The 59,627-nt window shown below is 47.4% G+C and overlaps 5 protein-coding genes and 1 long non-coding RNA gene across 8 annotated transcripts; 4 read left to right on the forward strand and 2 right to left on the reverse strand.

Moving 5' to 3' along the window:
- Positions 1–10,468: 10,468 nt before the first annotated feature.
- Positions 10,469–21,356, forward strand: LOC122388041. Its single transcript, XM_043378802.1, has 10 exons — positions 10,469–11,740; positions 12,201–12,388; positions 13,100–13,221; positions 13,695–13,855; positions 14,358–14,477; positions 14,681–14,822; positions 15,007–15,146; positions 18,734–18,877; positions 19,518–19,671; positions 20,168–21,356. The coding sequence occupies exons 1-10, from the start codon at positions 10,481–10,483 to the stop codon at positions 20,293–20,295; spliced, it is 2,559 nt and encodes an 852-aa protein (XP_043234737.1). The 5' UTR covers positions 10,469–10,480; the 3' UTR covers positions 20,296–21,356.
- Positions 21,357–26,183: 4,827 nt separating this feature from the next.
- On the forward strand, positions 26,184–28,446 carry LOC122388054 (zinc metalloproteinase nas-4-like). Its single transcript, XM_043378828.1, has 2 exons — positions 26,184–27,466; positions 27,846–28,446. Exons 1-2 carry the CDS (start codon positions 26,335–26,337, stop codon positions 28,088–28,090), a joined length of 1,377 nt encoding a protein of 458 aa, XP_043234763.1. The 5' UTR covers positions 26,184–26,334; the 3' UTR covers positions 28,091–28,446.
- A 43-nt stretch (positions 28,447–28,489) lies between these two features.
- LOC122388055 lies at positions 28,490–29,520 on the reverse strand. Its single transcript, XR_006257725.1, has 2 exons — positions 29,273–29,520; positions 28,490–29,140 (listed from the first exon to the last, which is right to left on the reverse strand). It is a non-coding gene; the product is annotated as an uncharacterized LOC122388055 (long non-coding RNA).
- A 651-nt stretch (positions 29,521–30,171) lies between these two features.
- On the forward strand, positions 30,172–37,931 carry LOC122388050 (arylsulfatase B-like). Of its 2 annotated transcripts, XM_043378823.1 has the most exons (11): positions 30,172–30,285; positions 30,968–31,084; positions 31,485–31,644; positions 31,862–31,994; positions 32,307–32,400; positions 35,311–35,563; positions 35,688–35,845; positions 36,030–36,165; positions 36,369–36,523; positions 36,774–36,944; positions 37,139–37,931. In XM_043378823.1, the coding sequence occupies exons 1-11, from the start codon at positions 30,277–30,279 to the stop codon at positions 37,400–37,402; spliced, it is 1,650 nt and encodes a 549-aa protein (XP_043234758.1). In that variant the 5' UTR covers positions 30,172–30,276; the 3' UTR covers positions 37,403–37,931. The 2 variants fall into 2 exon arrangements, with proteins under 2 accessions (XP_043234758.1, XP_043234759.1); XM_043378824.1 differs by lacking the exons at positions 30,172–30,285; positions 30,968–31,084; positions 31,485–31,644 and adding an exon at positions 31,698–31,710.
- A 1,549-nt stretch (positions 37,932–39,480) lies between these two features.
- Positions 39,481–45,630, reverse strand: LOC122388051 (arfaptin-2-like). 2 transcript variants are annotated; one of them, XM_043378825.1, is made up of 8 exons: positions 45,322–45,380; positions 44,917–45,046; positions 44,055–44,253; positions 43,328–43,492; positions 42,670–42,779; positions 41,949–42,160; positions 41,445–41,622; positions 39,481–41,117 (listed from the first exon to the last, which is right to left on the reverse strand). In XM_043378825.1, exons 3-8 carry the CDS (start codon positions 44,230–44,232, stop codon positions 40,962–40,964), a joined length of 999 nt encoding a protein of 332 aa, XP_043234760.1. In that variant the 5' UTR covers positions 44,233–44,253; positions 44,917–45,046; positions 45,322–45,380; the 3' UTR covers positions 39,481–40,961. The 2 variants fall into 2 exon arrangements, with proteins under 2 accessions (XP_043234760.1, XP_043234761.1); XM_043378826.1 differs by lacking the exon at positions 44,917–45,046 and having other exon boundaries at positions 45,322–45,630.
- Positions 45,631–45,662: 32 nt separating this feature from the next.
- LOC122388052 (protein rogdi-like) lies at positions 45,663–52,762 on the forward strand. The gene is made up of 2 exons (XM_043378827.1): positions 45,663–45,749; positions 51,271–52,762. Exon 2 carries the CDS (start codon positions 51,367–51,369, stop codon positions 52,237–52,239), a length of 873 nt encoding a protein of 290 aa, XP_043234762.1. The 5' UTR covers positions 45,663–45,749; positions 51,271–51,366; the 3' UTR covers positions 52,240–52,762.
- The last annotated feature ends 6,865 nt before the right edge of the window (positions 52,763–59,627 follow it).

The raw sequence follows: 59,627 nt of genomic DNA on the forward strand, positions 1-59,627 counted from the left end.
GAGGGGTTGTCGTCTGAATGACTAGCGCACTCGCCTACGTTCGATTTCAGATAGCTTGTGCGCAGTTTAGACGTCATTTGTTGACTTTATGATTGCATTGCCTATGTAACGTCTGCGTGGCTATAATTTGTGTAATGGGCACCGCCATAATTCGCAGTGGTCTTTTGGTTGATGTGACTCGTACGGAAGAGGCATAGCAGATCCATCCTTTCCAATCTGTAGCGCATAGATGATAAACGAAACCTATCCCCAGGTCAGTCAGATAGCCGATAAAGCAAAAAATCATGTTCCGATGTAAATAAGTTTGGTTTTAACTCGTTTAAACGGTGGGTTAGAACTAAAAGAACATTATATCGTTCAGCTTCTTTGCACAGCTCCCACGATGCCGCTTGCCGTGCTCGCCGCCAAGATTGTATCGGTCCGCGGCCGCCGCCTGTTGATGATCGGCTGATGACCCAAAGGGAGTCTGGAGATCGCGTGCGGCCAATCAAAACAAAACAGTGCCATTACACGATAAAAGAAACTATGGAGTTACGCATAGCCCGGGTGCCGTATTTGAAGGGATAAAACGGCGACAAATGTATCCTTGCAAAGCGGCAACCAGCCTCCACAGACCACATACCTACGAATTCAAAGTTGCCAGCATCTATATAACTAGGTACGGCTCTCGCGAGATTAAGCGGTAGGGTTTGCTCTTTTACATTTCCGGTTATATCTCAGAAACTAATCGATCTACGATGAGGCCATTAACGATCATGGCAGGCTTGTGACCGAACAAGTCTATCGCATCTTCAATGCTCAAAAGCTTAACCCTCGCCGAACCTATTGGTTTTCTACATACGCGCCGGCCGAGGAGAGGGGTGGGTACGACCCCCCCCCCCCCTCGCCGATTCGCCCCCTGGTGGAGCTAGGCGCGTCGTGGAAAAAAACGAACGTGTGCACCGTTACAAGAGACAGAGATTGATACCCGATTTTAACCCTAGAACGCCTAGGGGGGGGGGTTGTATCAACCCCCCCCCCTGAGGTTTTTTGGAAGTGCACGCTAAACGGCTTGTCGCAGCGGGCTGAAATTTTTAATACCCTCTGGGGCAACCTTTGCGCATCTTTTGCCGAAAACAAATTGATCGGGTCATGTCAGGTCACGGAGTTATGACGTCATAAGAGGTACAGCCTCCGGCCGGATTTTCACAAACTGAGTGCCAACGCCCGAGGTTTCCTGCCGGTGGTACGGACATCGGTTGATGGATCGTGATGAAACTTCCCATGCATGTTGGGGCAAGTATTGGCTATCATATGGTATAAGAAATTTGACCGGGTCAGGTCAGGTCACGGAGCTATGACGTCACAAGAGGAACAGCGTCCGGTACTATTTTTGAAAAGCGCCCGAACCACTATTTTGCTAATTCTTGTCACCTCAATGGGAATATGCAGCAATATTAGCTTCTATAGGGAGCAAAAGGACCTCCCAAATCCAAAAATACAATCAGATTTCAAAAATTTAAATTTTGATTTTTCGAATTTCTGCCGCCGACTGTGACCTTGCCGACTTCCGGCGCTCCCAACGCGCCATTTTTAGAGCAAGGGAAACGAAATACATACCAAACGATAGAGAATTGATCAAGGAACACGATAATGAAGGTTTCAAGTCGATATCTCCCACCGTTTTGCCGCAATCGCCACCGAAAGTTGAAAAAAGTCTATTTTTCCGAAAATTTGACCTCTGACCGGTCAAAAGTAGGTCAAATGTTGACCTAGGACCAAAAAATATACCACCAATCGCGAGATCTCGTTGAGAGCAATCCGTTGGTTTTTTCCGCTAAGCTCTACGACCTTCCGTTTCGAAACGCCAGGGGGGGGGGTCGTAACAACCCCCCCCCCTGGTCGTTCGTGTTATGAGAAATGGCCTGGTCGTGCGAGGGTTAAGGTCCTAGGTCAACCGGTGACCTCTAAGGTCAGGTTAAGCCCCAAGGTACGGTTCCGTTTTTGGTGAATAACTTCGCAAAAAACGGCCGCAGAGCCACGACTTTGGATGCATCGTGTTCGCCTTGCTCAGGCGCGTCGAATGATATACTTTTTGTTTGGGTCAGGTCAACTTAGGGTGTTGACCTCAGGTCACGGTCAGGTCAGCGCCCCCAGGTCAGGATGCTGGTCAAAGGAGGTCATATTGCATATCATTCGATTCGGCAGGTCTTCCTGAGTCCATTGGTGCTTTCCCGACTCGCTATCTCAGTTTGATCGGGAGTTATTGACGAAAAACTAATATGACCCTAATGACGTCATAAATGACGTCACGCAAGGTCAACATTGCAGGAGTGACGCATGTGACCTTGCAAGGAGTGCATCAAATCACGATTCTGTGTGCTTGAGATAGTTGGAGATCATTCCCGGCGCCAGAATAGCAGTTTTCATTTTTCCCCATTGACTTTAGGTAATGGTGAGGTCACGAAAATGACCTGACCTCATATGACCTTTAGGAAAAATCCGAGATATACCTACAAATTGTGAGACTCTTAATGGATATTAGATCCTGCAAGTTTCATTTCCCTGTGAAAGCTCCTCTGGCAGTGAGGGCGTTGCAAAGTTGGGGCATCTGAAGACCGTGCAGAGGTTCACTTATGACGTCATAGGTCAGTGACCTGACCTGACCTGAAAATGCGGCTGGTGTCAAAAGATCCGGCTTGAATCAAAAATCAGGTACGCCACGTTTCAGCTCTCTATCGCCAGCGTGTTCGGAGCTATCGCGAAAAAAAACTATGGGGAAGGGTGGCATCCGCCCCCCACCCCTCGGCCGGCGAGGGTTAAGACGACCAAGATATAGCCTGAAGTTTACTAAATTTCATAGGTGCAAAACCTGCCGCTAAAACCCGCGAGACCTGTACATTACTACAAGGTATTAGAGAGTAGGGACCACTACCATTTATCTCCGAGGAAGTTATCTCTGACGTCATCGCTAACACATTTTCCTATTTTTTTTTCGTTCGTCACCAGTGGCATGAACACAAGTCAATGCGGCTATCTCATACATCACAACCTGATAGGTTTGTAACATGATAAATGAGACTGAACTGCTGAACTGGTTCAGCTCGTGACCAAGGTCTGTATTTCACGGACACCGTCCGCGGGGCCGGCTGCCCATCGTTCACTGCAGCGCTCAGCAAACCTCCTCGCTCGGGCTCGCCGCCAATAGTTCCACTATAGGACGGCATATCGCATGTTGACGCCGCTTATAACAGACTTTGACATCAAGTGCGCAACTCGAATGGCTGCACCGGTAGGTAGTGGATAGTGTTTAACCCTCGCCCTGGCAGGGCATTTTTCATAACACGGCCTGGCAGGGGGGGGGGGTCGATGCGACCCCCCCCTCGCGATTGGCTCCTATGGCACCTAGAAACACCAAATTCGGCAGGTAGGTGGGCACCCTGGAGTTCTCGCCCCTGTGCAAATTTGGTTGCTCTAGGTCAATATTTAGGGGGGTTTTGGGGGCTATAAATGTAAAAATTTCGCTAAAAACAGGTCAAAAGTTTTTCGCTTATAACTTTTGATCTAATTAAGATAGAGCAAAAAGAAAAGCACCAGTGAACTCAGCACGTCAAGGCGCGTCGAATGATATACTTTTTATCTTGCTTAAGTGTACTTAAAGTTTTTCTTAAATTTTAAGTAAACTTAAATTAATAAATTAAGTTAAAGTTAACCAAATTGCATCATATCGCATATCATTCGATTCGGCTGATCACCAGGAACACAATGGTACCATTTTTTAAGCTCTAGCGTCATTATGTGCCAAGTTATTGGCAAAAACGTCATTTGACCTCAGTTGACCTCATTTGACCTGACCCATGGATAAGTACACCAAGCAAAGAAGCACCAAGTGACCTGCTGTTGAGTACTGTGGTTTCAAAGCACAAAAGTGATAGAACGAAGCGGATATCTCCAGTATTTTCCGAATTTAGTATTTTCCCATAGGCTTAACATTACGACGTAATGACCTCTAACTGACCTCAGGTCAGTGACCTAAAAAAACCCGAACTATATGTTATACAACTCGGTGAACTTAGCACATCCTGAAAGTTTGAAGGAAATCGGTGCAAAACTGTGAGTTGGACAGGTGCAAAAAGAAATTTGAAATTTGACCATGACCTTGTACCGGTTTTTCTGACCTGGTGACCTGACCTAAGGTCACCCGGACCTGAAATTTTCAGGTCATATGTAAAAAGGTTGCCCCATAGGCTGTGCCAAATTTGGCGGCGCTGCGCGCCGCCGTTTTTACGCTATCTTCGAAAAACCTTAGGGGGGGGTCGCATCGACCCCCCCCCCCTGCCAGGGCGAGGGTTAAGCAGCTCCGGTCATATGCGGGGTTTAACACGCGCACTGCAGGGGGGGGGGTTGTTTTCAACCCCCCCTGTGGTTTTTCGCAAATTGCAAGAAAACGGCGGCGCGTAGCGCCGCCAAATTTTGCATACCTGTTCTCACAACTTTTGCACACCTTGAGTAAAAATTTTGACCCCAGGTGACCTATGGTCAGGTCACCAGGTCAGGTCAAGTGACCCTACCTCGAAACGTAAATTTCGAAGTTTGCAATCCCACCAAGCCCACAGTTGTTGAGATATGATCTTGAAACCCACAGGAAATAGTAAAGTCATGACGAGCTACAACTTGTATATCTCGGAATTTTTATATCGATGACCTAAGGTCAGGTCATTTTTGCGACCGGCCCATTATAAGTCAATGGGAGAAATTTCAACTTACTCTGAATGCCATCCTATGACTTCAATACGCTCAGGATCATAGTATTACAGGTCCCTGTTGGTGATTTCACCGAAACATATCACTTATGACCTTTGGAAGGTGATCTCCAGGTCATCTTAGGTCACCTGAGGTCACCAGCGGTTTTTCTTCAATAACTTGAGATTGAGTAGAGATAGAGACTCCGTTCGACGTTTATCGTGTTTTTCTCGTCAATGCGGATCGAATGATATGCAACATGACCTATTTCGGTCAGGTCATGACCTTGACCTGAGGTCAAATTTTCAACTTGACCTTTCGAGGTCATATTATATATCATTCGATGCGCCTTGACGAGCTAAGAACGATGGCGTTCGAATCGATCATCTGTCTTGTGTGCAAGACAAGTTATTCAAGAAAAACTACCGCGAAATTCCTGTTGTGAAAATCGTAACATTTTGTCTTCGGTGACCTCTGGTGACCTCGTTTTTGACCTGACCCAAAAATGATCTTAGTATTTCTTGTCGATCTCATCTTAACCTATCCAACGCCGTTTACCGCTTGTCGCTACGTTGCGCCGTTTTCGAGATCTCAGGGGGGGGGTTGTTTTCAACCCCCCCCCCCCTGCAGTTCGTGTTCGGCTCAGACCCGCTGCAGTGCGCGTGTTAATGACGTCAAACCTTGTACAATGTTTGACCTCGCATTTCAACTTTGCATTTCAAGCGATTCACTTGCACTGGACTGCTGTTTATAACGGGAACGAATGCTTTTATGTAGAAGTTTAGGAAATTTAATCGTTGTGTTGAGCATATTCTAGACGACTTTGAGGGAAACAGTCAACATTCAGCCGTGCATACCATTGAAAAAATGTCAATGCGAAAGCGGTCCAATATGCGGTCATGTGGCTGAAGCAATCAGCTGCTGATCTTGTGATCCAAAGGACAAGGCCAGGTAGCGATATATTATTTGGACCATACGGTCTGGATATTGGTGTACTCGGGGCTCCATCGACCACCACCGTCTCTAGATGGGGGGATCCGACCCAAAAAACGCCCGCCTTTATACATTAACCCTCGCCCGCACATGCCATTTTCCCATCCTAGAACGCACATGGGGGGGGTGGTTGCCACCCCCCCCCCCCGCGCCATTTCGTTCTTGTTGGAGATAGAGCTTAGCAGTAAAGACCAAAAAGATTCTTTGGGAAGAGACGAATCCAATGATACCCAGTTTTACCTTCTCAGGTCAGTCATTGACCTTCCAGGTCAGGTCAAACTAAAAAATGTTGCTGTTTTGGGTCACCGTTGGATATCAAGTGCGCTGCTTATCAAATACCGATGACGATGCTGTTTTCTGGTGCCAAGCCAGCTAGAACCTCTTTGTCACACTATCCGACCAGAATTTTGCTGCTGAGGTCATTTCAGGTCAAGTTAGGTCAAGGTCAATTATATGTGTTTGTATGTCTGTGTGTGTCTGTGTGTATACTGATGTGTGCACCGATTGTTTTTGGGTCCATATCACATGAAATCATGATCTGAGAAGCTTTTACCAAAAATGCAGTCAAAAAACTTCACAAAAAGTAAATTCAGCTTGCCTAAAACGCAATTATCTTAGATGACCTAGGTTGACCTTGACCCTGACCTTGACCCCTGTACATCGTCGAACAACATGTTCCATGATAGGTGGGAGGTAAGACTGGCAAAAAAGGCCGAAATCAGGGTGTCAAAAGCTCACAAGGCCCATGGCAAACGCAAGATGTTGAGAATTGGCCATTTGGGTCATGACATGACCTGAAAAACAAGGTCATATCTCCGAAACCAAAAATCACAGAAACTTGAAATTTTCAGTGGACATCATGAAAGGATAGACAAGCAGCTATACGAAAAATCAGCCTTCTAGCTCTAAAAATGTTGAGTGCAGAGCAGAAAGACTGCCTGGGGGGGGGGGTGGCAACCACCCCCCCCCCCCCCATGTGCGGGCGAGGGTTAAGCTGCATTACGGTAATGCGCACCGCACACGACCCACGATGGCGAGGCCCCTGTTTATAGCAATAGGCTACTGGCAAATATTTGTTTCATTACTTTAGCACGATAAATATTTTAGTATTCAAAACCGTCTCGTCGGATTCAACGGGTGTATAAGAGGTGGTTTACGGTTTGCTTGCTAATGCAAAAGACGCGTCAATATACATAGTTACGTCGTGTCGTCGATGCGCCTTACAGCCCACCCCAAATACCGATTCGATCTGGCCTGTACCGGGACCATTCCATCGACCGAAGGCCAAGTCATAGACCTTTCTTTATCCTAGGCCATGCCGATAGGGAGCAAAAAGCGAGCGCCGAAACGGCTCGAAGCGGACTCTTATCACTACGTGTTGGTCGGCTCTGGATGCGGACACTATATCCCAATGAGCTATTGAGGGCTTACTCACTCTTCTTGTAAGAATCGGTTCCGGGATCAAATGAATCTTCATTAGTCATTACCCTACTCTGTACGATTTACTTCAGAATGATGCTCCACTTTTCACTGGCAATCAGTTGGCTGGGGTGGTAGGCTGTGCCGCATCACATGGGCTGAGTTCACAGTTTAACCCGCGCCCTGCTGGGGGGGGGGGTGTTTGAACACCCCCCTTGTGGTTTTTCGCGAATATCTCAAAAACGGCGGCGCGGAGCGCCGCCGTTTTTGGTACACCTTATCGTACATCAATTCTACACATGTTGTGAAAATTTCAGACCAAGGTCATTCAAGGTCAGGTCACCAGGTCACTTGAAGTGACCTCACCTCATAAAAAGTTTCAATGTCTGTCATAGCTACACCGAGTGACCGATCGCTTTGAAAGTTTCAGCGATTGCTAAGAGCAATAGCATGTACAAAATGTATATCTCAGAATTTTGATATCGATGACCTAAGGTCAGGTCAATTTTGCGACCTCCCCATTATAAGTCAATGGGAGAAAATTGAAATGCGCCTCTTTTGGACAAAAGACATTATAAACACTCCCAAACACCGAATTACAAGTGGTTCAGACACACTGAACATGAAAATGGTGTCAGTGACCCTTGTTTATGCCCTGAGGTCATCTTAGGTCACGAATGGTATCTAACAGTTTTTCGCAAATAACTTTTGATAGAGGCATGCTAGAGCGATGAAAACGCCTTAGCTGTGTTCAGCTTGACGATACGGATCGACTGATATGCAACATGACCCTTTCCGGTCAGGTCATGACCTGAGGTCAAATTTTCAAGTTGACCTTTCAAGGTCACCTTATAGTTCATTCGATGCGTCTTGACGAGAGGAACACAATGCCGGTAAAAGTAAGCTCGTACAAGGCTTGAGTCAAAAGTTATTGCAGAAAAACTGTTTCCGAAAAAATCGGCTATTTTTGCCATTTTTGCCCCCTGCAGGCAAAACCGTTGACGTTAGGTCAAATCTGAGTGAATTACTCAGAAAGGGCTTTAATAGGGCTATCGAATGCTCTTTTCTGCGGCGCTGTAACTCTATTGGTTCTCGAGTTATGCATTGGCTTCTTGGAAATTTTCGACATTCGACCTGGAAATCGGCGAAATTTTGCCTTCAATGACCTCTGGTGACCTGACCTTTGACCTGACCAAAAAATTGACCGAAGTGATTTCGTCATTATTTTTGACGCTCTTTCGAACGCCGCCTTCCGCGTATCGCTACGTGGCCCAGGAGCCGAGTTACAAGGGGGGGGGGGGTGTTCAAACACCCCCCCCCCCCCCAGCAGGGCGTGGAAATCCAGGACCCCCAGCCGGGCGCGGGTTAACCCGCGCCCCGTTGGGCTCTGCCGAGCAACGCGCCCTGTTGTGGGAGGCCAATTTGGCCCCTCCCCCTAAGATCTCGAGAACCACGCAACCTAGCGACAAGCGGCAAACGGTGTTGGATAGCCCTATCAGGGAACTACCCGGTGATCCAATTTTATTGACCTAGGTCAAACCCATGACGTCACAGGTCAGGTCAAAGGTCGAATTTTCACCGTTTACAGGCATTTCAAGAAATGCGTTGTAAAGTCGAGTAAAATGCATTTCATTGAAAATCATCAATGGGGAAATGTTCTTCAAACACATATTTTGCTATTTGAGGTCACTGATACCAGGTCAGGTCACAGAGGTCAGGTCACTGGGGGGTCACATTATGAAAGTGTCGTGTGATACATGTTTTATAGTCCATTTTACATGAAAAATGCGATTATGTGGGTCAGGCAGCCTTTGGGGTCAGCTTAGGTCACGTTTTGGTCAAGGTCAGGTCAAGGTCAGGTCAAGTTCAGGCCAAGATCAGGTCAAGGTCAGGTCAAATTAGGTCAAATTTCAAAGTTGATATTTTTGCATTAAATGGGTATCGATTCGATGCAGCTCGTCACGGGGAGTTCAATGGTGGTCTTTGTTTTGCCCTACGTGGTCTAGAATCGAAAATCGAGGTCTAGAAAAATTGAGTTCAAAGTTTGACATCCTTTTTGAACAGTTTTTTTTTTCGCTATAACTTGTCAAAAAAGCAAGATATCGATCTGAAATTTGGTATGTATATAGAAGAGCGCAGGGACTATTACATATATTCCTTTTTTGAAATTCGGAATTTGTTTTTGGATTTTTTTGTAGTTTTTCTAAAAAAAAATTTTTTTTTGAATTTTTGGGGATGAAAAACCCAAAAATTTGAAAATCGAAGATAGCAGTTTTGTAGCGCCGATTTTTGTCTACTAGACCATATAAAGAACTTTGAAATTGCTTGGTAACTGTAGATTTGGTGAGCGTTTCAAGATTGCATGTTTTTCGCTCATTTTTGTTCGAACATGACCTCAGTTTGACCTCAATAACTCCTGACCTAAGGTGACCTAAGACTTGAAATTTGGTGTGAAGGTGTGAAATTGATGCCCAGGGAGGTACTGAAAATTTGGCGGCGCTGCGCGCCGTCGTTTTCTTACTATTCAGGAAAAACCACGAGGGGGCCAATTTGGCCCCCCAACGGGGCGAGGGTTTTAATGCGTGATAAACGGCGCATCTTAACGCTCAGTTAATATACAGCTTTTGAGGAGTGGAACATCATAATGTAGTCAACTACACTGGTGGATCCAGAAAGGCGGTATTGGACGCTGCGGGGGGGGGGGGCACACCCCGAAGAAAAGCTTTTCCAATGTCCAAAAACTCCTCGGATTTCGAGTCCTTAGTCTTACGCACCCCTGCGCAGTTTAAAGTAAACTTTTTCTGATCAAAGTTTTTTTTGTCATGTTATTATTCTTGAAAAAAACGCAAATTTTAGTCGATTTCGGGAGCCACATTCCGGGATATTTTGGCCTTTGCCCCAAGTCTCTCCCCCCCCCCCCCTCCACCCGCTTAGATCCGTCACTGGTCAACTGTTAGGTAAGTACAAACCTGGGAACTCGGATAGCATCAGGCATCCTTGCCAAAAAGGCTAGTTGACAGAGAAACGGCAACTATACATACAGCTGACAGTAGTGATTTGACTGTATATACCTTTTTGTGCGACCATCCTTCAGCCCAGACATCGTTGATTGCATGTCTGTGGACATGTTAATTGCTCAATGTATTGTTTGCAAATTGCAAACCACACTAACAAACACTCGGCTGAGAATACGACACGTAGTGACGCACACCTCCGCTGTGTGTGTCTCAGTCACCGTGGCTACCATGAGCAGGGGGCATGTCGGGCGGCCGCCGGTCGGTCGGTCGGTCATTTAGAGGTGCCACTGGTCGGCAGGGTCAGAGGCCGACGGTCGGCGGTCGCAGCCATGACCGCCCGGGTGTCGGTCGGACGCGTGCTCAAAGACACCGGCCGCCAGTACTGGGGCCGCACGGGCGTCGGCGGCCTCTCCAACGCCTACAGCGCCGATTGGCGACCGCAGCGGCTCATCTGGCTAGTGCTGTTCGCCATCGGGCTGGTGATGACGGTGATGGACGTGGTGGACGTCATCGAGGACTACTACGCCTTCCCGCACAGCACGCAGATGGAGGTGGTGTACGACAGGTCGGCCAACTTCCCGGCCGTCACCGTCTGCAGCCAGAGCAAGATCGACTGCCGCCGCCTGCTCAGTACCGCGCTCAGCGAACCCGACAACGGGCACATCAGCAAACTCCTCAAGTCGTTCCGCTGTTTGGATCCTAGTGGGCTGCAATGTCCATACATATGGTCAATAGTGGCTGGTACTGTAACGAGAAGCTGGCTAGCAGACAAGTCTGTTTCTTGCCTGGAATGCGAACAGTGCGAAACGCTACAAGAGCTGCTAGAAATGCTTCGCCGAAAAGGTGGTGGATCAGAGATGGCCGAAGACCTTGATTGGGTGTTTGGCTTTATTGGATGCAACACGACCTGCCCGCAGCCGAAAACGTTTACCGGTGGGGTACTGAGGTCAACAGGCGATACCGACGGAACGGCAGCATCGGCAGGCACGACGGACGATGGAACGGCTGGATCAACGGACACTGCCAATGATGGAACCGCTGGATCAACGGACACTGCCAGTGATGGAACGGCTGAATCCAAAGACACTGCCAGTGATGGAACGGCTGGATCAACGGACACTGCCGGTGATGGAACGGCTGGATCAACGGACACTGCCGGTGATGAAACGGCTGGATCAACGGACACTGCCAGTGATGGAACGGCTGGATCAACGGACACTGCCAGTGATGGCACGGCTGGATCAACGGACACTGCCAGTGATGGCACGGCTGGATCCAAAGACACTGCTAATGATGGAACGGCTGGATCAACGGACACTGCCAGTGATGGAACGGCTGGATCAACGGACACTGCCGGTGATGAAACGGCTGGATCAACGGACACTGCTAATGATGGAACGGCTGGATCAACGGACACTGCCAATGCAGACACTGCAGCTGGATCAACAGACAACACCGAAAGTGGAACAGCGAAATCAGCAGACACTGCGGACGGTGGGGTGGCTGGGTCAACAGACAACACCGATGTTGTGGCACAAAAGCTGCGGAGGAAGCGAGCCGTCATCGAAGCGGAGCTACAGGATTCAAATGTGAGAAGACAATTGACAAGGGAGCACGCACCCCAACGTTTAGTTATTATCGTTTACATGTCTAGCTCAGGTGTATTTTATTGCCCTTCTCCAGACACCGTCAGGATGCGCTTATCCCGTCCGTTGTTTACCGTCCATTTCTTACATGTGTATGTAGCACGCAAATCAGATACCTCCCTGACGGATAACAACCAGTGCGGTAGTCGTCAGTTTTTCGCTCTCAGAGGTGATTCATACAATGTCTTCGATTGCCAAGATGGTCATGTCAACGTAATGGGCCAATTGCCAGTCTGGTTCATTATGCCATTCAAAGTGAAGCGAAAAAGACTTACGCTTAACATTGCCGAATTGGATTTATTGGAAGTGCAACGTGTCGGCCATACAATGATTTCAATTTTCAATGAGTCGATATACGCCCTTTTCCCAAGCGAGCTGAACTAATTATGGGTCCCATTTTCAGGATCCAAGGTCTCGCGTGAGGAAGCTAGATCCGGGTGATTTCAAAGCGAGCAAGGCATACGACGAAGACATGCACAGATTAAACGAGTTTATGATGCTGTCGGAAGCTAAAAGAATAAGGATTGGCATAGCTTGGGAAGACTTCATCAAAGATTGTACTTACCTGGGCACGTCATGCAAAGATGAACTGTGAGTAACAGAGCCATAGCCACTCTTTTTTATATAATTCTTATTTGTTTACGCGTACCTGAATCTAGGCATAGGAGCTCAACTGCCATACATTATTATAACAACTATAATAAGCACAAGGATCAGACGTGGACGGAAACGTCTACATAAATTCACCTCTTGAAGCGCGATTTGGGAAGCACCGTTTTGTACTGTAAAATTCTATCAAAGCACATACTTCTTAAGAGTCAAGAAAGTTCCTAATTTTACCAACAGACAGTGGCAGATCCGGGGGGGGGGGGCAAAATGGGCATTTGCCCCTCCCAAACGGCATAATTTTAACATTACGCCTATGGATGAGGCATGGAAAGAATCGATGAATTGTTATGGTTTGCCCCCCCCCCCCTCCCAACTCTGAGCTGGATCCGCCACTGCCAACAGATTCAGCGTATATCCCTCGCCAGGCCAGGGGCGTTGATGCAACCACCCTAAGGTTTTCAGCCTAATCGAATGATGTGCGATATGATGGCCGGCCATGGTCACGCTTTTGCGACGCTTATATCTCAGCAACCACTTGACCGATTTATATGCGGTAATTTTATATTAGGCACAGTATATTAGGCACAGTAGAAACACGATGTTTGATTTATAGCCGTGCCTGGTGCTTAACGCCCTTCTTGGTTCTCGACGAGTGATGTGTACAAGTCCTGACTTTAAAACCTCTGCTTGCAGCCTGTTTCGAACCACATCTTCAGCCGAGTACGGGAACTGTTTCACGTTCAACTCGAACGTGACGGAGACCTCCGACCCCTTGGCCGGGGAGCGTGTTACTGGTCTAACGGGACAGCAGTACAGTAAGTGTGACACTGTCGGGAGCGTGTTACTGGTCTAACGGGACAGCAGTACAGTAAGCATGTGACACTGTCGGGAGCGTGTCACTGGTCTAACGGGACAGCAGTACAGTAAGTGTGACACTGTCGGGAGCGTGTTACTGGTCTAACGGGACAGCAGTACAGTAAGTGTGACACTGTCGGGAGCGTGTTACTGGTCTAACGGGACAGCAGTACAGTAAGTGTGACACTGTCGGGAGCGTGTTACTGGTCAAACGGGACAGCAGTACAGTAAGTGTGACACTGTCGGGAGCGTGTTACTGGTCTAACGGGACAGCAGTACAGTAAGTGTGACACTGCCGGGAGCGTGTCACTGGTCTAACGGGACGCGCGCTCTTGTCTTATTTATAGGTTCATTTTGGTGCTGGAACCTCGAAAGGCTCCTGCCTCAGCCTTCAGAAATCCTTTCACTGTTGACTGAGTCATGTCCGCCTCAGGCCTGGACCTGCTGTTGGACCTGAACCACCACACGTTCCCGCCGGTGACGGCCACGAAGGGGGCGCGCGTGCAGGTGCACCAGCCCGACCAGCAGCCGGATGTCGAGGACAGCGGGCTCAGCGTGATGCCCAACGTGGCCACCTCGATCGCCATCGAACAGGTGGGCGAACAGGTGTCAGCAGTGCTTAGCGGAACGGGTGGCGGAAGGAGTTGCTAAATGAAGAGAAAGGGACTGTCTTTACAACGATGCATTGTAACTAAGACGATGGATTGGTTTATTAGCCGGAGCCGCGACTGTGGACGTTGTTACGCCCTCTTATGTTTTTCGATTTCTTACTATACGGCGGCATCTATTGTAACCATTTATTAGAGGATGATAATAAAATATCAGCAGTTGTTTGGGGGAGCTGAGTAAGAAGCGGGTACCGTAAAAACGTCCCTTACCGATGTGCTACGATCAAACCACCGCCCAGGCGCGGGTTAATGTTTTTATGATTGATTGCTGATTGAATCATTTATTTGTTTTAAGCAATTGATGTCTCATTAATCACGCCATCTTCTTTCGACGCAAATCTACCGGAGGTATTGAAAATGAAATATGCATTTCAGGACTGTGTGAGCACGCTTCTTGTTACAGTGAAATTGTATGTGTCACTCCACAGTTGACGATTCAAAGGCTGCCATACCCATACAAGTCCCAATGCATCACAGCGTGGACGGACGCAGAATATGTGCCCGTGCCACCCACTGATGAGGACGTCAAAGAAAGCTACTCCACTACGGTACGAAACTAAAAACCTAAGAAAAAAATTATGAACTTCAATGATAGAACTGCTCTCGTAAAAAATCGGTCGACCACAAACATTTATTGATGAATGGCGTGCAGGCATTCGTTACACAATGTCAGATCGGCGATGATACATCTTTCGACAACTATTTTGTCATTTTAGGAATGTTTTTATCGAGCGACCGGTCTCCGTTCCAGCGCTGTCAGAAGATGTGCCTGCAGAGTCTGTTTATTGAGCGCTGCGACTGTCAGCACGCGAAATATCCGTCGCCGTTAACGTTCCGCAAACACGGGAAGCCGCTTTTGGAGAGAATACGGCCCTGCCTGCTCACAGTCAAAGGTGAGTCTAGGATAAAACGTGGATCATCGTTTTGCACCGCCTTTACATTTTTCTTCGAAATTTCCTTTGCTGTCTTGCGTTTGTGTTGACATGCTGATATTTTGGGCAAACACGCTTTTAAGAAACATCAGTAAGTTGAGCTATATCAGCTATAGACTCGGCAGCTAATCTGTATTCCTGACAGGGAACGACACCGAGTGCACCAACTCGATCCAGCAGAAGTTTGACAACGGCGACGTCACCTGTCACTGTCCGTCGGCCTGCTTCGAGAGGTCCTTCAACACGTTCCAGTCAATGGCCGAGTGGCCGCGGGACGTCTACCTGGTGAGTGCCGCACAACCTCGGCTGTCTATGGTAGTTACTGCCTCGTATTCTAGGAACTGAGCACACTTACTTTAATCTCAGGCATTAGTTATTGCTCTCCGCATGCACCGAAGCGGCTCTAATCCCTAACATTCGGTGTTCATGTTTTATGCGAGACTGTACATTTTTTAATTGTTCGACCATAATAATTTATGTAGTTTGTTTTCCAAACTGGTTTGTTGCATGTTGTATCGACTAGTCAGCGCTTTGGCCCTCCAACACAGATGATCGGACAATCGACAACGCCGCTTTCCAGCGATCGCGACTTCCGCTTCGCTACTAATCGAAGTAATTCTTATGTTTGCCCCTAGGTCGACGCTCGCTGTTTCGTGTTTGTTTGCTATTTGTCCACTGACTTTGACTAACGGACATTATTGATCTCTGTTGTTTGTTGATCTATCATCCGTTATGGTTTCAATCCTGTCCGTCTGCGCCATTTCACAAAATGCCGTTTACGAACGGATGAACGCAATAGTCAGTGGTACGTAAATACATCCGTCCCTCCGGCTATTCATGGCGACCGTAAGAGTTTATAAATGTTCTGGTAGGGCTATATCGGACATGTTTATGTAGTATGTATTATATACGTTTCGGTTGCAGCAGCTTACGGTTATAAATTATTTTTTGCCTTAAACTTGGAGATTTAAAATAACGTTAACCTTCGCCCCAGTGGGGGGGGGGGGCATATGTTACCACCCTGTAGCGTTTTTTGCGTGTGAATAAAAAACCGCGGCGCTTGGGGTAGCTTTTGGTACATCAATTTTGGACAATGTGTGAAATTTTTTAGCCCAGGTCATGTCAGGTCAGGTCACCAGGTCAAGTTAACTGACCAAGCCTAAAAAAGTTTGCAATCATGTCCAGCCTGCGGTGTTTGTCAGAAAGGATTTAAACTTGGTGGATTGCATGCTGTTATGGGCGCCTACAATTTGTATATCTCGGATTTTTTATATCCGTGACCTAAGGTCAGGTCAGTGGCGTGACCTTTCCATTACAAGTCAACGGAGAAAAATGAAAATGCCTCTAGATCCGTGTGTACGCATAGGAACAGTTCAAATATTTCAGAATCACAATGATTTAGTCCACCCGTGATGACCAAGGTGTCATTTTTGCTTGATAGCCTCTAGAAAGGTCATCCGAGGTCATTTGAGGCTACAGTTTTTTGCCAATAACTCGCGATTGGAAAGAGATAGAACGCTGGGGATGGTCTCATTGTGTTTGTCTTGTTGAGACGCATCGACTGACTGACCTTGACCTGAGGTCAAATTTTCAAGTTGACCTTTTAAGGTCAAATTATAGTTCATTCGACGCGTCTCGGCGAGGGGAACACGATTCTGGCAATAGAAATGTCGTGGCTTTTTGTAGTCAAAAGTTATTGTCGAAAGACACTTTTCGTAAAAACAGCTATTTTTGCAGTTTTTGCCCTCTGGAGCCTGGAGGCTAAACCGTTGACCTGAGGTCAATATTGATAAAAAACCTTTTCAAAAGAAGAGTTCAAAAGCTATCGATTCCTCTTCGCTGCGTTTTTCTAGCTACCATAGTTCCTGAGATAGCGGCATGTTTTCTGAAAAATATAATGACAATTGGCAAATTTTGACCTTTAATGACCTCTGATGACCTCAATATTGCTCTAAGGTGAAAAATGACCGAAGTACTTTCAAACGTACGCATTGAGAGCTATCGACTGCTTTTTACCGCGTCTTTCTAGCCCTCTTAGTTTTTGAGTTAGAGGTGGGTAGTAACATATGCCCCCCCCCCCCCCCACTAGGGCGAAGTTGGCTGAGACCGCCACTGGGGCGCGGGTTAATCGAGTATTCCGTTGTTCTAACCTATCAATCGAAGAAGCAGGAAGCATCATGGCATACTGCCGTAAAAGTCTCACACCACACATCAATTCCAATGTCCTCATAGTGCATATTTGTTCGCTTCAGTGCATGCCGTTTTAGGTATCTACGGCTGCAGACATGCATCATTTCGCTAACCAAACATTAGCCTCGCCCGTTATGTTTCAAAATATGCCAATGGTGCCGTACAATTTACAAAATTATCCCCTCTAAATATGCAAAGATCACTGCATCGAAATTATTGCAAAATAATGAGTTAGAGTGCCGTCAAAAATGCTATGTAAACGCGACTATTGATAAGCGTCTGTAATCAATCTCGCCCGCGATGTGAACAGAACTCCGACACCACAGACACTCCCCCGCGCTGTGACGCCGCCCTGCTGTGTTGTCCCGTCGGTGGCTATGGTCCCCGCGGTACTGACAGACGCGTGGGACCCCCGCGCTGGGTCAAACGCAGTTCACACATGACCGTCAGTCTGTCGGTGTCGGGCCCGTCACCGTCGACCTGACGGCCTGCAGCCCGTCAAACGAAAGTTGAGATTTGGTAGCTCCCGTTGGCTGCCATATGTTGTGACAGAAATGGCGCACCATTTTCGAGATTGACGCAGATGGGGGAAGGGGATGGGGAGACGGTAGAGGCCGAGAGGTTAAAAATATTCTTTGAATTACAGAAATAAAATTACATTTTTATGTCAAATAATGCTGCAATTTAATTTAAATGAAAGACACATCGGTTCGCTGATTTAAATCAGGGATCGAATCTCAAGATATCGTGCCGTAATAAACACTTTCATCTCAACAAATGGATGGAAAATGGTACAAATGATCTTAAAAATGCATATAAGCTTCATGCTGCATGAGAAGGTTCCTTTTCCTCTTCCTCCAACACGCAGACATTCAAACCGACGGGCCCGTCACCGTCAAAAGTTGAACATTGCTGAACTTTCCAAAGCGACGGCCGTCAGGTCCGGCGCCGGCGCAGTCAGCTGTTGCCGGCCGTCAAACGCTGCCGGTTCACACATGCCCGTCGACCTGACGGCCGTCACTCCGTCGGTTTCGGCCGTTTTGACGGTGTCGGGCCCGTCACCGGCAGACCTTACGGGCAAGTGTGAACTGCGTTTCAGGGTCACCCGAGCCCTCCCTGCGCCGCTGGGCTGGCGTGCCCGCCATGCGTTCGGTCATTGATGGCGCTGGTTTAATGACCCCGGTCGGTTGGCTTGGTGTGTAAATGCGAGTAGGTGTCGGTGCTGTGGATATGCATAATTGGTGGGAATGTGTCGTCAATTCGTCACGTCAAGCGACATGTGTGTGCATGTGTGGGTGGGGGTGTGCGCTAGCGCATCTAATACCCCACCCCAGCGTTTTGTTTAAATGTCTTAGGAGCACTTTCACAGAACGGGATACAAATTAACCGACTAATTAGCTGCTCATACATTGCCATTTATACGATTGACTGTTGACAATAAGGAATATGCATTCAATGTCTCGAGGCATGGTTACCGATTCCCAAACGCTTTTTTTTTACAAAGTTCGAGGCGCGTACAGCTGGAAAGTTAAATCAATCGCTCTTCAATCGTAGTTAATACTGATGAACACCCGAAGGTTTACCGACCGAGAATTTTGGAATAGAGACAGCTTAAGAGTACCAAGGCACCACCGAGCATGACCCTGATGAATGTTCTACAAGATTCTAATTGGGTTCGACAGATCGAAGCGGCCAGTCAGATGGGTATCGACATCAGGGGACTGACACCTGATTCCCGGAAAGAGCTGGCCTCCAACATACTCGAGATTAAAGTGTTTTTCAAGACTCTTAACACTGCGGCTCTCACCCAATCCGAGTTTTATACGGTAGGTGATCATTTGTTGTTGTTGTTGTTGTTGTTGTTGTTGTTGTTGTTGTTGTTGTTGTTGTTGTTGTTGTTGTTGTTGTTGTTAAAATTATTGCTGCTGTTTTGGTCAACAGGGTTTAAAATGACCTCAATAGGTAAGTACAGTCCACAGCAGAAGTAATGTATGGTTTCAGTCATGGGTATGTTCTGCTTCTGAAGCCTAGGAACGATCAGCCAGACTGCAACGAGACTTTAAATGTAGCTTACATGTATCTTCACCCTTGCAGCTATAACTTTATCTATTGACGTCTTCTTTTCAATCAGTCCGCATTTAAAAATCGTCGGTCAAAGCCATCCGTTGAGATTGGTAAAACCACACATTACTTTAGCGGTGGGCTGTACCTACTTGACGCGCTTTGAGGTCCCAATGCACCATTGCTGTTGCTGATATGTCTTATCGCTTATTTTAATAACATTAAAACAGATTACAAATGTAGGAGTGAAAAAGGAAGGCCTCGTCAGTGTTTCTTTTTTTACCTCATGATTTCTGTCTAGTGTCTACAAGGAAGTGAAACAAAGTAAAATAAAATGTAAGCATAGATACTTCATAGTTCGGCTCTCGGTGGATGTGTCAAGCCTTATTCTCTTATCGTTTGCAGTATAGTTCCTTCTTCAGCAGCCTAGGAGGTGCCATGTCACTTTACCTGGGCATCTCCATCATAATGGTGGCTGAAATTCTCGAGTTCCTATGCCTGCTGGTATGGAACCTGATACGCATGGCCAGGGGAAGCTACGTCTCACCCGACGTGTCGGGTAAGCGAGTGCAAGGAAGCGGCGTCAGACGTCAGGGGCATGTGTATGGGGTGGTGTAAATTTTATGATACTTGTGTTAATGTCATATACCTAAATGTCATATGCTACCCAGCACAGCGAACATAAAAATTGACTGTAATTTCAAGTTCCCCTGGTAATGTAAATAAGTCACTGAGCGTAAACTTAAAGCTTTACATGCTACATTATATCCGCACATCAACACTGTTTTCCTTTTTTAACGAGGCATCCATATTCCATATCTAGCTTTGATATTGTTCTGCCTTCAGACTTGTTTTCAGTAAAACATTTGAATGAAATCGTAAAACTTTTACCTTACTCATCACAGCAAACATTTCACTCTCATGATCTCTCCCATCGCCTAGCGTTAAACGGCTGGTAGTGTGTATTGTGACGGAGCATTGAATGCCAGCGAGTACCGTGAGTGTTTCATCCAAAGGGTCGCGAAGCTGACCTCTCCTTTCGTCTCGTGTTCCAGGGACCGGCGACAGAGCAAAGGTCGGTGATGTCAAGAAAGTGGCGATCCGACCAGACGGTGTGGAAATTACCTACATCGGAGACACCCGGGTCCCAATGACGAAACCGATCTATTCTGCTGCCACATAGGCAGCAGAAGAGCGTCTCGAATGCAAATAGTGAATTAGATATCAATTATATATTTTCATCTTACTGCATTCAAATTTAGCCGGAAATCTTTGAATGGACTGGTGCAAGGTCCGCGCCATCAGCCATTTTTGGTGATTTTCATTTCAAGAGTTTGTATGTAGTGTGTGGCTGTGTGCATTGTGCAATTGTGTCTATTACATTCTGTATTAGATCTGTATTGCATATACTTAAATTACCAGCTGAGCTTGTCTCAGCTGAGTCAGTAATGTATCCCTAATTCAACCTTGCGTAGGCGATGGGCCCCTTCAGCCCCCTCTGAGGCGTATATGTCGTGGTCCCGTGATCGCTGAAACGCTTTCACGTAGTCGATTAGCAGTGGCAAGGACATGTAACGTTTATTTCGCACGCAGCCATTGGCCGCTTCATAGTGCTTTACGGTACAGTGCCTTACTTGTCAGTCGATTTTATTACCGGAATGTTAATGTCAGGTACTATGAACTCTTTGTTCAAGTGCGCGCACAATTATTTCTCTGCATGACTGTGTAGTGTATAATTCTGTATATGCCTTGTTGGGCAGTTAAAACCATATGCAAGTCAGAGTGGTCGTTTAACCACATTCGGTTGTGCGTATTTCGCCGTACATGTCGCGTGTTATACAACCACCTGAATCATTTATGTAGAAATAACCTTATCCGACCTCATGCTACAGTTTGGCCGCATTGCGAGCAATTTACGATTAACGGAAATGAAATATGTAAATATACATATGAATATATAAGCATATAAACATACAAAATATATTAAGGCCAGCCCTCGCTTGGCTGGACCGCACCATTTTTGATAGTCGAGTTCAACGTCGTATAAGAGGTCGAGTTATGTCGGCTTTATCGACGGAAGCCAACAGTGACATCCAGAACGTTTTGCTTGTCATTTCTGTTGCAAGTTTCATCTGCTATATTGTTGCGGCATGGATGAATTATTGCCTCTGGAACATGTATGTTTACTCCCGGTATCTGTTGATGAATTTGTGGTGTGAATAAATTTCAGTATTCATGTAAAAACATACCTAATAATTCCGACGAGTTATCAGGCAGATGACCTGGAACTCATACGGCACGAGCAAGCAATTAGTGCAACCCTAGCTGATAGCTGCTAAGAGACACACTGAACCTGATTTGACCAAATCTGCACCTAATCTGTACCAGATGTGCACCAAATGTGTACCAGATGGCCGTCGTGAAAACGGCTAATATTGTTCAAGCGTGCATCTGTTGAGTTATGTCACGAATCTGATCACTCTTCACTCTTCAGATCTTCAATCACAACGATCCATCCAAAAATACCACTGCCCATTTTCTGCTAGTTACTATTTCTGCTAGAGTTTTTTTTTATAGTACAATTGCGATATGCGTTGTTGATTTAGACGCACGACTAGACGATAGTAGTAAGAGACTACTTGTAGAAATAGCACACTGCTTTTACAGATAAATATGAATGCCGATTGTCATAATAATCAGAATGATATGTTCTATTCATCGTTGCACAATGCGTATATTGCAGCATCGGAAAAACAGGCTATCACCCAGGCCGGAAAAACGTTTGGTAGGCGATTCGTCCAACCCCGACTTTTTGCGATTGCCCATTCAAGACGAGTTACATATCGACGTGAAATTTAATCAATCTGGTGTTTGATTCCAGCCAGCCCATTTATTTAGCACTTGCCTGGATAATTCCTATTCAGGCCAAGTCAGATCGTGACGCAATGCACAGATTCTGCACGGTCCAGAAATGTCATAATTTTATTGAGTCATTAGATGACTACGCTTACAACTCCTGAGCCCATTCAAAGGCCGAAGGACATCTGCTGGCGGCCGGAACACCAGAGAAGCAACTACAACTGGCAGAACTTGCGTTGTGAAGCTTACATCTCAACAGCTGGAAGCATCCGTGTTTGATACCCGCACAATCTTATGATGAATTTTAGCATTAAGAGCTTTGTGTGTCGTCATTTACGACGTTAGGACGAAAACCATTTGAGGTCATCAGTGTTTTCGTAAATAGCTCCCAGTCAAGATAAGTTAAAAAGGGACACTCCCACCTTAACATTAGTTTTGAGTTGAGATAGCCAAATTGGTGGCCATGGCCTGCAAATACCGGTTTGGGCACTCACAACATCGACAAATGCTTTAACCCGCGCCCTGCTGGGGGGGGGGGTGTTTGAACACCCCCCCTTGTGGTTTTTCGTGAATATCTCAAAAACAGCGGCGCGGAGCGCCGCCGTTTTTGGTACACCTTATCATACATCAATTCTACACATGTTGTGAAAATTTCAGACCAAGGTCATTCAAGGTCAGGTCACCAGGTCACTTGAAGTGACCTCACCTCATAAAAAGTTTCAATGTCTGTCATAGCTACACCGAGTGACCGATTGCTTTGAAACTTTCAGCGATTGCTAAGAGCAATAGCATGTACAAAATGTATATCTCAGAATTTTGATATCGATGACCTAAGGTCAGGTCAATTTTGCGACCTCCCCATTATAAGTCATAAACACACCCAGCTATATCCGATCAATCATACCGGACACCCGCTCACAAAGGACAGGAAGAGACTTGCGAAATCGCAGCAACCACACAATCCAACCACACCGCACCGCATCCTACCAATCCTCATTCTTTCTATCAACAGCTAAAACATGGAACCACCTCCCAGAATCATTAAGATCCTTGTCTCAAACATCCTTCAAAAAAGAAATCCTTCAGCGACTAGGGGTGCCCAAACCCCCAGACTACTACAAAATTGGCTCTAAGACCGGAAATATTTTACATACCCGATTAAGAACTGATATGTCTTGCTTAAACTCACATCTATTTCAAATAAACAAAACAGATACGCCTGAATGTTCTTGTGGTCATTTCAAAGAGGATGTACGTCACTACGTACTATTCTGCCAAAATTATGATGCCCAAAGAAAAGAACTAATCGATAACGCTTCTCGTATTCTCGGAGAGAATTTTGCAAACTATTCACCTGACCGGAAATTCAACATGCTAATTCACGGAGATCGCTTGAGTGGCGAGGGCAGTCGTGATATGGCATACATCTTCCAAACCTTTTTAACTAAGACAAGCAGATTTTCGAAGTAATCAATTGATTTATTCAAAATTTCATCATGCGATCCCGTGAGCTAGGCGGCTGTTGGAACCATCAAAATTTACCGCTCATGAGCGACTGGCCAGCGGCGGCGGCGGTTGTTTCACATGTTTTATCTTATGTTTCAGAGTGGTGCCTCGAGTCAAGCGATTGCGCTTTTGCACCACTCTGCTATCACGCTTATGTTGTTAATTATTGTACTGTATGTTTCATTGATTATGCTTTATTTCTTATGTATGTTTGGTTCCTTAATAAACATTGTGTGTGTGTGTGTGTGTGTGTGTGTGTCAATGGGAGAAAATTGAAATGCGCCTCTTTTGGACGAAAGACATCATAAACACTCCCAAACACCGAATTACAAGTGGTTTAGACACACTGAACATGAAAATGGTGTCCGTGACCCTTGTTTATGCCCTGAGGTCATCTTAGGTCACGAATGGTATCTAACAGTTTTTCGCAAATAACTTTTGATAGAGGCATGCTAGAGCGATGAAAACGCCTTAGATGTGTTCAGCTCGACGATACGGATCGACTGATATGCAACATGACCCTTTCCGGTCAGGTCATGACCTTGACCTGAGGTCAAATTTTCAAGTTGACCTTTCAAGGTCAAGTTATAGTTCATTCGATGCGTCTTAACGAGAGGAACACGATGCCGGTAAAAGTAAGCTCGTACAGGGCTTGGGTAAAAAATTATTGCAGAAAAACTGTTTCCGAAAAAATCGGCTATTTTTGCAGTTTTTGCCCCCTGCAGGCAAAACCGTTGACGTTAGGTCAAATCTGAGAGAATTACTCAGAAAGGGCGTTAATAGGGCTATCGAATGCGCTTTTTCGCGGCGCTGTAGCTCTATTTGTTCCCGAGTTATGCGTTGGCTTCTTGGAAATTTTCGACATTCGACCTGGAAATCGGCGAAGTTTTGCCTTCAATGACCTCTGGTGACCTGACCTTTGACCTGACCAAAAAATGGACCCAAGTGATTTCGTCATTATTTTTTACGCTCTTTCGAACGCCGCCTTCCGCGTATCGCTACGTGGCCCAGGAGCCGAGTTACAAGGGGGGGTGTTCAAACACCCCCCCCCCCCCAGCAGGGCGTGGAAATCCAGGACCCCCAGCCGGGCGCGGGTTAATTCGGAGATATGGAATTTCAAACTTGCAGTTTTCGGATTCTAAGGGGCTAGTGCATTGGTATGCCCCCTTAGAATTTGTGACGTCAGCGGAGATCTAACGATTTTTAAATCTTTTACTAAAACGTTTGGTAGCACGCGGTAGTATATGCTGCTTTGCGCGCAACAAATGCCGCACTTTCAAATAAAGTCGCTAGGAACAGCGGAGATCCCAAAAAGTAAACAAAAGTAAAAGTCTAATATCTTGAAAACCGGTGAATATTTTTTGATGAAATTTGGTAGATATTCGTTTTCGCTCTTTCTGAACCGAGCGACATCACTTTCGTGCCAATTCATAACTTTTTTGAAGGTGGGAGGGTCCCTTTAATGCATAGCATGACCTCCTCGGTCAAATTACCTGACCTGACCGGAGTTTACCTGAGCTTAAAGGGACCCTCCCACCTTCAAAAAAGTTTATGAATTGGCATGAAAGTGATGTCGCTCGGTTCAGAAAGAGCGAAAACGAATATCTACCAAATTTCACCGAAAAATATTCACCGGTTTTCAAGATATTAGACTTTTACTTTTGTTTACTTTTTGGGATCTCCGCTGTTCCTAGCGACTTTATTTGGAAGCAATAGTTTGGCAGCTGAAAGTGCGGCACTTGTTGCGCGCAAAGCAGCATATACCACCGCGTGCTACAAAACGTTTTAGTCAAACATTTAAAAATCGTTAGATATCTGCGCTGACGTCACACATTCAGTGGGGTATTCCTATGCATTAGCCCCTCTGAATCAAAATGCTGCAATTTTGAAATTCAATATTTCCGATTTAAGGCATTTCTCGATGTTGTGAGTGCCGAAACCGGTAATTGTGAGCCAGGGACCCCATTTTGGCTATCTCAACTCAAATCTAATGTTAAGGTGGGAGGGTCCCTTTAACTTGACCTTGAACAGTATGTGGACAAGACATAAATCGATGAACCCAAATTTAGCACGTTGTGATCATTTTCGATCGTATAAATGTCATTCCCTTTATTCCTCAATGATCACCAGTTGACCTCAGACGTTAAAATGTGGCATACCTACCACTCGCAGGTTTCATGACGACCGATAGGAATGAACTATCAATCGATACTAGAATCTCAATCTAAGATGTTGATGAAGCATTGATAGATCTTGCGTGGTTCCTAAGTTTAACCCAACATTTCATCTTCATGATAATGTGAAATAGTTAAATGTAGTTTACTCTTGCAAAGCACAGTCCTTATCGAGTATTTACAGCTTTATCTTTGCCTATCTGACATGAATGGCATAACTAGAATTTTTATATGCAAAGTTATGCACACATGCAAACCTCAATGCGTTCAACTTAATCGAACTACGGTTGCATAGTTTTAAACCACAGGCAAATGAAAGTCATCAATCATAGCAGGCCAGGTGTTAATGATGGATCAATGTTGAAACTGCTCGCAGGGCCGTTTTTGCGGCCTGTTTACGGTCTGGGTGCATATTTAGCGCCGGTGCCGGTGTGGGCCGCGCCGCCGATGGGGGCTCCCGGCGAGTGCGTCGGCCATTGATCTCCTCCCAGTTCGTTGACCGGCCTGACCGCGATCCGTAGCGCGACTTTCCGCACTTTGCGCGTTTTCCACCCACATGATGTGCCTGACCCCCATGCCGGCCTGGGGCTGGTATAAATGCTCAATGGCATCGACGGAGGGCAGCAATTCATAGGCAGGCAGACAGACAGGCAGTTCAGAGTCCAGTGCGCCTGCCGTCTGCCATGTCACCGCTGCAGCTGAGCACACTCTGTGCCTGTCTGGTGGCATCCACCGGCTTCAGTCTGAACCCGCTGAATCCGCTGGTAAAGCGACTGCTGTCTCCTTACTCAGCACCAGTGCCACCCAACTGGCTGCCCGAGCAGAAGCGTGCTGCCATGGGAGCCATGGATGACGATGTCTTCGGCATGCCTTTGTCTCCCGAGGACTTCGCCAACGCCGCCAGCATTGCCGACGACGCGCCCAAGACCGGGCCTGGCATGGAGGATCCCATTGAGATGGCCGGCCTGTTCGAGGGTGACATCGCCCACATGGACAAGGACATGATGATGGCCGTAATGGACAGCGAGCTGGCCTACGACGGGGAGGACAACATGGTCTTCCGCAACGCCATCCGTGAGGACAGCAGCCTCTGGCCGAACGCCGAGATTCCCTATCTCATCTCGTCCAGCTACTCCAAACACGAGAGGGCCGTCATCGCCAAGGCGGTGATGGCGTTCGAGGACAACACGTGCATCCGCGTTGTGCCGCGCACCACGCAGAAGAACTACATCCACGTGCGGAAGGGCTCCGGCTGTAGCAGCGCCGTCGGTGTCATCGGCGGCGCCCAGGAGCTCTCGCTTGCTGACGGGTGCGTCTACCCTGGAGTTGTAATGCACGAGTTCATGCACGCAGCCGGCTTCTGGCACGAGCAGAGTCGCGGCGACCGCGACGACCACATCGTCATCCACTGGAGCAACATCATCTCCGGCATGGACTACAACTTCCACAAGTACCCGTGGAGTCGCATCCAGCACCTGGACGAGCCGTATGACGTGACCTCCATCATGCACTACGGGCCGTACGCGTTTGCCGCCAACCGCAAGAAGCCTACCATCACACCAATCAAGGCCACCAACCAGATGGGACAGCGTAACGGCTTCTCCGCCATCGATATCCGCAAGCTGAACAAGCTCTACAAGTGTCAGGGTGGCGGCGGAGGCGGCGGCGTTACAGTTAGCACGACTGAGGCGCCTAAGCCGGCCTCCTGTGAGGACAACAATAAATGGTGCAGCGCCTGGAGCGACCGCGGCGAGTGCACCAAAAACCCCGTCTGGATGAAGGTCAACTGCGCCAAGTCCTGCGGCACCTGCAAATGTAAGTAGCCCCGCCAGCCCGGCAATATTGCACTCGTTTATGCTTGCCCTACCTAAAAGTATGCCATTACTGTTGACTGTCAACCAGCCTTAACATAACATTGAATGGGAACACATTTTTTAAATCAGTTTTGACTATGCTGAGTTTTCTAGCATCTGCGAACTAAATACTCTTGTGCTAATCCTGCGCAAAAAAATAAGCATTTGAACGTTTAACGCACTAGAAATGGAATATATCGTTATTTGCATGCGATGTGCTAGCATGTTATAGGAGACAAAATTAGATTATCTTAGTGTACACAATAAACGTAAACTTAAGCCTCAGCACATTCATCAGTAATATTTACTTCTGTCGGACTCACCGAGCTCTGTATTCTCAGCCTGCTCGGATCACAACGCCTACTGCTCGTCCTGGGCGCGCAACGGCGAGTGTGCCAAGAACTGGAGCTACATGAGCGTCTACTGCCGCGACTCGTGTGGCCTGTGTCTCGACAGCAGCGGGGCCACACCCAGCACCTGCATCGACAACAACAAATACTGCACCGCCTGGGCCAAGGACGGTGAATGCACCAAAAACCCCGCCTACATGCTGAAGGACTGCAAAAAGGCCTGCGATGCCTGCTAAGCGGCGAAGCTGCTACACATGAAATGAACACTGACGTGAATTTTAAGGGAATGGATCTTGACTGACAAAGACGGTAGGGCACACTGGGAAGTCGTCATAGATTGTTGTTGTTAGAAGTGTTCTACTGTTGTCTGTTGCACGTTTGAGTGTCTGAAATACGCTGGACATGGATGCACGTTTTACTGTCTGGGAATAAGTATTCAGGGACATGCAGCGTGTGTGATCGGTGTATGTAAATAGGCTTGTTATTGTACGATGGTATGGTATATTTAGTATGGTAAGCGGTACTTGTTTTTTACTTTTTTACCGGGATGTTTTCTTGGAGTTGAATAAATCAAGCTAATGGTTGTGGTACACATTTACATATGTATGTTGTATAGCAACTATGAAAGGCAGAAAACCAGTATATTTGCTCGTTTATTGACGGAGAAACATGAGAATGGGACTTTAACGGACAATTTACACTCTGGACCTAATTCGCTTCAGCTGCAGTATCAGCAGCCTCAAAATATAAGAACGCTGAGATCTATCCCAGGCACCCAAGATTCAGTTCCGAATGGATCATCAGAGCCCATTATGGTGGCAGATGTCTTGCTGACAACTTGGTCCACAACATTGTGAATCGGACAAATGACGTTCGACTTGATTTTGTTCGCAATCGAATTTTGCTGGTCGTTTCTGTTCGAGCACAGTCCTAGTGCCAAACAAGTTGTTCTTCTTGATTGACTTGGATTGCAGAGCCTGCTTCCAGATAGATATACAGTCAAAAAGATAAAGCTGATCACCAAAATGGTAAAAAGCTTGTAAAACACAGGTTTGTAGGACATCAGTCGATAGTTCGCTAATATTTTCTTTAACGGCGAAATGTCGATAGAAAGCTGAGGCATCTTAAATTTGCGTGATGGCGTTGGGGCTACGGGTTTCAATGTAGGAGGATCAACCTTAGATGCCTCTAGTTTCATCACCGGTTCCACATCCTTTGAAGGCACAGCTGGGGTGCCCTCGGCTTCGTGTAGAGCCATTTGTGCGACTGTGGTGACATGATCCCCGCTGAAAAGGATAAAAGGTATATAAATGACAAGTTACTGGAGACGCTTGTGTGCCTCCCTTTTATCTTTTTACATTCATACAGAACAAAGCCCCGTTTAATTAAGCGCTGTTGTCAACCATCGTCAACCTTACCTGCTTTTCTCCTTTTCGCTTTCGCATGCGTGGACAAATTTGTCTCGGAAGTTTTTGTCTGTCGTTAGCAAGCCAATTACTTGATCATAAAGTTTTACTTTGAGTTTGTCTCTGGACTGTAATTTTTCCATTATGTTATCAGTTAAGTGGCTAATTGCTAAAATCTTAAGTTTTTTTTAATTATCCTATCGCAAAGACCACAAAGTATAATTTCGATGACCGTTTAAATTTGAAATCTCGAGAACTGCATGTGCTGACGAAATCATTATACCTCCTCCGCTTAAAATTTTTCCAGGAATCTCTATGCTTTTGAGCCAAATTATATTTGTGCCGAATTTTGTATCTGTGCCAAATATATTTGTAGAAGGATGGCATGTGTGCCTGTATATATTGTACCTACGTGATGGACTGGCACGGGCTTTGAATTGAAATTTAATTTGCATTTCTTATAGAGTTTTTAGTTACTCTTAATTTGAATAGGCTATAAAATTATTAGGCTTCAGGAGCCGGGAGACATAAGTCATTTGTACCGGGTAGGTGTAAGCATTTATTGTGAAAAAGTCTCTTTATTCCTTATAAACTAATACATATAAAACTACAAGAGAAATATGATTACACACCACTGATAAAATACATTTTTGACGCGTTAATTAATTAGCTATTCGATGTGTGAGAGCAAAGAAACGTTGGTGTTTTGTATGTAAACAAGCAAATGTGACTTTTTATGACGATAAACATATTCATCTCGTTGCGTTTCCTTGTAAGCCCGCTGTTTTTAGTAGCTGAGCTGACGGCACCGACGGAACAGTGGGACGCTTCAGCACAAAGCTGTACAATATAAACACGTTGGTAAGTCTGTTTATAAGATTCGAGCCAGCTGTGTTGGGCGCTCTGGCTGTGGCTTGGTCACACTGCTAGCGCGACTCAGTACATTCACACGCTGTGAAACATCTCTGTGCTGTGGGTGGGAGTCTGACAACTGTGTTGCCTAGAAATATCCCGTGATGCTACAGGTAACCTATATGTCAAAGGTGTCTTGGCCTATTTACGAAATATGGTGATATGAAATACTACTGAGTACCTTTATCGCAACCGATGCGCGAGTTTGTGACAAATATCGATAAACATGCTGTGTCACTGTCTCTCTTTGTAAATACCTCATCACTCTTTTGTAGCCCGAGTTGGTCAGGCAGCTCATGGTGGATAGTTGAGCGCTGAAATAGATTTAGTATTTTGGTGCAAAGGAATGCCGATGCTACTCTTCCCATTTTAGACAGAAGTAAAAGACAGAAGTATGCACTTCCATTTTCTCAATTGTTATCTATCATTTAACTCATAATTAACTGAATTGGTCCACTGGTCATAGTCCTAGGTGTGTGCTTAAAATCATGCGAACTGCGCAGTGCGCATTGATAACCGTGTACAACCAACAAAGCTCAAAATATATCGGAATTAAGGCGTTTCATTGGTAGCGATCGCGAAAAAATAGAGGTAGTAGGGATACTTAGCGTGACAAGACGAGCTATTTCAACTGACTTTATTCATGTGTCTCAGCAATACAGTGTTTGCAGTGTTTTGCATTGTGTTTAGCCTCGTTGTAAGCAGGCACTTCGATGTTTACTGTCTCAAATTTATGCTGGCACTGCGACGTTTGATGTCACCTGTCCGAACGCTATGTTTGGCGCCGTCTTTCAGCCGCTATGGACGGTTCTGGGGATCATCTGTCTCCGTGGCGGAATGGCGCTCGGTGACAGAGGGCCCAGCAGTGCCGAACAGCCGCCAAACATAATTATCATTGTCGCCGATGACCTGGTGGGTGTGTTACTTCAGTTACGAACTATGTCTACTCGTCAGAGCGATCGCCTATAGCCAGGCCTTTGTTTAGAGGGAAATTGCGCCCTTGTACTCAAGAACCAACAATATTTCACGGTTGTGTTGTTTATTGCGTGGTCATGAATAGAGCCGAAGCAGCATTCCGCTGTCGTATAAGTTGATAATGAGCAAATACGGCTCTTTGAAGTTAGCCGGCCTAATTCTGGCAGCTGTAGAACGCAAGTCATTTTATTCATGAATAAACTCTGTTTTAGGCATATACTCAGCCTTCAAATCTCATATGATTGCTTAGAGTGGGTATAGGTAGCTGCGCTACTGGCATGCCAATCCACTATGCCTTCTGACACCCACCGGTGTCGGTTGCGCCGACCGGCTCCAGGGCTGGAACGACGTCGGATTTCACGGCTCCAACCAGATCCCGACGCCCAACATCGACGCGCTGGCATTCAGTGGGGTGATGCTGAACCGGTACTACGTGCAGCCCATCTGTACACCGTCCCGGTCGGCGCTGATGACCGGCAAATACCCCATACACACCGGTCAGTGCAGTCACAAAATACCCTACATATCGGCCAGTGCAGTCACAAAATACCCCATACACACCGGTCAGTAGTCTTACCGTATGTAATATCGCCGTGCGTGATCAGATGATAATAACTAGCGCGATGTTGATAAGTGGATGATTCAAACCTGCCACCTGAAAGTACTTAATTTCTTCCTCCACAAGCCGCCTCTGTCACTCGTTTCTTCCGCCAGGTATGCAGCAGAACGTGATTCTGGCCGCCCAGCCCTACGGCCTGGGCCTTGAGGAGACACTAATGCCGGAGAGACTGAACGCCCTGGGATATGTGTCCCATGCCGTCGGCAAATGGCATCTTGGCAGCTACAAGTAAGCACTATCAGCCTAATGATTCATGCTTATCGTTTTCAAATAATGTCTAAGATCTTTATGTAATTTTTCATGAAGCGAAATGGTTCGAAGCTTGTGTTTGTGTGCTTACAGTTTAAGCTCAATCACACATGCGGCGATAGTGACATACTCCTTACTATCCCTCGCATTGGTATACGATATTTAACTGAATTTGGATTCAACTAATCTAAAGCTGTGGGTGCGAAGTAGCAAAATCATAAATATGGCTTTGATCGTTCGTTTGCCATGTTATCGCCGTTTCTTTTTAACCAATCTAGTGAATATTTTTAGGAAAGCATACACTCCGACCCAGCGCGGCTTCATGTCCCACATCGGATACTGGAGCGGAAAGAAAGACTATTATGATCATACCAATCAAGAACATGTAAGTCTAACATTGGCGCTACCATGCTTATGCCATTTATAAGCTTGTCCATTCCCATTACCAAATCATATAAAAACGCATATGTCGCGTTCCGCTGACAAATAAGAGCGCGTATTTCAGCGTGTTTTGTCTAATTTTACTCCGCCTCGACCAGGAAAACAACATAAAAGTATACAATTTGAACAAATAGAGATTAGTATTTAGGGCACATTTGCCCGATAATTCCAATAGGAGAAAGTGGATAAATCGGTAGCTATACGAGTAACGCATTTATTGCCAATTACTATCGTACACATGTGTTGCCGTCAGGTTTTACATATTTTAAATGTATTGATTCATATATCTTTATGCAAGTGAATGGCTCCAGAAGTTAAAAAAAAACTCGGCAGCGGCTTTTTTATGCAGGCCGGATCAATCATTAAAGAAGTGAACGGTAGACTGTACGGACCACGCCATAACCTCTCGCAATTTACCTTACTCGACAATCAAACGCAACATTTGAAAATAAACAGGAGGTCGTAGAAAAATAAATTACTTACGCTTATGACAGAGTTAATGTATAATTTCTTTCTTATTTGATAAAATGAAGTAAATGAACGATTCTGGAGAGTCTGTGCCAGCACGGCTAAAAGCGAGCTTCAATTTTTGCCGGACGTCGGCGGTCGGACAGACACCGCCCGCTGATCAGACCCGGCTCGCGGGCAATAAGTAGACGGTCCCTACTTCAGAACGTAAATAATAGTAGTGGTTTTCTCATCTATAGTACCATGTCTGAAATGGTCAAATAGCTTTAGTGGAGCAACAGCACGCTACCACGGAAAAAGGTAATTTGCTTAGCGCCGCCAATCGCCGTCCTTACTCTAACAACATTCAAATACTCGTACTTAACTAAATTCAGCTACGTACAAATTCAAATTCATATAAATGTTAGCCATCCACTTGAAATCATAGCCAGTCATGCAAATTTCCTTACAGAAAAGCCTACACGCCTACATACCGTGGCTTCCAGAGTCATTTTGGCTACTGGACGGGCCGAAAGGACTATTTTGACCACGTTTGTGTGAGGGTGAGTATAATTCAGCCATGTGCTTACGAATTATTTGTCTCTTCGTCTCTGCCTTTTCTGAAATGTATTTGCTGCGCGCGACCAACGGTGGTGAGCGGCAAAGCTTTTCTCTGTCCGCGGGCGCAAACTGTACGAGAACTGCAAACTCGTATAGCGACACTTATACCGCTTGGCGTGAGCAACCATAACCGTTCATTGGAGCTAATCTTTACATTTTGTCTCTCTTCCTTCGCAATGATTTGATGCTAGGGGCAGTCTTTCAGTCGACGATCCTGCAAAACGCGTTGATTACTGGCATACAGTTATTATTCATTGACCGTTCGCTTGGCAACAGTGTGTACTTTATGTCACTTGCCATGATTGATGAGAAATAATCATTCATGAGCACGCACACTGCATTCGTGCTGACATATCTATGTACCCTACCTACGATTTATGTTGATGCATTGGCGGTGCTATGAAGGCCATGGAAAATTTGAGAAACGGTATTATTTGATAATGTCGATGGCTGGTGGTATGCCCACACGGAATGGCAATGTGTGGATATACGAGTACGTGCTTGTAGGCATTTTCCCTATATTAGGCGAGTAATCGTAAACCAGCATTCCCAACTGCCGAGATAAAACTTGTGTTGCTGTGAATGCTTAAAGCAATTTAACCCACGAGCCGCTGGGGGGGGGGGGGCATAAAGTTGCCCCCCTTTACGTTTAGTGAAATATCTCCGAAACCTGATGAGCTACGAACGTGAAACTTGGCATAGCTTCAAATGAATACCTAGGCAATGTTTGAGGAATGTTTGGTGGTTGTAGCACCTAAGATGACGTCACAGTGACGTCATAAAGTTTTGTCGTTTTCCGATTTGGACCGTTTCTGCTGACGCTGAGCATGAAACTCGACTGTAAATGAACTAGACAGCACCTGCTGTCATCCTAAAACATCTAATTACACTTCTATCTAGTTTCTGGCCAATAATCGGCCCTTTATATTCGGTCCCATATATCTGATGTGTCGTGAGGAATATGAGAGTCGCAATTCTATAATTTCACTTATGACGTCACTGTGACGTCATTTCAAATGGGATCGACACCAAATCTGGACACAACCTCGGCTAGGTATTCAGGAAGATATGTGCAAAGTTTCGCTTCTCTATCTCTTCGCGTTGCGACGATATCGTCGCAGAAGTAAAGGGGGGGCAACTATATGCCCCCCCAGCGGCCGGCGGGTGGCGCGGAGGCCCAGCGGCCGCCGGGTTAATGAAAGCTGCGATAGAGCTGCATTTCTTATGATAGAAAGGAGTGGTGAGTGGTTATTCTGTCTTTTCAGTTTAGGACCTGGCAAAAATTACCTCAAGCCACAAAAAAAAACTAAAAGACAGGGATTTTAAGAACAGCGCTCCAACCAGTGAATCAGTTTTATTAAAACAACTTCCGCTGCTGTAATACTGTAGAATATAACGTGAAACGAGAACATTGGCACATTAAATTCGGCTGGGAAGATGCATCGCAGTGCAGGGATCAAAAGATAGCATTAAATATGCATCTGACAATGAACTTCATTTGTCTTCCATTGATCTATTCCTATCTAAATGTGTTTTTTATTTATTTATTTTTTTTACAAGCAAGGCTGATTTCAGAGGAAAGCAACGAGTGTGGATAATAGGAAGTTATTTCTGATTTTTAATTGAATAACTATACAATTTTGTTTCTATAACTGTGTTTATTTTGATTCGGTACTCTAGTAAATAATAATCAAAAGGTAGCACAATATTTAAAAAAGACAACGCATGTCGTGAACTGAGGCCCCGCGGATTACCTAACCTCAGCCACCACCCCCGCCCGCACCAGCACACGTACTGGGGCTACGACCTGCGGCGCAACATGAGCATCGCCCGCGACGAGTTCGGTCACTACTCGACCGACCTATTCACCGAGGAGGCCATCGACAGAATCGTCACCCACAATCAGTCCAAGCCGCTGTTCCTCTACCTGGCCCACCTGGCTGTTCACTCGGCCAACGAGTACGAGCCCCTGCAGGCTCCGGCCAACGTCATCGATCGGTTTGATCACATCAAAGATGGAAACCGGAGACGATTTGCAGGTGCGAGATAACCGAATTTTTATAATTTTTCTCCCGTTACATTTCTGTTCATATGTAAAATTCTTTCCTTCATTTTAATGTCTTGTGAAATCAGCAGCTTGACGTGCTCCACAACGGCCTGTAGGGATGCTGACAAAGCTGGACGAGTCCGTGGGACGGGTGACGGCGGCGCTTCAGGAGACGGGTCTCATTCAGAACAGCATCATCGTCTTCACCACCGACAACGGCGGTCCGGCTGCCTCCTTCGACTTCAACGCTGCCTCCAACTGGCCACTACGCGGGGTAAGGACACACACAGAGCGTAGTTCTGTTCGTTCGGGGTGTTTTGTCACTCCTGTTTACTCTCGTTTTTAGCTACATCAGCTGTTTTATCGATTGGTTCCCATCACATTACTAGCTTTATCACAAATTCATAGCTTAGTCGGCATTGATCTGTTTCTGAGCCTGATACCGTATCGGTTTGCAGCTCAAGAGCCTGCTGTGGGAGGGCGGTGTGAGGGGAGCGGGTTTCGTATGGAGTCCCCTGCTGAAGAAGCGCTCCTACGTGTACGAAGGTCTCGTGCACATCACAGACCTGCTGCCCACACTAGTGTCCGCCGCCGGTAAGAACCTTCGCTGGAGGACAGAGTGACATTGGGGAGCCTTGCTAAATGTTACAGGATTAAAGGAAAAGCAAGATGGCATACCTAACACATGAGCTGCAATTTAAACTAACGGGGTGTGTGTTTATTCTGTTCTAGAGGCATGTTGAATAGATAAATAAGACGTTGTTGATCTGAATCGCGTGTTCCTCTTTTTCTAATAGGTGGCGATCCCAAAACGCTGGGCAAGATTGATGGCATGGACATGTGGTCAGCGATATCTAAAAACATGACATCTCCAAGGAAACGGATCCTTCTCAATATAGATCCCAGCGTTAACTATCGCGCTCTCATCGAGGGGAACCTGAAGTTCATAGAGGTATGTTGACCCCAACTTCGGGCTAGTGAGTTGCAACAAAGCATCATTCTGCTTATGAGGTGTATGAAAGCATAGATGCTCAGAATTCCATCAATCTGGTTGGTTACATAAAACGGTGATAAATGGGGAATTATATGTAATTCAGTAATTCTCTATCATACTCGTAGCATGCCAGGAGCAATGGATATAAACGCTAGGTATGTCACATTTCACTCATAACACCCCGTTGCCTGACCCCATCCATCCTTAGGGCACGTTTCAGGCCGAAAACTGGAGCGGCTGGTTCGGGCCGTCCGGAAGAAACGTTTCCCGGTATGATCTCTACAATCTAATGAAACGATCCCATGCTGGACGTGTTGTGCGGCTGAACAAGATGCAGATCAGCGAGGACAAATGGAAGCAGCTTAGAGCACAACAAGACGTAAGTGGAGGGATGGCACGGCACGGGTGCGACATTCGATTGCTATGATGGCTGGGCATAGAAAACCATGGCAATGAAATTTAATATTTATTGCTGATATTGTTCTTGAATGCTTGCCTTTTCGTTGATCTGTTTATTTTTCTATCGTCTTACTTTTTCGTGTTATATTCAGACCCCACATCCTTCTGCCTCAGATCCAATGCCAGCAGAGCCCGTCGCCGCGTCGCACGTGCTCCAAGGCACCGTGTCTGTTCGACCTGTCGGTGGACCCCTGCGAGTACCTGGACCTGTCGCAGACGATGCCGGCCGCCACCGAGCGGCTGAAGAAGGCAGTGGACGACTACCAGAGCGACATGGTGCCGCCGCGAAATAAGCCCGTCGACCCGCGCGCCAACCCGAAGAACTGGGACTACGCCTGGGTCAACTGGGGGGATATGGTGCACCCGCCCCTGCCCTAACGTGACGTCGACCTGGAAGTAACAATTTTTGAAAGTATGACTAAAAATCCTCATTTGAGCCTGAGGTACGTATGTGTCTTAGAAGGCTTGCGAGGCGTTCGAAAGAATGTACCCGGACGGCGCAAACCCTAGTGTCGCTGTCAAATACTCATGCGTGCCCCGGTTACTTGCGGCAGTTCGAGGCCGATATGGCCGGAGAGTGTCTTCCATTACCGAACGAACGCTCGCATTACCGAACGAACGTTCGCCACTCACGCCAGCCATGAACTGCAGAGAAAGTAGCGCGATGCCGAAAGCCAGTGCGAAATGATAAATGATGCTATTTTGCTATGTTTAGTCAGATATACGCCATTATGAGACATGCGTAGTGCGTGTCCAGGGTATATTGAATTAGGGTGCGTGTCTGTAGTGGCCTAGTGCACTCGTGAATAGGTTAATTAATATAAACATGACATGCGTCTGTCATATTTTGTCACCGTTATGCCATACGTTTTCTATTCGTCAGCCATAGCATACAATGTGCCTGATATTACGATGATCATTTGCAGATACACGCGCAATGTGGGGAAGCGTAGCCACCAGCCACTGCCACCATGTTGTCGATGCATGGTTCCGTCATATTTCGCATGACCACCTATCAAGCGTGAAAGATACTGTGCCGCATTACGCACGGGTGTCACCGTTCCGTGCTTCTATCCTCAGGATACTGAAATCCTTCTCCTCCAAGCCGCAACCCCCCTCCGGGCTGGACAGGTAACTTTATCTCATGCGGGCTGCTCCCTTGGAGCGGCACCGCTGCTCCTGAGGGAGCGCACCCCGTAGCCGGGTGCAGTGAGTGCCTTGGGGCTGGGTGGCCTGTCCTCTGGACGGGCTCAGCCCCGGCGACTCACTAGGGTGCCTGCCCAGACCAATGTCTCCCCCTAATTCCTATCATCCTTCCGGCTCTGCAATGGTCTTGTCGACCGAAAGGGCCTAACCCAAAAAACATTTTAATTTAGCACGGGTGCCTACTCCCGCTCTCCCATACCAAACGCCTGGAAGATGCTGTGCCGCATTACATTGGTGATTGGATGCTTACCCTCGCGGCCGATAGATATCTCCCTCATCAGATGCCTGAATGATGCTGTGCCGCATGACGCATGGGCGCTTACTCTTATTGCCGGTAGATGTCTCTCCTATCAGACGCCTAAATGATGCTGTGCCGCATGACGCATGGGCGCTTACTCTTTTCGCCGGTAGATGCCTCTCCTATCAGACGCCTGAATGATGCTGTGCCGCATGGCGCATGGGCGCTTACTCTTATTGCCGGAAGATGTCTCACTAGTCAAGCGCCTGATTGATGCTGTGCCGCATAGGTGCTTTCTCTTATTGCCAGTAGATGTCTCTCTTGTCAAGCGCCTGATTGATGCTGTGCCGCATGACGCATAGGTGCTTACTTTTGCTGCCGGTAGATGTCTCTCCTGTCAAGCGCCTGATTGATGCTGTGCCGCATGACGCACAGGTGCTTACTCCCGTTGCCAGTAGATGTCTCCCCTGTCGAACGCCTGACAGGATGCTGTGCCGCAAGACGTGTAATTGCTTCCTCTCGTTACCAATAGATGTCTCTACTGTCAAACGCCTGACAGGATGCTGTACCGCATGACGCGCAAGCGGTCGGTGAAAAACTACTTAGAAGTAGAACTGTTGGGTGCGCACAGTGTTGTGGCGCATTCGGCATAGCGAAAGAGTAACGCGGCCGATGAAATCACACGCTTTTGACGTCAACGAACAATCAGTGACGCTGGGAGTAGATACTCTGTACTCTCACTTCAAACGTAGCATATGGATGTGTAGATCCGACATCGACCAATCGCTTTTGAATTATCGTAGCCCAGCGAGCTGCTATGACGTCACTGCTGCTGCAAATGACAGGAAATGGATAGCAAGATACGGTGCGAAAATGAGATGCGAGGCCGTGAAGAGAGGACGGGAAGGGGTGGAGTAATGCAGTATTCACCGAAAGCAGTGTTCGTGGTTAGCGTAAAATGTGGTTAAAAAAGTTGAAAACACCAGACCAACATCTGGCCTGCTGAATGAACTTAGTAGTCCCACTGTATTTATCAATCGGCGAATATATGAACGCCTTCCCAGAACACATACTGGCGAATACAGTGGCAACTCAAACATCTGATCCCGGAATCACACGGCGAAATTAAAGCAAATCGAGCGAAACCATTCGATGGGTTGACTAGCACGGATTTCCTTTGATCAGAACACTGCAAACGTTTCCCAGCACGCAAACGGCCATCAAGTCCGTTCCCTAACATCACACAGAAGCCCAATGCACATAATTCTGCTTCTCGTATTTCCCATAAAAGCGCTGCCAATTACTCAAGTGCATCACTTCCGTGACGAGAAACAAGACCCAAACTCAACCCCAAACGAGTCTGACCGACACACCAAAGACCCTTTCGGGAAGAGAATGCCCGACGGTCCGATATTTGGGTCTATCACAGACGCAAACACTTCTGATACTGAAGTAGCTGCGTCAGCTGACTAGCTCGACACGGCACGCAGTTTACCATGGCAACCGGGGCACCCCGGCTATTAGAGCGCCTTACGGTGGGGGCCATTGGTCGGCGGGTGCTCGCGTACGGTGGGTGACGGAAAACGGCGAACACGCCTGTCAGTCACGGTGCATTACCGGATAACCACTCAACAACACAGTGTTGCAAGTCGATTCTCAAATCTAGTGTCGACTGTTATGGAATGATCTTCACACACGTTTCAGCTAGCGTACAGCATATTCAAATCATTATCAAGGCTTAAGCGCTAAAGTTGCCAGCGTGAGACAGTTTAGGTGTCCAGCATGCATATTGTCGAGGTGCTTAAGGAGCACGCTAGCTGCCGGAGATAGACACACATTTGGTGGGATGACATTTGCACGAATGCCCAAAGAAGATCAAAGAACCCCACGGATCAAAGCATACAAGCGCGATGGCAAACACCAAACTAAAACTATATCATATAACTGACTGTGATTTAAATAATTAAATAATTTCCCTTCTTGTTCATCGTAAACATTAAAAACAAAATTGTATGCAGCACTCCATGATTCAAACTAGTCTTGAAAAGCTCATTGGGACATGGTCCAGCGCCGCCCGCGGCAGCCGCCAAAAGCCTCACTTCTTGAGACAGCCACCAGGGCTGAAACAAACAATGGGCCTACCACGCCCTGGCAGCTACGTCGCCACGTCCTGGGCACGTACTCGCCACGTCCGGGCACATCTCCTCCCCACGTCTCCGGGCGCAGACATTCCCGACATCTTCCTTCAGAGTTCAGCCCCGAATCCTCCAGCGTCTCAATGCCGTGAGATGGCGCAGCCCCGCGAAGCTGCAGTCTCGGACACGGACCGTTTCGCGCTCGGCTGGCTTGGCACTATTTCGTGCACGTCTTTCGGGCTAGCCGTCGCTAGGGACAGCGGTCTGTCTATTACGATCGGCGCTGTGATCGACTCCGTAACTATGACACCGATCACACTCTGTCTTCAGATTCGACAGGCTAGGCAGATCCGCGCCCTTATGCCGAGTCCTTCTCTAGGAAGGACGGATCGGCGGCGGACGGCGTCTTCACGTGGAACTGCTTCAGGGTGCCCTCCAGAGCGCGCTGGTTGCCCGTGAAGTAGTTAGACACGGCGTTGTGGTAGAGCACCAGCTGCTTGTGCATCACTTTCACCTGTAAAAATGGGTTAATTATTGCGAACTGTCGGCGAAAGGCACGAAAAAGAGATGTACAGAAAAATAAAAGAATAAGGGAGAGGAAAAAGGGAATAAGATGGAGGGAGGGAAAGCACGATACAGATATTGCATGGCAGCTGCCAAAGGTATCCTGCTGTCACCACATAAAGCATAGTTTATCTAAAAAGCACCATCTCGCGAAATGAATAACCACAAATCAGTTATTGTACGGTCCAGACTCCTGCCCTCCCCACCCAAACCCTCACTCGTCGAAACAATCACAAAGCTTCACTAACATCTCCACCGCACGCTCTCACCCACTCACCCTATTTTCGTTGAGGAAGCGCAGCTTGATGACCACATCGGCGCGCAGTTTCTCGTAGTGTGCCTTCTTGGCGTCGTGCAGGCGTCGTGCCTCCTCGACCTTAGCGGCAGCGCCGGCAGCCGCGTCGCCGCCCTGCTGCAGCCACTCCAGGTCGGCGCGGTACGCGTCATACTCGATCCTGACGGGGAGTAGAAGACATGGTGTCGTGATAGGCACGAGTGACGAACCCAGTTGAATGCATAGAATATGCCCAATCTCATTAAAAAATGGTTTGTGTTTTACATTCTGTCATGTAGCTTCTTCCTCCTAAAAAGGCTGAGACATTTATTTATTTATCTATTTATTCATAATATCGTCAACAAGCAATGTCCATTGATAGGCGAAGTCCATGAATGGTCATCTATTCGCACTGTCTAAATTCTCCAGAACATCCCTTCAGTTGAACTGCAACGTTGGCATTCCTTGTCAGGAATCCGTCCTCCCCCACCCAGAGCGCCGTCTTACCTGGCCATCTCGTACTGTTTGATGGTGATGAGCGTATCGTCCATGGTCTTGTTGCACAGTGTGTTGATGGACGAGACGAAGAAGTTAAGGGCGTTCAGCAGGGTGCGTCCATTCTTATGCAGCGCCCGCTGGGTGGTGGCGTTGTAAACAAACTCATCCTGCAGCTCGGGACTGTGCTGTCCGAGCTCTGTGAACTGCTCGCTCAGCTGCAGCTGCGGGGACATGGCGTCATACATGGTCAGTGGACTGTGCGATATCCACAGTTAATTAGATAAACTGTGGCGATAGTGACAGAATCTTAGGCCACCCCACAGACTGATCACCAGCCCCAGACTGTTAGCGGATTGCACATGAATCATGTCAGCAAGCGCATCATTATACACCTATTAGAAAGCTTATTTCTATCCATCCCCTTCCAATTCAGTACACTCATCGTCTCGCCCAATCTGTCTGAAGTGTCAGAATCCAATCGCTGGCGCTATCGCGGGCCCAGCCAGCCGATCGATTCCCCCGACACCCCAGGTGGCAGGCCGTCCCTCGACAGTCCATAATTCACCATCGCCCTCTCTCGTCCTGTAAACCGGTCGATAGCGGGCGGTTTCCACCCTAGGACCGACAAAAGTCACCCTACGCGCCCTTCGACGTCAACAAAATTCCTAACACAGTAGCGGCGAAATTTTTATGTTCAGCATGCTTTAAACAAATATCTTGAGGCACATACCTGTGTGTTTAGCATGTTACAGAAGTGAGAGGAGAGAGCCCGAGCCAGTTTCAGCACGTTCAGGTATTCCTTCTGTGTCTCCCTTAAGCGCTCTATCTGGGCGTCGAGCTCTGTTGACACACACGGGGAGGGACGTCGGCGTTAGCTCAAACAGGCAACGCCACACTAAGACAGGTGAAACGGGGAGGGGTAGGTCTGGCGGAGGCAGGTGTCAAATGCCTCCACCCGGGCGCAAAGCTAGCGTCAGGTTTGCAACACTGACATCGACGAAACGTGGGTAGTGGCCGCTGTTATAAGTACGCGACTAGATAGAGCATTTCGGCCGAACGGACTAGTGAATAGTTGAACTAATGTTAGACGCCCAGTAATTCCCGCCTAACGGAGCTGTGTGTTTGACTAGAATGTGTGTCTCGGACGTTTGCCGAAGCTATCAGTCCCGGTTTCCACACACTCTGTTGCCGCAATGTTTGACAACCGGTCCGTAACACCGATAAAGCAGCTAGAAGCTGTCATTCAAGTTAACAGTTGCCGTATTACATACATAATAGGAGTTCAAGACACGATGTGGTTTGTTGTTTTGTTCCGAAAGCAGGACTACCCTACCCCGCTGCTCTTATCGCGCGTAATTCAGCGTCCCAGTTCAAAGTAATAAACTTACCAACATCTACAGTGCGGGAGGATTTTCCCAGCTTCTCCGATATCAGCTGGCGAGAATACTTGTACGTTGAGATGCCCCATGCCTTGATGGACTCGATTTTGGCCTGTACCGTCGGGTTCACCTGCTGATGGCTTGGAGAATTCAGCGGAATGTTCGACGAGACCGCTGAAAATGGATAGGTTATTAGTTTGAAAATGAATTATTATAACACTACCAACATTCATGAAATATGAACACAACTCCTTCCCGACACCAGAACAACGCAAATGCTCAAACTGCAGAAAAATTTACCAGCTCATGATACATCTCTTCTCGATTTAGCAATTAGCATCATACCGATAAGTCCCGTATCAAATCAACCTTCGTGCCACAGCAATAAACTACCTGGGACATGGCTATACCGTAAACGTGTCATGCATGTATTTGATAGCGTAAAAAGTAATTCTTGAGGAGTAAAAGTGCATCTCGAATGCAATTCTACACGTCTAGCAAGTAGCATTAGTGCCAGCTCAACGTAAATGACCCCAGCCAAACTACATAGGTAAGTGTCGTAAAGCCACGCGACGAACAAACAGCTGAACTCCCTCCCCCCCCCGCGCAACACAGGCGGCTCCGGTTACCGATAGGTGACTCTCGCGCCAATTTGAGCAGGAACGTCAACGATTAGGACATGGCTCGCAAGTGACTCCCGGCACGAACTCCCAAGTGGCTTCAGGCAGTAACTCACGTGTGATTCCGGGCAGCGACGAGGGCGGAGTCGGCCGGGACCATCCGTCGGAGCCCGGTTGACCGGCGCCGCCACCTCCGTCCACCACTGGGGAGGCGTCTCCCAGCTCCACTTCCTCCGTGCCGTCGGCCACCGCGGACGGCGCGGACATGGGCGGCAGGCCTCCGACGCTGGACATGGCGACTCACTGGTGTAGCGACTGACGGCACACGACACCAGTGTCAGCGGGGGAGGGGGAGGGGAAGGAGGGGCGGTAACAGGAGCCGGGCGGATGTTATACGAGTGATCTCAGCTCCGGCGGGCTGCCACGCTGCAGACTTGGGAGGGGGATGGGGGGGGGGATGATGGCATGCCTGCCATCTGGCTTAGTTGGCAAGTTACTGACTGGAGCTGGTCTACTGTACAATATGTATATTTATTTTGGATATCTAAAAAATAACTTGTGATGTATGCATTGGCAGATCCAAAGGGAGACTGAGACAGGAGCTGTATCCCTATCCAGGATTAAATATTGACTATGTTATTTCAATTTTTCGCTTAGAAAAAACTTAACTGCTTCATTAAGAGAAAGACTGTTTCATATTGCAAAACCTGTCCCATAGCTCAGTTGGTAGAGCATTAGTTGGTTCTATCTCCTCTATTTTATGAAGTGATGTTTTGGAACTCCTTTGCCTTTTTTATATTTTGTGATAAAGTGATTATGATGATGATGATTGGGGTATAGGGTGCCTGTGGACTGTGGTGGAAATTGGCACCATATAGGTACCACATCTTACACGGCTCAATGCACGTTTGGGTGTAACTTATAAATGTTTTGTGTAAAAAGTATCATAAGTATTGATGTGTGATCTCCCTTTTCTACCTTAGAAGGATGTGTTCTTTCTTTTCATGATATTTTGTTTTTTGGTGAATTTCTTCAGTTTTAAGAGTGCAAAAGAGGGAAATGACCCATAACACCTCCCATGAAAACTTGAAAGTTGAAGATCAATAGCCTGCAATGTCACAGTTTGTTTACAAATGTAGCATATTACCTAGCTATACACCACCAACTTCCATGAAAATACATGAAAATGCACAATGAAATTCCATTTGAGATGGAGATGGTGCATTATATCTGCAATAACAGCAAAACAATTCCAATAAAAAAACGGTATTAGTAGAGCAGACGTCACACGAAGGTTTTCATTATATGCAGTTGAATGCATAAATCATAATACACCATATAGCAAACAATATACAAAATAAAATGTAATATATAAAAACTCGCCTCCAATGCTCCAATCCCTCCAATCCTTGCTCCAATCCAAGGCCCTCCAATCACAAATTGCAATTATTCACAATTGCCGCAAAAGTGTCCTTGCCTATCATTTGCAAGAAGTCGATAATAGCTACGAGAAGCCTAGTGGTCATATGCACAGTCATATGGATTCTGGTATTTTGTTTCAAATACAGACACTGAATTTTCAAAAATAGATCGGATATAATCTTAAATTTATTTATTATTATGTGATTTTGCCAGATTAAATCATATCTAGCCGACTTAACTTTTTCAGCTTTATTTTTTCGGTTTTATAATGCTCTTGAGTCGATAATTTGTTTGTTGTTGTCAAATGTGAAATGCGTGCGTGTGTTTTGTGTCGGTGTGTTGTGTCTCTGTTCTTTTAATGCGTTGTTTTCGCTTTAATTTTGATAAAGGTATTACAAATATCAAAGAATTCTACGGCTATTTTTAATGGAAATGCCATAGTGATAGGTAGTTAGCAATTATCATAGCAATAGATTCTGGCTGATTTAAATAAGTCTGAGGGGGATCAAAGCATGAATTTCTAGTTTCTACGCTTAAATAATTTGAGCGAGTCATCAAAATTGTAGGTGAAATTGTTTATTGTAGGTGATCACAAAGCAGTTAATGGCTTTTAATTTTAAATTTGTTGCTATAGCCTGCGAGAAACAATTTGAATTTGCGGTAAAGCCTAATAGTCAGGGGAAGGAGGCCCAATTTTGGGCCGAATAACGCAAAATTGGGTAGAGCTTAGCAGAGGGTGGTTTCTGGGACAAAAATGACCGCTGAACCCGAATCTGACCGGTGCGCACCTCTAACTAATGTTGCACCACTTCCAGAGCACGTGGAACTGCGTGGTTCTTCTTTTTTGAGGAATGGTACCCTTTTTATATATTTTAAAATAAAATTAGTCGTGTAGTTGTGTTGTATTCCAAAACTTTTATATTATAGTAAAAAAATCATTGCATAAATGAAAATCCTAGTTAACGCATATCGCAGACTATCTATGACGTCACTGTGACGTCATTTATTCGTAAACTGACGGGGAAAATGAGGTGTGACATCAAGACATTTAACTTTATTCACAGGATACGCTCATTGGCGGGTTTAAAATGCATTGAGCATGCTCAGAAAATATCTCCCCGTTGCAAAAAGTAAAAATCGTCTGGATGGAGGTACCATTTTGGTCTACAGGGGGCGAAATCTGCGGAGTGTGCGTTTTTACCCCGAATAGTTTTTGTGCAATAACTTTTGATACAATGCTTCCATGTCGTCCATTTTACCATCGTTGTGATTCTCTCACCGAGACGCATCGAATAGTATGCAAATTGGCTTCGATTGGTTAAGATTATATTTTACCGCAATTCATGAGCTCAGGTCGATTATCACGCTAGTGAAGGTTATGACCTGACTGGAAATGGTCATGTAGTTTACCAATCGCTTTGGATTATCAAGATAATCGCATGAAAAATGCTTTCATTGTTCTTATGTGGTTTAATCAAAAGCTATAGCTGAAATATTGCTGATGACGTTTTCAGGACGTCACAAGACAAAGATATAGAAGTCGTTCATATATGTATATTGGCGCCGCAAAGCATTCGTATGGCATGCAGTATGCTTGCGAAATTGTAGAATTAGATGTGTGCTTACCAGGCGTAGTTTTAGTTTATTACGTTGGCATACGTACCTAATAAGGTGGGCGTACCTAAATTTCGTCACAGAAGGTTTCACATGTGTTATGTCTTAAGTTCTTATCAATGTCTTGTGGTTATTCATGTTCTTAGACGTCACATGCCCGAGCATTGAAGAACACGTAACAACTAACCGGAGAGACTTTGATTCTGGTTGGTTGTATTCATCTCTTCTGGTAAATATACACACACACGCACAGGCGAACACAGATAATGTAGCACGGCTACTATCAGGAGGCGTTCGGCTGCCGGTCGCCGGCACGGTGACTCTGTGCACCCTGGGCGGTGGCCTTCGCCCAGGACGTCTGCCTCGTCCATCCAGCGGCCGCGTCTCGTCGTAATGATACAATATGTTCCGTCCCATTCTGTACAGTACACGGCATACGCACATAGGTAGTATCCAGAGTGCTTGGCACCGCCGTTAAATTGTATGACGCCAACCATCTCTCTCATCTCATCTCATCTCATATATTTAACACATTTATTCAAAACAAACAATCAGTGTTACCTCGATTGGCGCAAAATTGCCGGAGCACTTAACTCGGGGCGCCTCTCGAGTACTTACAATCGCGCTGGGTGCCGCCCGCAGCCTCACAGCCGCTGCCCGCCACCGCGCAGACCGCTCCCAATAGAAGTAAAGGCGCCGGCGCCAGGGGCAGCGCTCTGTGACGGCCGGTGTCAAAGGACTGGGCCATCCGGTACGTGAAGTCGCCGGTCAGGTCGACGGAGCAGAGCGACCGGTCGTTCTCGACGCAGGACTCGGATAGATGCGCCTGTCCCGATGCGTCAGCCGGCTCTTCCTTCTTATTCTTCCGCGCATTGCCGGCCGTGCCCTAGGGCGCGGCAGACCGGGGCTGGTCCACAGGTGGCGTGGTCCGCCCCACTCGGTCGAGGAACTCCGTGACGTATTTAGCCGGCCCCGAGAGCACATCCTAGAGGGTGGGGAGCGGCTCCCAGAGCCGGGTTCGCGTTCTTGCGCGGCCGGGCACTCGCATAGCAGGTGCGCGACCGTGTCCTCTTCGCCGCAGTGTCCGCAAAGAGAGCTGGTGGCCAGGCCAATCCTGAAGAGGCGTGTTGCGTAGTTGCGTCTTTATATGGCAGTTTACAGTTCACGATAAGATAGACCGTTCTGGTTTTTCACAACACACCGGGCCACATCCTGAAGAGTGTGGCCCGGACCAGGGGTGAGCAGCCGCTGCGGATCTGCGAGACAGTGGTCGTTCCCCATCGGTCGAGGTCGTCGTGGCCAGGGGTGTTCTCCAGATGTGGGTGGTGCTTGGAGCGATCGAGGGTGAGCAGGCCGGTTCAGTGTCTGATGGCGATGCGCGCACAGGCCAGGTCAACTGGGATCTGACGCTGGTCGCCTGATGTCGCCGCGATGTTTGCTAGGCGGCCCGCTTCTTCATTACCCTCGACCCCCGCGTGGCCCGGGATCCACTGAAGACTGATAGTTCTGCCCCCGGCCGCGGCAGAGTGCAGGAGAGCCCAGATGCCCTGTGTCAGGGCCGATTCCTGCGCTGCAGGGCCTCGGCTGAGCAGTTGGAAGCCGGACAGGGAGTCTGAGCAGAGCAGGACATACCGAATGGCAGCGAAGGATGGCTCTGGCAGTCCCAAGAAACATTTTAACGCCTCCGCCATCGGCGCCAGCTCCGCCTGCATGCTGCTGCATACGACTTCTGCCGGTACGGTACATTCGGTCTTGCGCCCCTCACGGTGCAGTTCGAGGGCTCCTCCGCCGCCTTTCTTGGTACCGTCTAGGGCAGAGCCGTCAGGCCAGATTGTGAGGTCTGGATTTGGGTAAGCGGCCAGGGCCTCCAGGGTTGCAGCCATCCGTAATTCTGGTGGGTCAGTCCTCTTGGTAGGTTTCGGAAGCTTCAAGCCGAAGTGGACGTTGGTGTTGTACTGCTTCCACGGCGGTTCTCCCTGGTGCAGTGTTAGTGGGGCTACGGGCACTCCGCCCAGCCCAACTTCCTCGCACACCCACTTCCCCACTCGTCGGAAACAGGGTCGATGCTGAAGGTCAGCAACGTCCTCATCTGGCGGCGACGGCGCCGGCACTCCCACCTCCTGGGCTTCCTGTTTCTTCCGCATCCAATGGAGGTGGGCTCTGTACTGCAGTCTAGGTGGCGGTGTCTTATCAATGAGCTTCCGAGTGGGATCGTCCGGAGGGAGTCACGTCAGGCGTCCATACTCCCGGCCTGCCAACTCCTTGGCCCGTACTGCCAGCTCCGGCTCTCCCTTCTCCAGCAGCCGCATGCTGGTACTATTCAATCTCTTTTGGACTCAGACGGGCGAGTCGGGAGAGCTCCATATTCAGCTCGTCGTGCCCGTCATCATCAATCTGCAGCTTTGTCTAAAACGGTTCCATGTGTGCACCAAGAGCATCTGATAGTGTCGAGCCGCATGCATGTTGAAGGTGTCACCAAGCTTCAACTCTACAGGGCAATCACGAATCCATGCTCCTTTGATACAAATGAATTTTCACTTGCAATGTAGTCCCAAGAAAATGCACTTCACACAAAACAGGTTTACGAAGAGGCATTCGGCTGTCAGATCATTTTTGTATGTACTGTTTTGGTCCTGCATCGTCTATCGTGTGGTCTCGCTTCGATCTTAGATTGTTTTCCTCAATTATCCAAGATATTTCACTTTCTTACAAATGTGATTTTTGGCCTTTTTGATAAACCACAGCTGTTTATTTTCTTTCCCAGTCTTCATGACAAGCACAATTCTGGATCATTTTTTATCGCTTGCCAAACGCGCGTAACGACTAGGCTGCCCACGCTGACTTTCCGTTATTCATAGGAATGGATATTTACTTGAAATAAATAAAAAATTATACAATTTGAACTATAAATAAGACCAAAGGAACGATATTTAGTCAATTCAACGCCAACAGCATTTTGATTTAAATGCCGTCGCAGCGCCAGAACACGGTAAAAATGATATAAAAATATCCTGTTTCACGTGATTTATCAATCTGTTGAACTACTTCATCCAGTTTGACCAAATCTGTCAGGTGGTGACTTGGACTGTCACGTTCTCAACGTGACTCACATGTACCTCTGCAAAAACGATTTTAGCATGATCCGACTCAGAAATGTTCATAGATCATGTTTGATTATTTCCCCATCTCTGATTTGCATACGACGGGAATTAAGTTAAATGCTTTAAGGACAAGACGACTTTTTCAACTTATTTATAGGTAAATGACGTCACGGTGACGTCAACGGCTGCCCGAGCATCGCAAAACTTCAGCTTTCAATTACGCCATGTGTTTTTAGCACAGGGACAAAATCTCAAAACAATATCTCAAATATCAACGACGTTACGCTGCAATTCATTAAAAAGGTACCATTCTCCAAAAAAGATGAACCACGCAGTTGCACGTGCTCTGGAAGTGGTGCAACAGTAGTTAGAGGTGCGCACCGGTCAGATTCGGGTTCAGCGGTCATTTTTGTCCCAGAAACCACCCTTTGCTAAGCTCTACCCAATTTTGCGTTATTCGGCCCAAATTTGAGCCTCCTTCCCCTGACTATAAAACAGACTCTTTCCGCAGTCATGAAGTCTCATGCAAGAGCTTATTCAAATACATTGAGATGGAAGAATGCTCACATCAATGGTATTAGTAAGCCTGGCGTCCCGACTCCCAGTAAGATGGCAGATTGGGACGATGGACCAAAACAAATCTAATTTGACCTGACCTAACCTTACCTATCAACCTACAAACCTGCAAACCTACAAACCTATAACCTACCCTACACCAGCAAACCTACAACCTACAATGGTAACTGGCATCTTCCTAGGACGCCAGGCTTACTTATACCACATCAATTGCATGCACCTCCGGCATGCCATTGATACGGGTAACGGGAAGAAGTATAATGCATATGAATAGGCTCTCGCATGTGATTTCCTGAATGCAGAAAGTCTGTTTAAACGTGAAGATGAAGTTTGAGCAGATAAAAACAATCTAACCTGACCTAACCTTTCCTCAATTTCTCTGTATACTAAGGACTAATCAACTAACCTTCTACTTACCATAGGTACCAAATTTATTTGCTTTGAAGCTAATTACAATAACACTTGTACTTATTGTGTTTAATTGGATTCCTCTGCTTTGCTGGATTTTCTGTAATGCGTAGCGTTGAAGGGATAGCCATTAGGCATTATGTGCAAATTATTGTGCATATATTTACTCTCAATTTCTTCAATGTTACTCAATCTTGGATGTTTTTTTCAGGTAGCTTGGATGAATGAAGTCACATAGCAGCAAGTTTTGAGCTGAAGATTATCAGACCCTTTCTTTTTACTGAGTATACCCACTCACAGATCTAGCATGGGTAGGGGCATTATGGAAACATCAGCTTGGCCAGACAGTGAGGCGTGCTGGTTTCTCTCACAAGAGGTATTTCGCTCACTAAAGCAGATCTCTGACACCATTGAGGAGTGTATAGAGCTGTTTCCATCACTGCTGCAGGACCCTCATGAAGCACAGGCTCGCCAGGAGCGGTTTGTGATGCAGCAGGCAGCCAACCAGAGCTCTAATGACACAGCCAAGTGTGTGCTAGTGTTGCAGGGTAACCTCATAGTCCAGGCTGAACTGCAGATTAAAATTCAAAAGCACCCCAACACCATACACAAGACATCCATCAACCAGGACAAACCATGGGTGCTGACACAGATTCAGGATTCCGGCAACTTCCTGGCTGAAGCCCGACGGAAGGTTCGCGAGGCGGCGCAGTTGCGCCAGCGGCTCGCCGCCGACGACGCCAAAACGGAGCCGGACGTCCAGCTGCTGCGCTTCATCGCCGCCCGCCTGGGCGTCATCATGGACGAGCTGATGATGGTGCTGAAGCGCGGCCGCGACTGCTTGCTCAGCCCGCGCAAAAAGACCATCGAGGACCACCTCAACAGCGAGAACATGAAGGCGCTGAACCCGGCGCTGCCCGGAGACACCGCCGTCAGCTTCTACGTGCAGGGCCACCGGCTGATGCTGGCCGTCTACCACCTGGTCTCACAGCAGGGCAACATGCGCTTCGACTCGTTTCTCGCCGAGTGTACAGTCTCCAAGCTGAACAGCATTCTAATCTGCTACACACGAGCATTCCAGATGTGCCAGCAGATCAAGAACAAGCTGTTTTGGGCGACCAAATGCAACGAAGTGAAGAATTTCCGTTATGCAGGGTTCGGGCAGAACAGCGTTTGGTGAGTTACCGTTTCAACTCGCACTGTGCGGTATGTTCATTTTTCAATATGTTTTCTCTTGTGTTGTCTGTAAAACTTAACGAGTATGTTGCGATTGATTCCATGAAACGACACAGTCAAGTGTGTGCTGTGACCTGTGTCGCCTGTGCTGTCATCTGTACAGGGCTATCCCATCGCGACCAAACGATGAGCAGTGAAAGGAATTGGTTAACGTTTTCTTAGGATGTAATATTTCCGTTAAAATATTTTCCCATCCAAATTCCGATGGGTCACATTAGTTGATCAGTTGACTCATGAATGACTAATGAGCGACACCGATTTTATGTTTCGGCATTCTAACTAGTTGGACATGGGACAAAAGATATAAATCGTATTGATTGTCCTTCGTTGTCTCATTTTCAGTGAGGTGACATAAGATGTTATAATTAATCGAGGTGTAGAACATACTCATACGGAAGTAATTTGTCAGCCGGGCTATAAGTCGTAGTCATTAGTGGAGCGTGGCGACCACTGTCACCATTCCCCTATCATCTTGTTACCTTTCTGGTTCCATCAAATAATCTGGAGAGCCATGCGTATTCGGTGGTCGTCGGTCGACGCAGCAATGGCACTGTCTTCGCCTCTCCCCTTTACTCATGTCGTTAGTCATTACCCTCAAATTATTTCAATTTGGACCACCACCGAATGAGCTTAGCCACCGTGAAGTGGTTATGTAATGCGTGTACAGCCCTCTGCAAACTGCGTGGTAGGTATTCTTTTTTTTCGACAAAACCGAGAATATCGCGGAATGCTATCGGTCACTCGGAAATCGTACAAGCAAGACGCATGAGACTTGCACCTTAGATGGGCATTACCATCGTATTCATTTTCCATCCAGTTTGGCAACAAAACCCAAAAGTTTATATTTGCCCCAAAACAAACTGTTGCATTTTGTTACCACACAAAGCATATACTTTGTTTAGTGATAGACCCAATCGAAGGAGTGGAGCATGGTGCCTCTATTTGCAATGAATTCCGACCGACAGATCACATAGTCTTTGAGTTATTACCGGTTTTGTCGAAAAAAAAGAATACCTACCACGCAGTCTGCTGAGGGCTGTACATACCTATATTTTATCTGTGATCAGCGATACCATAAATGCATAAATCGATAGATTAAGCTTCGATTTCTTATCCAAGGAACACATTTATCGTGATTAGCTGGTCTTCAAAACGGTGACCTTATTCATAATTCAGGCATTGGTATTTGCAGTGAAAACTTGATGTACCGTACTCTTTTATTATACAGGGTAATGTCATGGCTCACGGCTTAAAAATGATACCAAATAGTATTTTTACAAATGCCATGCTTCCGGAGGAGTACCGCTGCTTTATGTTTGTTATAGAATCATCGACAAGAAATTGTTACCCTGAACTTTGAAGGGTATTTTTAGCACATATAACAATTAACAAGCGATATAACCGAGGATTTGTAAATTCCAAACCATCTAATTTCTATGGTTTCGTGCAGAAGTTGGATGAAAATCAGTTTTATGTACGTAAAAAGAAGATTCGTACAATACCAAATTTTCCAATTGTCTGTTCCTGAGAAGCTGTTGATCGATGTGCGTGAAGTTGGCGTCGGATTCGGATTCGTATTCAGCGTCGAGTACCGAATCACTTGAAAACGTCATATCTGGTCAATTCGGGGACGGGGAGCACGAATATGACATTAATTTTGCCCTAGCAGGTATCCCTTATCCCTTAATCGTCCCTTAAACGACGGGGCGCGCCAAAAGTGCCTCAGGGGTTCTTCCGATCGCGAAAAGAATGGTCCCAGGCGATTCCCCGGGTCGATATCTAGCCGCACCACCACTAACTTCACACGTGCCTCATATCCCTTATCCCTTAATCGTCCCTTAAATGACGGGGCGCGCCAAAAGTGCCTCAAGGGTTCTTCCGATCGCGAAAAGAATGGTCCCAGGCGATTCCCCGGGTCGATATCTAGCCGCACCACCACTAACTTCACACGTGCCTCATATCCCTTATCCCTTAATCGTCCCTTAAGGGACGATTAAGGGCAATCGGGGCGCGCCAAAAGTGCCTCAGGGGTTCTTCCGATCGCGAAAAGAATGGTCCCAGGCGATTCCCCGGGTCGATATCTAGCCGCACCACCACTAACTTCACACGTGCCTCATATCCCTTATCCCTTAATCGTCCCTTAAATGACGGGGCGCGCCAAAAGTGCCTCAGGGGTTCTTCTGATCGCGAAAATAATGGTCCCAGGCGATTCCCCGGGTCGATATCTAGCCGCACCACCACTAACTTCACACGTGCCTCATATCCCTTATCCCTTAATCGTCCCTTAAATGACGGGGCGCGCCAAAAGTGCCTCAGGGGTTCTTCCGATCGCGAAAAGAATGGTCCCAGGCGATTCCCCGGGTCGATATCTAGCCGCACCACCACTAACTTCACACGTGCCTCATATCCCTTATCCCTTAATCGTCCCTTAAATGACGGGGCGCGCCAAAAGTGCCTCAAGGGTTCTTCCGATCGCGAAAAGAATGGTCCCAGGCGATTCCCCGGGTCGATATCTAGCCGCACCACCACTAACTTCACACGTGCCTCATATCCCTTATCCCTTAATCGTCCCTTAAGGGACGATTAAGGGCAATCGGGGCGCGCCAAAAGTGCCTCAGGGGTTCTTCCGATCGCGAAAAGAATGGTCCCAGGCGATTCCCCGGGTCGATATCTAGCCGCACCACCACTAACTTCACACGTGCCTCATATCCCTTATCCCTTAATCGTCCCTTAAATGACGGGGCGCGCCAAAAGTGCCTCAGGGGCTCTTCCGATCGCGAAAATAATGGTCCCAGGCGATTCCCCGGGTCGATATCTAGCCGCACCACCACTAACTTCACACGTGCCTCATATCCCTTATCCCTTAATCGTCCCTTAAATGACGGGGCGCGCCAAAAGTGCCTCAGGGGCTCTTCCGATCGCGAAAATAATGGTCCCAGGCGATTCCCCGGGTCGATATCTTGCCGCACCACCACTAACTTCACACGTGCCTCATATCCCTTATCCCTTAATCGTCCCTTAAATGACGGGGCGCGCCAAAAGTGCCTCAGGGGTTCTTCCGATCGCGAAAATAATGGTCCCAGGCGATTCCCCGGGTCGATATCTAGCCGCACCACCACTAACTTCACACGTGCCTCATATCCCTTATCCCTTAATCGTCCCTTAAATGACGGGGCGCGCCAAAAGTGCCTCAGGGGCTCTTCCGATCGCGAAAATAATGGTCCCAGGCGATTCCCCGGGTCGATATCTAGCCGCACCACCACTAACTTCACACGTGCCTCATATCCCTTATCCCTTAATCGTCCCTTAAATGACGGGGCGCGCCAAAAGTGCCTCAGGGGTTCTTCCGATCGCGAAAATAATGGTCCCAGGCAATTCCCCGGGTCGATATCTAGCCGCACCACCACTAACTTCACACGTGCCTCACATCCCTCATCCCTTAATCGTCCCTTAAACGACGGGGCGCGCCAAAAGTGCCTCAGGGGTTCTTCCGATCGCGAAAAGAATGGTCCCAGGCGATTCCCCGGGTCGATATCTTAGTTAGTGGTGGTGCGGCTAGATATCGACCCGGGGAATCGCCTGGGACCATTATTTTCGTGATCGGAAGAGCCCCTGAGGCACTTTTGGCGCGCCCCGTCGTTTAAGGGACGATTAAGGGATAAGGGATATGAGGCACGTGTGAAGTTAGTGGTGGTGCGGCTAGATATCGACCCGGGGAATCGCCTGGGACCATTATTTTCGCGATCGGAAGAACCCCTGAGGCACTTTTGGCGCGCCCCGTCATTTAAGGGACGATTAAGGGATAAGGGATATGAGGCACGTGTGAAGTTAGTGGTGGTGCGGCAAGATATCGACCCGGGGAATCGCCTGGGACCATTATTTTCGCGATCGGAAGAGCCCCTGAGGCACTTTTGGCGCGCCCCGTCATTTAAGGGACGATTAAGGGATAAGGGATATGAGGCACGTGTGAAGTTAGTGGTGGTGCGGCTAGATATCGACCCGGGGAATCGCCTGGGACCATTATTTTCGCGATCGGAAGAACCCCTGAGGCACTTTTGGCGCGCCCCGTCATTTAAGGGACGATTAAGGGATAAGGGATATGAGGCACGTGTGAAGTTAGTGGTGGTGCGGCTAGATATCGACCCGGGGAATCGCCTGGGACCATTCTTTTCGCGATCGGAAGAACCCTTGAGGCACTTTTGGCGCGCCCCGTCATTTAAGGGACGATTAAGGGATAAGGGATATGAGGCACGTGTGAAGTTAGTGGTGGTGCGGCTAGATATCGACCCGGGGAATCGCCTGGGACCATTCTTTTCGCGATCGGAAGAACCCCTGAGGCACTTTTGGCGCGCCCCGTCGTTTAAGGGACGATTAAGGGATGAGGGATGTGAGGCACGTGTGAAGTTAGTGGTGGTGCGGCTAGATATCGACCCGGGGAATTGCCTGGGACCATTATTTTCGCGATCGGAAGAACCCCTGAGGCACTTTTGGCGCGCCCCGTCATTTAAGGGACGATTAAGGGATAAGGGATATGAGGCACGTGTGAAGTTAGTGGTGGTGCGGCTAGATATCGACCCGGGGAATCGCCTGGGACCATTATTTTCGCGATCGGAAGAGCCCCTGAGGCACTTTTGGCGCGCCCCGTCATTTAAGGGACGATTAAGGGATAAGGGATATGAGGCACGTGTGAAGTTAGTGGTGGTGCGGCTAGATATCGACCCGGGGAATCGCCTGGGACCATTATTTTCGCGATCGGAAGAACCCCTGAGGCACTTTTGGCGCGCCCCGTCATTTAAGGGACGATTAAGGGATAAGGGATATGAGGCACGTGTGAAGTTAGTGGTGGTGCGGCAAGATATCGACCCGGGGAATCGCCTGGGACCATTATTTTCGCGATCGGAAGAGCCCCTGAGGCACTTTTGGCGCGCCCCGTCATTTAAGGGACGATTAAGGGATAAGGGATATGAGGCACGTGTGAAGTTAGTGGTGGTGCGGCTAGATATCGACCCGGGGAATCGCCTGGGACCATTATTTTCGCGATCGGAAGAGCCCCTGAGGCACTTTTGGCGCGCCCCGTCATTTAAGGGACGATTAAGGGATAAGGGATATGAGGCACGTGTGAAGTTAGTGGTGGTGCGGCTAGATATCGACCCGGGGAATCGCCTGGGACCATTCTTTTCGCGATCGGAAGAACCCCTGAGGCACTTTTGGCGCGCCCCGATTGCCCTTAATCGTCCCTTAAGGGACGATTAAGGGATAAGGGATATGAGGCACGTGTGAAGTTAGTGGTGGTGCGGCTAGATATCGACCCGGGGAATCGCCTGGGACCATTCTTTTCGCGATCGGAAGAACCCTTGAGGCACTTTTGGCGCGCCCCGTCATTTAAGGGACGATTAAGGGATAAGGGATATGAGGCACGTGTGAAGTTAGTGGTGGTGCGGCTAGATATCGACCCGGGGAATCGCCTGGGACCATTCTTTTCGCGATCGGAAGAACCCCTGAGGCACTTTTGGCGCGCCCCGTCATTTAAGGGACGATTAAGGGATAAGGGATATGAGGCACGTGTGAAGTTAGTGGTGGTGCGGCTAGATATCGACCCGGGGAATCGCCTGGGACCATTATTTTCGCGATCAGAAGAACCCCTGAGGCACTTTTGGCGCGCCCCGTCATTTAAGGGACGATTAAGGGATAAGGGATATGAGGCACGTGTGAAGTTAGTGGTGGTGCGGCTAGATATCGACCCGGGGAATCGCCTGGGACCATTATTTTCGCGATCGGAAGAACCCCTGAGGCACTTTTGGCGCGCCCCGTCATTTAAGGGACGATTAAGGGATAAGGGATACCTGCTAGGGCAAAATTAATGTCATATTCGTGCTCCCCGTCCCCGAATTGACCAGATATGACGTTTTCAAGTGATTCGGTACTCGACGCTGAATACGAATCCGAATCCGACGCCAACTTCACGCACATTGTTGATCGGCAAAATATGGAAGGCCACGGATGGCATCATAAGCATGGATGTTTGGTCTGTGGTTATGCGAAAGTCGACTTCTTGCGTCTTGCGATGGAATCTATAATAGCTTCCGTTGCATCGCCATCATGCTAATGTTTGATCGTTTATTTTCCCATAGCATTTGCAGACTTGCAACCTATATTATTTGTGGTGATAAGTGTGTACAAATGTGCGATTAAGTTAGCCAGAATGCGTCTTGCATGTGTAACTGGCTCGTTCTGGGTTTCAATTGGGATTTAGCCATCTCTTTATGGTGCGTGTTATAATAGGTGTCGTTGGCTAGCTAACGGAAGTCAAAGTCTGACACCAGACATTGGTTAAATATGTGGTGCGGCGATTGTCTGCTAGGCTCTTGATAATTGTTAAGTACTGCATACCATATATAGCGTAAATATTACGGTGTTAGTGATACGGTTGTCTAGATATGTTATTGTGTTATTGTTGATCGTTGTAAATAGGTCATGGTACATATTATAGATATCTGGCGCATCATTCCCCGAAAGGCTCTGTCCGCACCAGTCATGGATATTGAGTGTAAACTCGAACGATGGCCCTCCGAGGGAGACTAGGCGACTGCCACGTGCGTTAGCTGAACGATGAAAAAGGATACGTTTGTGTCTCATTTAATTTGCCGTGAGTCCCACGTTCCTGTCACAGTTCTTCGGTGAATTGTAGTTTTTGCTTGTGTGTCCCTGTGGTTCATGGATCTGGCAATATACCAACTGTTTGTGATGGTTTGACCTTTTCTGGCCAGGAGAACAGAAAGGGTTCGACGGAACAAGACGCAAGATGAACAATGAACATATTACATAGTACATACCTTGCACTGCAGGTGCTAAGAGCCAAACACTCGAGTCCTTACTCTTGACTAAGCGACCTGGACGAACGGTCAGTCAGACCGAATGAGGACCGAGGTCATTCGACCCGAGGGACAGCCCACCCCGCCCAGGTCATCTCATCGCACGTGAGCATGCTTGGCGGTGAGCGGGACGGTTACATCTCGTAGCGTACAGTGAAATCCAGCATGAAAAGAGGATGAGATGAGAATAGATTTCAATATACCTACGCCGCGGATACGATGGTGACCGTCCAGCCCGGAATAGGGATAGGGGACGTTCTAGTGTGGGATGCGAGAGCTCAGCGCACTGGGCTGGCAATGAGTAGATATGAGACATTGGAGGAAGCGGAGGGTAGTGTATCAGCTATGCTCATTGCTGATCCTTATTCAGTTTCGAAGTGTAGCCGTTCGCCGTAACATCAATCATTTTTGCCTCGTGGGGAAATGCACAATGCGCAATTGCCAGTGGCGGCGGAACACC

Source organism: Amphibalanus amphitrite, unplaced genomic scaffold, assembly GCF_019059575.1.
Source record: "Amphibalanus amphitrite isolate SeventyFive unplaced genomic scaffold, NRLGWU_Aamphi_draft 000306F_arrow, whole genome shotgun sequence".
Taxonomy (NCBI): domain Eukaryota; kingdom Metazoa; phylum Arthropoda; class Thecostraca; order Balanomorpha; family Balanidae; genus Amphibalanus; species Amphibalanus amphitrite.

Bases quoted from the DNA above. Each gene is read 5' to 3' on its own strand.
- LOC122388041 (XM_043378802.1), top strand. From the start codon at position 10,481: ATGACCGCCCGGGTGTCGGTCGGACGCGTGCTCAAAGACACCGGCCGC. The intron at 14,478-14,680 runs GTACGAAACTAA...TCTCCGTTCCAG, and splicing joins AAGAAAGCTACTCCACTACG to CGCTGTCAGAAGATGTGCCT. The intron at 18,878-19,517 runs GTAGGTGATCAT...TATCGTTTGCAG, and splicing joins CCCAATCCGAGTTTTATACG to TATAGTTCCTTCTTCAGCAG.
- LOC122388054 (XM_043378828.1), top strand. From the start codon at position 26,335: ATGTCACCGCTGCAGCTGAGCACACTCTGTGCCTGTCTGGTGGCATCC. The intron at 27,467-27,845 runs GTAAGTAGCCCC...CTGTATTCTCAG, and splicing joins GTCCTGCGGCACCTGCAAAT to CCTGCTCGGATCACAACGCC.
- LOC122388050 (XM_043378823.1), top strand. The intron at 35,846-36,029 runs GTAAGGACACAC...ATCGGTTTGCAG, and splicing joins CCAACTGGCCACTACGCGGG to CTCAAGAGCCTGCTGTGGGA. The intron at 36,524-36,773 runs GTATGTTGACCC...ATCCATCCTTAG, and splicing joins GGAACCTGAAGTTCATAGAG to GGCACGTTTCAGGCCGAAAA.
- LOC122388051 (XM_043378826.1), bottom strand. From the start codon at position 44,232: ATGTCCAGCGTCGGAGGCCTGCCGCCCATGTCCGCGCCGTCCGCGGTG. The intron at 43,493-44,054 runs GTGAGTTACTGC...ATCCATTTTCAG, and splicing joins GTCGCTGCCCGGAATCACAC to CGGTCTCGTCGAACATTCCG. The intron at 42,780-43,327 runs GTAAGTTTATTA...GTGTGTCAACAG, and splicing joins CTCCCGCACTGTAGATGTTG to AGCTCGACGCCCAGATAGAG.
- LOC122388052 (XM_043378827.1), top strand. From the start codon at position 51,367: ATGGGTAGGGGCATTATGGAAACATCAGCTTGGCCAGACAGTGAGGCG.